The sequence below is a fragment of the Miscanthus floridulus genome, chromosome 19, assembly GCF_019320115.1.
Source record: "Miscanthus floridulus cultivar M001 chromosome 19, ASM1932011v1, whole genome shotgun sequence".
Classification (NCBI taxonomy): domain Eukaryota; kingdom Viridiplantae; phylum Streptophyta; class Magnoliopsida; order Poales; family Poaceae; genus Miscanthus; species Miscanthus floridulus.
The window spans coordinates 70,950,997-71,023,085 of NC_089598.1; the positions used below are offsets into that span (position 1 = coordinate 70,950,997).

The 72,089-nt window shown below is 43.2% G+C and overlaps 1 protein-coding gene and 1 non-coding gene across 2 annotated transcripts; one reads left to right on the forward strand and one right to left on the reverse strand.

Moving 5' to 3' along the window:
* Positions 1-26,597: 26,597 nt before the first annotated feature.
* On the forward strand, positions 26,598-26,706 carry LOC136530022 (small nucleolar RNA R71). The gene has a single exon (XR_010777532.1). It is a non-coding gene; the product is annotated as a small nucleolar RNA R71 (small nucleolar RNA).
* Positions 26,707-53,671: 26,965 nt separating this feature from the next.
* Positions 53,672-54,365, reverse strand: LOC136529474 (uncharacterized). The gene has a single exon (XM_066522551.1). It carries the CDS (start codon positions 54,183-54,185, stop codon positions 53,748-53,750), a length of 438 nt encoding a protein of 145 aa, XP_066378648.1. The 5' UTR covers positions 54,186-54,365; the 3' UTR covers positions 53,672-53,747.
* Between the last annotated feature and the right edge of the window lie 17,724 nt (positions 54,366-72,089).

Below are 72,089 nucleotides of genomic sequence, written 5' to 3' on the forward strand. Positions count from 1 at the left end.
CCTTGCGTTCACCCTTGGCCATAAGGCATAGGTGTGTAGAGGATGATGGTGGTGGTGGCGGTGAAGATGATGAGTCAATAACAATGGCGACCACCTTCTCGTTGTCACTATCATCATCTGATGAGCCACTAGATGAATCAATGTCTGTGAGCCAATCATCGACGATGTATGCCTTTCCACTCTTCTTCTTCTTATGGAAGTCCTTCTTCTTGCCATCTCTCTTCTTGTATGGCTTATCTTTCTTCTTCTCATCTTCATCACTTGAGTCATCTTTCTTGCCCTTGTTCTTGTTCTTGAACTTGTCTTTCTTGGGCTTTGTGCATTGGTGAGCTAGATGACCAAGTTCTCCATAATTGTAGCAATCCATCTCGGAGATTGGCTTCTTTCTAGAGCTTGTGAAGAACTTCTTCTTCTTGCCATCGAACTTGATGCCACTCTTGTTGAGCTTCTTTAGCATCTTGGTGGTTTTCTTCACCATGAGAGCAAGACTTGCATCATCAAATTCATCATCACTTGAGCTCTCATACTCAAGTCTTGCTTTACCCTTCTCTTGGCTAGCTTTGAATGCTAAGTCCTTATCTTTCTTCTTGGTAGAGGATGAGCCATCTTGTGGCGTGATGTGCATATACATCTCTTGAGCATTGATCTTTCCCAAGATTTGTGTCGGTGTAGCGGTGGAAGGATCACCTTGATGGAGCACGGTCACAATATGCCCATATTTGTCAATGGGGAGGACACTCAATATCTTTCTTACAACATCGGATGGTTGCATTTGAGTAAGTCCAAGCCCATTGACTTCCTCTACAAGAACATTCAAACATGAATACATTTCATTAGCACATTCTTTAGGAAGCTTTTCAAAAGAGTTGAGCTTTTTCATGACAAGATGATAGCGTTCCTCACACTCACTCTTTGTTCCCTCATGGAGCACACAAACGTCCGACCATAGTGCATGGGCGCCTTTGTGGTTCCTCACCCGATTGAACACATCTTTACAAAGGCCTCTAAATATGGTGTTTCTAGCCTTTGCATTCCATTTTTCATAATTTAACTCATCGCCTTGTAGGTTAGTAGCATCCCGAGGTCTTGGGAAGCCTTGTGAGGTGGCTCTAAGTACACCTCCATGTGAATTTTCTAATATGGAAAATCATCCCCCTCAAAGATAGGAGGAGGTCCATCCCCATGAGACATCTTTCTCTAGGCTATTAAGCCTAAATACATGAGCATGAGGCTCCAATACCAATTGAAAGGATCAAGATGCCCAAGAGGGGGGGTGAATTGGGCTAATTCTAAATTTCTTTGCAATAATCAAACTCTATGGTTAGCCCAATTAATCCCTTGTGCCTAGAAAGTGTTTCTATTGATCTAACGCACAAAAGTTTAGCACCCTAAGTTCCATTCCTACTCTAGCATGGCAATTCTAGGAATGTAAATGACAAGAATTGAATTGCTCAAAGTAAATGCTCAAAGTAAAGAGAGAAGGAGGAACGCGGCGATGTTTTGCCGAGCTATCGGAGAGTCGCCACTCCCCACTAGTCCTCGTTGGAGCACCCGCGCAAGGGTGTAGCTCCCACTTGATCCATGCAAGGATCAAGTGCTCTCTACGGGTTGATTCTTCGACACTCTGTTGTGGTGAATCACCCACAACCGCTCACAACTTGAGTTGGGTCATCCACAAGCTCCACCGAATGATCACCAAGCTCTCCAATCACCACCAAGCCATCTAGGTGATGGCGATCACCAAGAGTAACAAGCACAAACTCTCACTTGACCACAACAAGCCTAATGACAAGGGTGGATGCACACTTTGCTACTCTTGATCTCACTAATGAGGGCTCTCTTTGGGATTCTCAAATCTCAATCACCTCACTAGGACCTTGCTCTTCTTGGCACTCTCAAAGGTGTTTCCCAGCTGTTGGAATGAGCAAAAGTACCCCCTCACACGAATGGAGGAAGTATTTATAACATGGACTGAAAATGAACCGTTATGTGCCTCTGCGGGGTGACCGGATGCTCCGGTCATGTTGACCGGACGCGCCGGTCAGTTCACCCTGAACTCTAGTGTTTATAGTGTGACTGGACACTGGCCAGCGTCTGGTCGAGATTTTCCCTCTCTAGAACCTTACTGGAGTCAATCGGACACTAGCCCTCAGCGTCCGGTCACTTGACCTCTCAGCGTCCTATCACACCAGACGAAAACACCTCGGTCAAATGAACTGACCGGACCCTGAGCCAGCGTTCAGTCAAACTGGAGCCAGCGTCCGGTCAGTATTTGACCCTCCATTCACTTCCAACTCTTGATCATACGTGAATGAAGTTTTCTCCATTGGATCTAAGGGCTATTTTGGAGCTACCTAGTGCTAGATTTAGCAAGTGTGCACCACACCTAACTCACTAGACTCACCTAGGTCAAGCTACCCATCCATACTGAAAGTGCATCTAGCCCTTTAGTGGGTTTTGGATGATTGAATGACAACGTGATTAAAGGACTGACCCATTTGCTAAGTGTGGACATGTAATAGGTTATCTCATAGGTACTTAATGAAAGCCAAAATGATGTGTTGTTGTATAAACAATCTAGTTCAAGCATAAGACAACAATACAAATGGAATTCATGCAAAGGGCTTGTTTATTGTGGGATCTCCATGTACTATGTGAAAGCAAGCTCATAAGAATTAATTAATGAGACATGAGGGATTGCATATGGAATGGTCTCATATTGGAAGCTTGCTAAATTGAAATGAAAAAGATAGCAATACAAATGAATTGATGATTCAACACAAGATGTGACTTGATGGCTTGAGATGGTGAAGATAGCAAGGAAAGGCTTCAAGGTACTAAGCAGGGGTGAAGGGCAAGCGACGGCTTGGCGGCTGAAGAACCTAGCTAGGGTGAAGAAGGAAGTACTTGCATTTAGTTTAGGTACTAATCAAGCTATGATGGCCACATTTATGTGGAGGATCAAATCACTATTGGAGTGTTTGATGGAAGTGACTTTATACATTTTGGAGTTATTCATATTTGATGAATGGAATCAAGTCACATGCTCAAGATGGCTATGCTCAAGTGTAAAGATCAATATCAACATGTTGGCACCCTTGTTTGGTGAAGATTGAAAAAGACGGCATTAATTCAAAAGAGGTCAACTCAAGTGGTATAAATTCATTTTTCCTTTTATCTTGAGTTTAATAGATATGTCATACTATTAAGAGGGATGCATCATGTTGATAGATAATGTTTCATAAGTTCTTAAGCCAACCCATGTGAGTTTTGAGTATTTGAGAGACAAAAGAGCTAACTGATTTCTTGCTGGTCTGGCAATACTGGACGTGTCTGGTATTCATACCAGACGTGTCCGGTATTTGTCCAGCAGCTGTAAAATTATTGTTCTCGGGTTAGTTCGTCGGGAGTTCCGACGTAGGTCAGGAGTTCCGACGGTCGGGAGCTCTGGCAAGGGTCAGGAGTTCTGATGTCTTGCACTTTAACTGTCTTGGAGGGTTCACTGTCCTGGTCATATCAGACGTGTCCGGTATGCATGACCAGAGGCCAACAACTAGTTTTCAAAAGCCTTGAGGGTCGGGAGTTCTGACGTGAGTCGAGAGTTCCGACGGTCGGGAGTTCCAGCATGTGTCGGGAGTTCCGACACCTCACATACTTTAACTCAGTTACATGGTTTTCAAATTTGCTGAGGGTCGGGAGTTTCGACGTGAGTCGAGAGTTCCGACGGTCGGAAGTCCTGGCATTCATCGGGAGTTCTGATGCCTCACAACATCACTATAACTTAGTTACCGTTGGCGCAGTGTAAGTCATACTGGACGTGTTCGGTATGGCAACGGCTAGAAAACAGCTAGTTTTTCAAGGGGGCTATAAATACCCCCAAGCCTCTAGCTTTGGAGGCTGCTGATTCTACTAACATACACACACATTTTTGAGCCTTGCCAACTCTCCTAAACCCTCTCTTAGTTAGTGTGTGATACAAATTGCAAAATCCATTTGTGGGTTAAGAGAGAATTTGAAAAAGAGAGCAAGCCACCACTTGAGCACTTGTGCATATTGTCAATCTCGTGATTCACATTTGTTACTCTTGGACTCTTCGGTCCTAGACGGTTAGGCGTCGCCGGAGAGCACCCGAGAGATTGTGGTGTGACACGGAAAGTTTGTAACGGTCGATTCTACCGCCTCGGAATCATTTAGTGCAAGGAGAAAAAGGAGTTGGAAAAGACTCTGGCTAGAGTGACCTTCATGGTACCCTCTAGGGCTGACCTTTGCTGGGTCGCCCGTAGCCCCCTCAATAGAGAGTAGGACTCGAACGAGTCCGAGCTTCGGTAAAACAAATATCGTGTCTCAATTCACATTTCATTTGATATCTATGTTGCTACAGCTCTTGTGCAGGTTCTCTGTGTATATTGATATCTCCAGTAGGTACCTGCAGTTTGGTTTGAAGATAGAAATCAAAAGGAGCAAGTTCGGGGCTGTTCTACACAAACCGTGCATACCGGACATGTCCGGTATTAGAGCTCTGTGCTGAAAATATTTATTCACAGTTCTAACTTTGTGTTGCAGGGTTGTAGCTTCTAGATATATTCTTTATAACTTGTACACTGTGTGGCTAACTTGTGAGGGGTGGTATTACTCTTATTTGGAGTTTCCATTTTGGAAACTCCCTTTACTAATTGTTTTTGCATTTAAAGGTGTTAATTTTTAGAAATGCCTATTCACCCCCCTCTAGGCGGCATCCTAGGTCCTTTCAATTGGTATCAGAGTGAGGTTCTCACCTAAAGCTTCACCGCCGTGAGAAAAGGATGTCGACGCCTATCGAGTTGGAGCCGGTGCTTCTCCAAAATGATGGTTCAAACTTTCTACCTTGGTCAATACATGTACTCAATGCTTTTAGAGACATTATTCCTCTTGTTGAGCATATTGTTGATGCAAGCGTACCTCTTCCTATAGTTGATTGGAGCAACTACAAAAATTTGTCAAAAGAGGAAGAGATATGCATGCAACTCAATGCTCAAGCTATTAATATTATTTTGAGTACATTGAGTGTAAAGGTTCAAGATGAGGCAATCTTCAATGGACAACCACCTCCGGAGAGTGCTCATCTCATTTGGACTAGACTTTTTGATTTATATGGAAAATCCAAATGTGATGATGCACTTGAGATCGAGTCAATGGAAAGTATGTCCATTGTGTCATCATATAGCAAAGAAGCCTCACAAGACCTCAAGAGCTCTGAGCCAGAGCAAGAAGGGCAAGCAGCTCATGACCTGCTATCTGTCTGCACATACTAGACGTGTCCGGTATGCCTACCGGATGTGTCCGGTTTGGCCGAGGTAGCAGACCAGCAAGCAGCTATTTGCAACAATGCTCAAGCATGGTGGCGACCAAGTGATGAGTCAACCTCAGTATCTCATGATACTCATCACTTGTGTCTCATGGCCTAGAAAAGCAAGAAAAAGAGTAATAAGAAAGATCAAGAAAAGGAGAAAGCACAAGTAGATGATCAAGATGAGAGTGATGTTGAAGTTGAAGACAACTACAACCTTGATCATCTCAACTGCAAAGACAAGTTCATCATCATGAAGATAGTTGAAAAGAATGATGAGCTTGAAGAAGAGATTGAGAAGCAAGAGCAATCACTTCAAAAGCAAGAATTGTTTCTCATCTCCAAGATGGAAGAACTAAAGGCTCTAAGTGAAAGGTATGAAAAATTGTCAATTGAGCATGCTTTAGTTACTAACTCCTCTTCTAGTGTTTCACAACTAGAGAAGGAAAACTTTGAGCTCAAGGCAAGGCTAGATGAACTATCAAGCAAGTATAATGTGCTACAAGCAAACTATGTTCATCTAAAGTGCTCTCATGAGGAAGTAGTAGAATCAAGCATCATGCTTGAGGTAGCTCATGAGGTTGTGATCACATCGATAAAATTTTCTCAACCTCTTACACATTCACTCACTAGTACACCATCTCAATTAAATATTTCTTGTACTAATGAGTGTGCTCCTCAAGCAAGCCAATCTTCGATTGAGCTAAATCTCATAGAAAACATAGAGCTCAAAGAAGAGGTGGAAAGATTAAAGAAAGATGTGATTCGATTGAAGGGTAAGGAGAAAGCACAACCTTCTCAAGATAACCGTGATAACATGGTGAAGAAGCTTGAGAAGGGTTCAAACTTTGCTTCCTCCAAAACGCAACAAAGGAATCACATCTCAAGCAAGGCCAACCCAACCAAGAGCAAGAAACATGGAAAAAGGATGTGCTATGGTAGTGGATTGTATGGACATGAGTGGGCCATGTGTCCACACAAGAGTTGGGCCGACAAGGTTGAAGCCGCCAATCAAAAGGCTTCTACCAAGGAGGCCAAGCAAATGAAGAGTGATGGACAAAGTGCTTGTCTCATGAGCAAGAAATTGGGGCATCCTACCAAGAAATGCCCAATGTACAAAGAGGCAAGAAAGAAAGCCCAAGTTGCAACAAGAAGATGCTATGGATGCAATGAGATGGGCCACAAGGTTGATAGATGTCCATACAAGCAAAACAAGCATAGAGCAAACAAAGGCTGCATATGCTATGCTTGTAAAAGAAAGGGGCATCTAAGCTATGTATGCCCAAATGGTAACTCACCTAAGCCGAACACATTTGTTTATAATGATATGCTTAGGAAGACCACAAATGGAGTTAGCATTAGCAAGGTGATGTGTTCACCACAAACTAGTGCTAAAGCCATTTGGGTGCCTAAGCACTTGTTGACTAACTCAAAAGGACCTAACAAGAGTTGGGTACCAAAGTGTGCTTAGGTTAATGATGTAGGTACTTGGTGATGAGATGAAGCCTTCGGGGTGGTTGAGCAAGCAATTTGACAATATTCACTCAATCTATCAACCAATTCCTATCATAATCCCTTATATGGTTGACCCAAAGATAATTCATTGAACATATCATACATTTCATCCTCACCATTGGTAACAAGTACCTAAACATTTTAGGATAGCCACTTTGTTTATTTCGTGTTCTATAGCTCACAAATAGGTATATTTGTGAAATATTAAAAGTGGCTAATTAATTTCACTTGAAATTTATCATGTTTGCCATATGATACTTTTGATAGCTCTCTAGTAGAGTAATTTATTTGTTGAGATGCTAGTATACAATAAATAATAAAGCTAAACAAAGAATCACAAGCAGTGAATTAATTGTGTCTGTCCTGCACCTACCGGACGTGTCCGATATTACTACTGGACGTGTCTGGTATGGCCAGGGACAGAAAGTCAGTGCTTCTGTTTCGAGTATTCCAGACGTGTCTGGTATTCCTAGCGAACGTGTCCGGTATTGCAGCAACCCAAAACACAATTTGAATTACAACTGAGTTTTTTTGACCCATATATTTTCATATATCCTTAACTTACTTAGAAGCTTGTGATTTATCAAAACTAAGTGGATTGTGAGCATCTCTTGAACTCAATTGTAAATATGGCAATTTTATTAGGTTTATGGTCAAAATGGAAAATTGGCTCTCAATTTCTTAATAGAATAAAAGTGCTTGTTGAAAGTCATTCAAATTACTTGAAGCACTTATTTAGGGGGAGCTAAATTTCTATTTTGCACCATTGTGGACTAATAAATTTATCTAGCATTCTTTGTAGTTCTTTGGATGAAAATGTATCTAGCATGATTATTTGGCAATTGAGGTCAACATAAAGATCATCATGCTGTTTATCTTCTTAGTGGTATTCTTGTGGGCTCAAGGCAAAGGTATGTTTTTACATACATGCATTATAAGTGCATCTAAGGCCCTTTATATGTTAGAATGTGCATTTGTATGACATAGGAGAGATGTTTTTCAAAACCCATAACTAGCATGTTTAGGTGGTGTGAATTTGAAAAACTATTTGAATCTTGGTCTTTGTGACCTAGCCTTGTCATTTGATGATTATAGCTCTCCTTGATTGTTTGATTGGCTAATCACACATGGCATGGCTTTCTTAAGTCCACAATCTACTTTGTCTCACTCTATCTCTCTCAAGTAAGTGAAATCTTGTTTATGCCAAATATTTGGATAAGGGAAAATCATTTTATGGCATTGGATAAGAAAAGTGATGATACTCAGTTTGGATCAAGATTATATACCTTTTTGGACTAAGAAATAATAGAAAAGGGGATTGGAAGAGAGAAAACACATTTTGGAATAACTTGGGCCATCCTGCATATACCGGACGTGTCCGGTATGCTACTGGACGTGTCCGGTATGAGCGGGTCTATAAAACCGAACGTACCCCTTTGGCCCAGACAAGCTTGTCTTCTTCCAACCAACCTAGCCGCCAACTTCTTCCTCACCTAGGGCAACCGAGGACTTCACCAAGAAAAAGGAGAGAGGGAGATTGCATTGGAGAAGGCTTGCATCAAGGTTGAAAGCGTGGGGATTTGGATTTCACATCACCTTCTCATCTCTCCTCTCAAGGTACCCTAATCATGGACCTCGTCCGATCTACATGGTCAATGCATGATTTTGAAATTCCTTCGGTCAATATGCTGCATTGGTGATATAGAAGCAATGCCCAAAGTTTGGAATTGATCTATGATGGTTTGAATCTAGAAACCCTGGTTAGGGTTGCTGGCGCCCATATCGGACGTGTCCGGTATTCTACCGGATGTGTTTGGTATGGCCTAGTAGAGTAGACCCTCTGCTTTCCTTTGATTCAATCCAATTTTAGAATTGTATATTAGGCATAGTTTCTTCTGTATCTATGTTTTGCAACCCTAGTGACAGTGGTGTGTCGAGGTGATTGTAAAACCATGGATAAAAGAATTTATGTCTAATTGCAATTCGAGAATAAGCTATGGGCATGTATCTAAAATTCTATGGAAATCTTTGGATATAGGACAACAGCCATGAGTAGACGACAGCAACCGAGGTCCAAGCACAGGCATGATCTCACACTTGAAAAGTACAAGAAGGCGAGATAGGAAATGCATCCTAGATTCAAACCAACCAGCAGGAGGTCTACCAGGGCTGCCTCTAGTGCAGCAGCTCAGTATGCAGAGGGATTAGGGAGCTCTTCTTCTGACACTAACACTGATGAGTTCAGAGTGGAGTCTAGAGAAGAAAGAAAGAGGAAGAGCACTGACAGAGGATTAGATGGTGATAGCTCAGATGAGGAGCAGGAGATTGAGGAGGAGGAGCCAGTTCCTCCAGTTCAGCACCAGCTTGGTCAAGGGATGCATTATGGTCTCCTTGAGACATGTTTGCCCAATGTGCCCTCTTATGTTCCCAGAGTTTACTATAGGGGAAAGGGTATGACCAGGAGAGCTAGAGATGAGCGAAGGGTTGATCCAAGAAGCTTACCTAAGGTTTAGTATGATCACCGCTTCTAGACAGCTTTTCACCTTGACTTCTACTCTAGTGTGATTCTCACCAGGAACCTAGTTATTGCCAGGTCTCAGTGGATTGACTAGCAGTATGTTAGAGAGTTGCACAAGGCCTCAGTTGATCATGCCATTGCTATTTGCCAGCGCACTGGGATTTATGAGATCATGGTGTTCCAACATGACTGGAACACAGAGGTAGTAGGTCAGTTTTATGCTACTCTGTTCGTTGAGGAGGATGAGAGGCGGATGCACTGGATGCTTGAGGGCTAGTGGTATAGTGTTGACTATGATGTTTTTGCCGCCCAGCTTGGCTTCTCAGAGGATGATCTCCAGAGGGACAGGATCCACACCGAGCAGGTGTTACCTCCTGAGCAGCTCGCCTACATGTACCCTCTAGGTGGTGAGAGAGGAGCAATGGCCAAGGTTCTAGGTCTTCACCCTACCTATAGATACCTAGATAGGATATTTAGGAAGACTATTGACTACAAGGGTGGAGACAAAGGCAACATTGCAGATTACTCTAGGAACCTACTCCATAGGATGGCACCTGATGCTTAGCCTTTCAGCGTATTTGACTTCATTTGGTCAGAGATCAGGAGTGTGGGAGAGAGGCCACTTAAGGGATGTGTATTTGCTCCCTATATCATGTATATGATTGAGCAAGTGACAGGGCACACATTTGAGTATGACAAGATTCACAAGGCCCTGAAGATTGTTGTAGATCTGCCTAAGACAGGGTTACCTCCAATAGGACCAGGAGGAGCAGCAGCAGCACCAGAGGTTGATGCACTTGAGAGTGGTGCACCAGTAGGAGCTTCACCTTCACCACGTGCTCCTTCACATTCTACTTCATGCCGTGGCAGTCCTCCCTCGCCTATCCACAGGCTCTTCAGCTCCATATTTGGGATGTGCCGGGACATCCAGACTCGATAGTAGAAGGAGAGGGAGGCTAGGAGGAAGGATACTTGAACCTTGAAGCAAATTGCTTCTAGGCTTGAGCTTGATCCTCCTAGGTCTCCACTATTAGATGAGGTAGCTAGTGAGCCTGAGACTGAGGAGTAGCTATAGGGTAGGTACGATAGAGAGTATGCTAAGTTCCTTCAGCGATAGTAGCAGCAGCAGGTGCCAGACCACCCTAATACTTTACCACTACAGGCTCATGTGCCTACTCACTCTCAGCCACGTCCTAGTTCAGCAGATGCCTATGCTTCAGACTGGTGGAGTGACCTCACTGGTGGTGGCGGCTACTATGGGTCTAGTGGCTATGACCCGTCTGGCACAGGTGGTTCTCGTCCAACTGGTGCTACACGCTCAGATGACGAAGATGCTGGGGGAGATGAAGATGATGATGAATGATGCCAGAGATCAGATACAACTTGCATCCCCTTTTGTCCTTAGGTTGTCATTGTTGGACCTTTGTGGTGATGGATGACAAAGGGGGAGAGAGACTGATTAAAGCTTCAAGATAGTTTCATTTGCTTATCTTTGGACCTGAAGATATGTACTGCAGGCTGTAGTTGCTTGTTTTTGAGCTTCATTGATGTATCTTGGATTTGAGATAGATTGTATCATGTGAGAGATGAGACTCACTTATGCTTTATCTATGTATCTCTTGAGACATGATCTTTATTTATATATCAGTGGTTTCTGGACTTGAGAAAATGTGTAATGTGTGCTATGTCTGACATACATGTGTTGTACTTGTTTTCATAAGGTCTATGCATGCTAGAGTGAAAATAATTGATGTGATGTCTTTATATTTATTCTTGTGTGATATATCTTGTCATATGCATCATAGTTTTACTTTGTCACACACACATGCATCCCACGGATGCAATGATTTAGGGGGAGTCTCCTATATGTTTTAGTATGTGCAATTGACATTTGAGGTTGTTTTGTGAATTCTAATCATAAGCACATATTAAGGGGGAGCCTCTCATAAATCATTGAACCCAAAAGTTTAAATGTTTATATTCTTTTGTAAGCTTTAATCAAGTTGTCATCAATCACCAAAAAGGGGGAGATTGAAAGTGCATCTAGCCCTTTAGTGGGTTTTGGATGATTGAATGACAACATGATTAAAGGACTAACCCGTTTGCTAAGTGTAGACAGGTAATAGGTTATCTCACAGGTACTTAATGAAAGCCAAAATGATGTGTTGTTGTATAAACAATCTAGTTCAAGCACAAGACAATAATACAAATGGAATTCATGCAAAGGGCTTGTTTATTGTGGGATCTCCATGTACTATGTGAAAGCAAGCTCATAAGAATTAATTAATGAGACATGAGGGATTGCATATGGAATGGTCTCATATTTGAAGCTTGCTAAATTGAAATGAAAAAGATAGCAATACAAATGAATTGATGATTCAACACAAGATGTGACTTGATGGCTTGAGATGGTGAAGATAGCAAGGAAAGGCTTCGAGGTACTAAGCAGGGGTGAAGGGCAAGCGACGGCTTGGCGGCCAAAGAACCTAGCTAGGGTGAAGAAGGAAGTACTTGCATTTAGTTGAGATACTAATCAAGCTATGATGGCCACGTTTATGTGGAGGATCAAATCACTATTGGAGTGTTTGATGGAAGTGACTTGATACATTTTGGAGTTATTCATATTTGATGAATGGAATCAAGTCACATGCTCAAGATGGCTATGCTCAAGTGTAAAGATCAATATCAACATGTTGGCACCCTTGTTTGGTGAAGATTGAAAAAGATGACATTAATTCAAAAGAGGTCAACTCAAGTGGTATAAATTCATTTTTCCTTTTATCTTGAGTTTAATAGGTATGCCATACTATTAAGAGGGATACATCATGTTGATAGATAATGTTTCATAAGTGCTTAAGCCAACCCATGTGAGTTTTGAGTATTTGAGAGACAAAAGAGCTAACTGGTTTCTTGCTGGTCTGGCAATACCGGACGTGTCCGGTATTCATACCGGATGTGTCCGGTATTTGTCTTGCAGCTATAAAATTATTGTTCTCAGGTTAGTTCGTCGGGAGTTCCGACGTAGGTCGGCGACGGTCGGGAGCTCCGACAACGGTCGGGAGTTCTGACGTCTTGCACTTTAACTGTCTTGGAGGGTTCACTATCTTGGTCATACCGGACGTGTCTGGTATGCATGACCAGAGGCCAACGGCTAGTTTTCAAAAACCTTGAGGGTCGGGAGTTCTGACGTGAGTCGGGAGTTCCGATGGTCGGGAGTTTCGGCATGTGTCGGGAGTTTTGACACCTCACATACTTTAACTCATTTACATGGTTTTCAAATTTGCTGAGGGTCAGGAGTTCCAACGTGAGTCGGGAGTTCCGACGGTCGGAAGTTATGGCATTCATCGGGAGTTCCAACGCCTCACAACATCACTGTAACTTAGTTACCGTTGGCGCAGTGTAATTCATACCGGACGTGTCCGGTATGGCACCGGCTAATTTTTCAAGGGGGCTATAAATACCCCCAAGCCTCCACTTTTGGAGGCTACTGATTTTGCTAAGATACACACACGTTTTTGAGCCTTGCCAACTCTCCTAAACCCTCTCTTAGTGAGTGTGTGATACAAATTGCAAAATCCATTTGTGGGTTAAGAGAGAATTTGAAAAAGAGAGCAAGCCACCACTTGAGCACTTGTGCATATTGTCAATCTCATGATTCGCATTTGTTACTCTTGGACTCTTTGGTCCTAGACGGTTAGGCATCGCCAAAGAGCACCCGAGAGATTGTGGTGTGCCACGGAAAGTTTGTAACGGTCGATTCCGCCGCCTCGGAATCATTTAGTGGAAGGAGGAAAAGGAATTGGAAAAGACTCTGGCTAGAGTGACCTTCGTGGTACCCTCTAGGCCTAACCTTTGCTGGGTCGCCCGCAGCCCCCTCAATGGAGAGTAGGACTCGAACGAGTCCGAACTTCAGTAAAACAAATATCGTGTCTCAATTCGCATTTCATTTGATATTTGTGTTGCTACAGCTCTTGTGCAGGTTCTCTATGTATATTGATATCTCTAGTAGGTACCTGCAGTTTGGTTTGAAGATAGAAATCGAAAGGAGCAAGTTCAAGGCTGTTCTGCAGAAACCATGCATACCGGACACGTCCAGTATTCATACTGGACACGTCCGGTATTAGAGCTCTATGCTGAAAATATTTATTCGCAGTTCTAACTTTGTGTTGCAGGGTTGTAGCTTCTAGATATGTTCTTTATACCTTGTACACCATGTGGCTAACTTGTGAGGTGTGGTATTACTCTTATTTGGAGTTTCCATTTTGGAAACTCCCTTTACTAATTGTTTCCGCATTTAAAGGTGTTAATTTTCAAAAACGCCTATTCACCCCCCTCTAGGTGGCATCCTAGGTCCTTTCACATACCCCCCTTAATAGTACGACCAAAGGAAAAACAAAGTCCTAAACTACTCCAAGTGTCTCTTCAACTCCAAACAACACTTAGAACTAGTTCATCCTTAACCTTGTCCTCCATCCTTTGAAAACCAAAACGATTTCCATCGTAGGGGCATGACCACCATGATTGCCCAATCGATCTCCATTACCGTGACCTAACTTAATTGCCTCTACAAAACACATGTTAGTCATAGTAATCACTTATTGTCATTAATCATCGAAACCCAACTAGGGGCCTAGATGCTTTCAGGAGGGTGAAATTCTCAACCCCGTACATGTCGAAAATCCTTTAGAAGGTCAGAACACTGCTACTGCTATTGGCCAGTTGGCGGAGCCAACTCCTATGCTAAGTTAGTTGGCTAAGATGACTTTGCCTGCCCTATCACCCTAGATGTGCTATAGTCGGCTAAGCCGACTTCCCATGCGGATGCTGCTCTAGGAAGCCCAGAGTCGGCTATGCCGACTTCGGAGTCCTTGCTGTCTTCAGTGCCTACGAGGTGTCCTCCGATGATTTTGCTACTACCATTGCTGCCCTAGTTGGCATGGAGGTCCCTATGGTTTCTAATGAGGAGATGGTTTACTATGAGGCACCCCAGAACAAGGGGAGAATAATGTGGTTGTTTTGTCTGCCTATTACTACATTGTAGCAGATGACTCTACGGCGGTGGAATTTAACTTCACAATGGAGAGCCATGTGTTTTAGAAGCTAGATGACTCCGTCAACCATCTCAAGCCTCTACATGTGAAGGGCCATATCAATGGTACACCAGTCCATAGCATGTTGGTGGATAGTGGGGCAATAGTGAACTTGATGCCATATCCACTTTACAAGAAGCTCAGTGGCACTGATGAGTAGCTGATCAAGACCAACATGATGATCAACAGTGTTGGAGGAGGTGCTCCCATCCTAGCTAGAGGAGTTGCTAACATGGAGCTCACCATTGGAAGCAAGACTTTGGCTATGGCATTCTTTGTCACCGACTTGCAAGGTAGCTATAATTTGATTCTTATGTGTGATTGGATTCATGCCAATCACTACGTGCCATCTAGCTTGCACCAATTTCTCATCCAATGGGTGGGAGATGCTATAGAGGTTGTGCATTTAGATTCATCGGCTGATGTTGCTGCAGTCGATGCTGCTATGCTCGGGGGGGCATGATGCTATTACTTGCTTGTCTGGTAGAGACCTTTCTAGCTTTGAATTGATTAGTGTTACTAGACAAGGTTTTGTTCCTATATCCTTGAAGCCGGTTGATAATCAGCTCAATATCATCATGTAATTATTATTGTAATGGATGCCAATGTTGAATGGTTAAAACATCATGTTGAACACTATCGGTCTAATAAGACCGATGCTTGTGAAACTATTGATGATTTTGAGGAGCTTGATAAGTTGTGCAAAGGTTTTATGTCGGACGACCCTTTAGAACAAGTTGATATTGGGGATGGCTCTATGCCCCGACCGACGTTTATTAATCAAAACTTGGAAGCCAATTACAAAGTTGAGTTAATTGTGCTTCTCAAGGAATATATTGATTGTTTTGCATGGGATTATACAGAGATGCCTGGATTGAACCAAGAGCTTGTTGAGCATCAGCTCCCCATTAAGAAAGGATTTAGGCCTTTCAAGCAAAACCCCCGCTGATCTAATTCTACAATTTATGATATGATTAAAGAAGAGATTAATCGGCTATTGCAAGCGGGGTTTATTCAGCCATGCAGGTATGTGGAGTGGGTCTCTAATATTGCGCCTATTGAGAAGAAGGATTCTGGGAAGATCAGAGTCTGTATTGATTTTAGAGATCTGAATAGAGCTACTCCAAAAGATGAATATTCTTTGCTTATAGCCGATATGCTTATCAATGATGCCTTAGGACACCGGGTTATTAGCTTTCTTGATGGTAATGTCAGTTATAATCAGATTTTCATGGCTAAGGAAGACATGTCTAAGATGGCCTTCATATGTCTTGGGTTTGTTGGTCCCTTTGAGTGGGTTGTGATGATGTTTGGGCTGAAGAATGCAAGTGCTACTTAACAAAGAGCTATGAATTTGATTTTCCATGATCTAATTGGGGTGATTATGAAGGTATACATTGATGATATTGTGATTAAATCGACTACCCATAAATCTCATTTGGTCGATTTGCGTCTTGCTTTTGAGAGGATGCGCCGCTATGGATTGAAGATGAACCCACTCAAATGTGCTTTTGGTGTATCGGCTAGAAAGTTCTTAGCCTTTATTATTCATGATAAAGGCATAGAGGTTCATCCCAAGAGGATAGAGAAGATCAAGAATGTTTAGGCGCCTACATGCAAGAAGGACTTGCAAAAGTTCTTAGGGAAGGTGAACTACTAGAGAAGATTTATTGCTAACTTATCCAGGAAAATTATTCCTTTCACCCCCATATTGAAGATGAAGGATGAATCTAAATTCACTTGGGGGGGGCAAAGCAACAAGAGGCATTTGAGAAAATAAAGGAATATTTGTCAACACCACCGGTTCTTCGTGCACCTAAAAGAGGAGTTCCTTTCAAATTATATATTGTTGCCGAAGAGAAGATAATCGGGGCTATTTTGACTCAAGAAGATGAAGGTATAGAACATGTGATTGCTTATCTTGGCCGTCATCTTCTTGATGCTAAGACAAGGTATGCCCATATAGAGAAAGTATGCTTATCATTGTACTTTGCTTGTACTAAGATGAGACATTATCTTTTGTCTAGTGCATGTGTTGTTGCTTGCCAGGCCAATGTGATAAAGCACATGTTATATCAGCTAATTCTTCATGAAAGGATAGGCAAATGGGCATACGCACTAATAGAATATGACTTGACTTTTGAACCATTGAAAACATTGAAGGGTCAAGTTCTTGCTGATTTTATTGTTGAGCATGGTATTGACATAGATGATGAAGTCAATTACCTTACTTTTACTCCATGGAAATTATACTTTGATGGATTGGTTTGTAAAGATGGCCAAGGTGTTGGTATTATTCTTGTTTCTCCTAATGGTGCTAAAATTGGGATGTCAAGCCGATTAGATTTCTCTTGTACCAACAATCAAACCAAATATAAAGCTTTATTATTTGGGTTGATCATGTTGTGGTCCATGGAAGTAAAACATGTTGAAGCCTATGGTGAATCCTTGCTGGTGGTATAGCAAGTTGTTGGTAAATTTCAATGTTTAGAAGGATCACTAAGAGCTTGTCTTGATGCTTGCCTTGATGTTATTGACTATTTTGCTGAATTCCGAATTTGGCATATTCTAAGGCATCAAAATCAAAAGGCCAACATGTTAGCTTAACAAGAATCTGCCTATGACGTCGGTGGGCATAATTTCCATATTCAAGAACAGCTGATGCATGAAAATTTCAATTTTTCCCATGTAGGTGCAGACCAGTCGGCTAAGCCAGCTGCCTAGTCCACCAAGCTGACACCTCCAAGTTGGCTAAGCTAATTGTCCTAGTCAGCTCAGCCAACTCTCCTATGACTAGCCCAGTCAATTCACCCAAGAAGCTACCAAATCGGCCTGATGTAACTTCCAGTGATGTTGGGGTTGATTTAGACGATTGGAGGACTCCCTTGTTGAGATATCTATGTGATCCAAGTGCTAAGGTTGATAAAAGTGTTCAACAAAGCGCTTTCAAGTATGTGTTGCATAATGATGAACTCTATCGGAGAAACACCAAAGACTTGCTGCTTAAGTGCATGGGATCAGATCAGGCAAGAGTGGCTATGGGAGAAGTTTATGAAGGCATTTGTGGTACTCATCAATCGACCCTGAAGATTAAGTGGTTATTGTGTAGAGCTGGTTTTTATTGGTCTACTATGATGGTCGATTGCTTTTGTTACTACAGAGGATGCGAAGAGTGCTAGAAGTTTGGAAATATTCTGCTTGTGCCTGCTGTTATGCTTCATCCTATCATCAAACCATGGCCTTTTAATGGTTGGGGGCTAGACTTCATTGGCCAAATACATCCCCCATCTTCAAAGGGAGACCGATTTGTGTTTGTTGCTATGGATTACTTTACTAAGTGGACCGAAGCAGTTCCTTTGAAGAATATGACTCACAAGGAGGTAATTGAGTTCATCACTGAGTATATTATTCATAGATTCGACATCTCTCAAACATTAACTATAGATCAAGGGACCTCGTTTGTGTCTAAAGAGGTGAGGAAATTTGTCGAATCATATAAGATCAAGTTGCTTAATTTATCTCCATACTGCCAATGGCCAAGCTGAGTCTAGTAATAAGACTTTGATCAAGCTCATCAAAAAGAAGATTGAGGAGAATCCAAGGAGGTGCTATGAAGTTTTGTCTGAGGCTCTATGGGCACATCGCATTTCAAGGCATGGTGCTACAAAGGTTACTCCTTTTGAGTTAGTATATGGTCAAGAGGCCGTGTTGCCTGTCAAGGTGAATTTGGATGCATATAGGCTTACTAAACAAAATGATCTATCAGCTGTTGTATATCATGATTTGATGATGGATAACATCAATGAGGTGATTGATAAGAGATTAAAAGCTCTCAAGAAAATAGAGAAAGATAAAACTCGAGTTGCTAAAGCATACAACAAGAAAGTCAAGAGCAAATCCTTCCAAGTGGGAGAATTAGTATGGAAACCATACTACCGATTGGATCGAAGAGCAATCAGTTTGGCAAGTGGTCACTAAATTGGGAGGGTCCTTACAAAGTGATCAAAGTCATATTCAGCAATTCTTATTTGCTAGAGACATTACAAGGTGAACGTGTCACAAGAGCAATCAACGGGAGGTATTTGAAAAGGTACTTTCCAACTATTTGGTAAGAAGCCTAAGTGCTCTCGGAACAATGGCCAATACATGTATCGCCCTTAGAACAAAAATGGCCGATGTATACATCGCCCTTAGTCACTGAGTAGGCGATGAGATGGGTATCGTCACTGCTTGGCTTTGTTTTGTTTGATTAAGTGTTTTTTAGGTTTATGGATCATTCACCTAAAAATAGGGGGGCATGTGTTGACAACCAAAATTGTCCATTTTATGAAGTTGTCAAAATGTGAAATAGACTTTGCCATTGTGTTCCTCTTGTTGACATGGTCAAAAAACATATATGAAATGTCTAATTTGGAGTCTAGATGAAGGAGTTGTTCCCTCAAGAAAATCTTACCCTACTAGAACATCTGACCCCATGTCAGAACCTCTGATTTTGGCTTGGAGGTTCTGGGTTTGTGTGAAAATCAGAACTTCTGATTTTTGCCTAGAAGTGTTGGTTTGTGCAAAAATTGGAACTTTTGCCCCTATCAGAACTTCTGATGTTCGCCTAGAGGTGGTGGCTTTGCGCGAAAATTAGAACTTCAAACCCCTCTCAAAACTTATGATTTTCGCAGTCCGAATCGGGGAGAGTCCAAACTCGATCCCAACTCTTCCAAACTCATGGGAAACTTGGAGATTAAGTCTTGGAGAGGTTTCCTACTAGGATTAGACCACCTATATATATGAGAGGATCATGGTCGATTGAGTTCCCATCTATCCAATCATCATACAAACGAATCTATCAACTCTTTTTGGCCTAGTTCCCCTCTCTCAACCCCTCTTGCTGTTCGTTGAGTTTCCTGGTGAGATTCTATTGCATCCTAAGTGGCCTTGCTGGCCCTAGGAGATCCTCTACATGCTCCTCCCCGATGGGTCTTCCTGGGAGAAGTTTAGGAGCTTTTCTAGCCGAGAACAAGCTCTACATCGGTCTCATTGGTCTCTAGATCGGTTTGATCAATTATGCCACATTCTTGCTGTGTTGCAGGTTATGTGCAACCTCTTTGGGTGTCCATGACCCTACTGGTGTTCTGGCTTGGGGTCATCTTCATCATCAACAAATATAAAAAGAAGTTTGGCTCTATTAGTCTACTCTTTCTAAATACACTACTACACAAAAGAATTTAGAAGACGCTTAGAGGGTAAAATTGTGCATGTCTCCCAAAATAAGCTAGTGATTTTCAAAGATGAGCGGTAGTTCACTATGAATAGAGGCGGACCTTCTATGTGACCTATCTTTCAAAATAAAGGCTATTTCTAGAGGAGGGATCCTTAAGAGACTCGCGTCAAGAAAAAGGCTGAGGCTCAGCTAGCCCCCTTCGGCATATAGGAAACCCTATCGTTAAAAGTGCTCTTACTATTACTAAAATCCTTTTTGCCAACACCATTATCAATGTCAATTTTTTGGAAACATGATCCAGCGCTAAAATCATCACCAACGGTTTTGAAAAACAACTGTGACATGGTGCTTACCAAAATATGTGCCAAAATACAACTTAATTCTGAAAAAATGAAAAGGCTTGAGGCCCATGATTTGCATGGCCACTGGATTTAGCCCACTTACACACATAGTGTGACCCAACTAGGGACCCTAAAACATGAGAGAATCATGGCCTTTATAAAACACTAATAGCTTCAGCACTCAATCTTTCTTCTCCCTCACCTCTCCCCGCATGTGGCGCAGGCTCTCGACAACATGGGCACAGCCCACCCCCTCCCCATCGAGCACCCTGGTAGTGTGAGCATGGCCCCTGGCCACCCAACAGCGTGGGCACGATCGCCTAATCCATGACTGAGCGGGTGTTGGCTCCTGGCAGTGCGTACATTGCCCCATGCCCCTTGTGGCACGGGCACGGGCATGGGGTCCCCAACAGCGATGGAGATGGAGGCAACAAGTGTGAGGTGCTCTTGATCTCCCTCCTCTCCTCAATCTACTTTGGAGGTACTCTATTTCATCTAGATTGGTCTTTGGTTGGTTCAATGGGCGACAGACGAGCTCCAATACTTAGCGCATGTTCCCACCAACTGATTTGACAAGGGCGGTGGTGATGATAACTTAGAATGATGACTCCTTCTTGATGGGCTAGATAGACTTGGCTGTTGTTTTTTTCTTTTTTATTATCATTGCACATTCATACAACCAGGCGGTGATAATATATAATTGTCACCACCAGTTCGAACTAGCAGTGATAATCGAGATAAACACCACCACTTTGGAGTCGGTGGTGATGACATATATGTAATTGTGTCTCCACATCACCCCTCTCCCTACTCCTTATCTCTCTCCCCATCCAATAGTCTCATAACCTCTCTCTCCACCCAGCAGATGATACCCCCTGTCTCTTCCTCACCACCAATGTCTACACCAGAGCCATCTCTCCATTCCCCACACCGGTGGCTAGATTTTGTGAGGGTGGAGCATATTTGGGTGGTCCCCTACCCAATCTTTGCCATGAAGCCTTGACCTAGGACAACATGGATGCAATAGGGACCCTGACTGAGGGAGATGCGAAAGCAGGGTCAGCCTTGGCCGAGGATGACTGAATGTGGCGGTGGAGATCTAATCATGAGTTGCCCTAGTGGCTTCCTTAGCTAAGGGTGGTGCAGATGCGGTCAGTGACCTTTGTTGGTATTTATTAACATGTCACTTGTTTAAGTAGTCACCTAATGTAGTTGACATTTCTTAGCATCTCTTTTACTAAGTTGTCATCCCTAGCGATGATGCTAGAAATACTTGTTGGTACTACCTAGTGCCACTTCTAGAATGACAATAAGAAGTACTTTAGTATTTCATGAGACTAGAAAGAATATATATGAATAAAATGAATCTGCAAGCGCACAGATAATATACCATTGTAGCACTTCACCCGAGAGTATTCCAGGTATCGTTATTTATATTTTTTCCATAGGAAAGGACATGTAGTTGGAATATACTAATAACTTATACACATGGTGGAGAGACTAACCATAACCAACTTGTACTCATAATAGGGGTAAGTCAAGAGATAAATATATATGAATGGTAAATAATAACTAATCATTGATCACTCAGAGTACTCCTTTCTATGGCATTAGCATGGCTAAGTAGAATATTGGAGGAATAATTCCTAAGTCATTCTTAATTACAAGTCAAAGCATATGTTGATTAGTGCAATTACACTTAGTAGTCATAGCTAAGATCAACTTCATATCTACACATAAGGGATATTACTAAGGAAGATTAAGAACAGAGCTTGTCTTCCTTCGTAACTAGATCCTACTTATCCTATATTCGGGGAGTGTACTACAAATGACTCAACGGGAGTGTCACATCCACGATCTACCACATGGCTAGAAATATAGGGTGCATCCATAGGTAAACAATGTATAAGCACCACGCTTACACAATATCGACCACTCACCCCTTGTACTTTGGAGCGAGTGCTATACAAACTTATGCTTAAACATAATGCTAATCTAACTATACTAAGCATATAATCAAAGTAGACAATGAACATGATAACTCGGAACATGATTAATATGAGAATCAATATCATAATAATTGTAGCAAACATATAAAAGTAATGAGAGATATAAAAGATAGGGGGTATAAGGATTATACCAAGCCATGCTCTTGACAAGATCAGGAATCTATGCAAAGCTTGCCTCCCTCTAGACCTAGCCTAGCTAGCTATGCCCTAGAATATGGTGGAGCTCTAAGGATGATTAGGGTTTCTGTATTCTCAAATGACTTGATCAGGGTTTTGATTCTTTATGATATGGGGGTGGCAGGGGCTAATATAAAGGCCAAAGTGTCTATCCTGAATCCTCGGATCAAATCAACTTGAATAAAGGGCATAGATGCAATCTAGGAGGTGGTGGAGAACTGACATAACGAGATGGAGGCTGATAGGTGGAGCCCTAGACAGGCGGTCTACAGGTGTGGTGTCCTCTAGAATCTTCCAGAGCTATTTTATGCGATGATTAAGCGGCCGAAGTTTTTATGGGTTTTCAAAATAAAACTCAGAGCTTTCATTTTATGACACTCTAAAATCTCTCAATATATGTGGTATTTGTGGATCCTCACCAAGGCAATAAAGATGTTATGTCTTTCTCTTCCTACAACTAAGGCTTATGTGGAGCTTATAGGAGTGGAGAAAGCATGAAAGAGCATACTTGCAATACATATATTATAATGTCAAACCTAGGATCCAAAGAGAGTTGAGTCATACAATCAAATCAAGATGTGCATGTGTGTGGATGTATGGTGGTCATATATGGTAGCTAACCTAATTCGACTATGCTTCTCGAAAACATATCTCTCTTTTTGGAATTTAGAAACAACTTTGCAAGAAAACATGGGCTATCTTATTCATCTCTTCTTTTTTCAGGCGGGCATCTGAGTACCCATTGTTTTAGATATCTCGGACACTTGTCCATTTTTTCCAACTCTTTTTCTTCTCTTTTTTTCATGAATAACTTTTGCATAGCCACATGCTTCTTTTCTGCAACAAAAACTTTTGAGAGATAGCAACAAGAACTTAGAACATTTATTTGGTGGATAAACCTATCAGACATATTTTAGGTGTTTACTCCCAGTGTAAGAGTAAAACATTTTTTGGTGGATCTAAATGGAATGACATTTTTTGCGCCTACCCCCAGTGTAGGAGTAGTGCATATGTGGGTGGTGTGTACATGATCTTGATTTTAAGAGCATGACAAACCTCTCATAAGGGTCAACAAAGCTTGACTAAACTCAATGCAAAACAAGTAGCATATAAGAGTGGAAGTTTTCCTAGTCTAAATATCATATTTGGCTCTGGTAGGAATTTAAGCTTTGTCATACAGGAACTCATCATGTAGCATTTTTATGTTTTTCAAAAGACAAATCTCTAGAACTTTAGTATCACTTGGAATAAGATAAACAACAGCTCAAACCTTCTCATATCATATCTATCAATTACCTAGACTTAGATCAAGCATATGCTACCCACGAGTTTCAAGTTTAGAGTAAATTCTTATATTAAAACAGTCTTATCCAAAACTCAGCAGAATTCAAGGCTTAAAACTAGGTACTTGAAAGGAATTACAACAGAGCAACTATTCATCATTTCCATTTTAACAGATTATCTTTAGTCCTTTTTATTTTAGCTCTTAAGAATAGAAAACTAGACACACACTTTATTTTGTTTTCTCACTTTTAAGATCACACCTTATTACTAATATATATAACTAGTTAAGATAAATTTTTGTTTTGTTTTATTTTATTATGCATCTCTTTTTTTTAACTAGTATATAGTAAACATAGAAATGGTAAAATAGAAAGGAAAGTAATACTTATCTAGATATGCAGGGGATGCTCCTCCCCTAAGCTGGATGTTTGTCGTGCTCGAACGTTGAAGTTGAGTGATACTTCTTAGAGTGGTTTATGCCAGTAGATGTCTTTCTCGTCCATCAGGAAGTTAGGTTTCTCTCAAAGGGTGCATTCTTGGTGGTACAAGATAAAGTCGACCAGGTGAACTTGCTCTTGATCATATGTATCATCCTGCAAAAATGTCAACAAGAACACCAAAACTCGTGGAACGGATTAGCATAAAGGGTTAGCAGTCAACCGTTTGGAGATTAGTTGTCCTTGAGGTTTAGAAATATTTCTAATTTGGTAGAATTTTAGTAGGATGTCTGTCTAGTATTTTTTGGATTTTCTTAATTTGGTATGCAGAAAAACAAATATGTATGCATGGTATTTTTATTTATTTTTATGCCACCACGGTGAATGTTCTTTGCGGGTTCTCACACTCCAAGGAATCATCCACATGGGGCTTAAGATTTTATAATGCAATATTTATTTTATTTTTCTAAATGCTATATTGATGTAGAAAAGTAAATATGCTAAAGTGAAAATAACTTATGTAATGCAGAAAAGTAAATATAGATAACTACCGATGTTACCTCCTGGCGAGGGTTCAGAATTTTAAGTCCTCCGAACAGGACTTGACTAGAGAAAGTCCTTTATTCTCTAGGTGCATCTATCGGTCTCAGAGATGGAGACCTTGATGGTTGCACCTATTGTAATGGTGACTCTGATGATGTCGCCTTTTCTTTCCACATCTGCTTGATCTGTGGATTTGACATAGGCGGAGTAGATTCATCTTTCACAACTTCTTCATCTTCTTCCCATCCATTCTTTGGGGATTGATTCTTCCGACATTGGGATGATTGAGGTCTCCTCCTAGAGTGGGTCTTCTTGAGCTGCTCATAAGTGGTATAACTATTAAAATAGCAATGTACCTTTTCTCCAGGGAATTGGAAGTGGACTTGTCCAGATCTGACATAGATGATCGCATTGGTAGTGTTGAGGAATGGTCTTCCAAGGATGATGGGTGTATCATCTTCTTCTTGTCCCATGTCCAGAACCATAAAGTCGGTAGGGGCATATTGATCATGTATTCTCACTATGAAATCTTTTGCTATTCCCTTTGGAAATAAAATTGATTGGTCCACCATCTGCAATTGCATATATGTAGGGAACAAAGGTTCATCACTGAATAAATATTCATATGTTACTTTTGACATTATATTAACATCAGATCCAATGTCACAAAAGGTCTTGTGGAAGATTCTTTGTCCAATGGTACACTCAATCGTCGGCACACCAGGGTCGTCCTTCTTGGTAAGGTATGGTGAAGTGAGGAGGTGATCATACTTCAATCGGAGTGTGTTGATCATGTTGACTTATTCTTCTTATGGCTGCCTAGTCCTATTCTTCCTTCTTCTTCGGTTGTTTTTCTTCTTGGTCACTGTTGTTTCTTCAGGCAGGTACGATGTTTGTGGATGTGCAGGAGATTGCAGGATACGATTCTTAAAAGAAAACTTCTCCTTTTTATCCTTGACTATTAATCAGATCTTGGCATTGTCCATGTAGATGATGGCTTTTGTGGTGTTTAGGAAGGGTCGGCCCAAGATAATGGATGCCCTTACATCTCCACCTATTTCCAAAACCACAAAATCTATGGGTACATATGATTGTCCCACTCATACACAGATGTCTTCAAGAATTCCCTTAGGGTAGCAGAGGGACTGATCTACAAGCTACAAATGCATATTTGTGTATAACAAAGTATCTCCATTAATTTTATTATAAATTACCTTAGGCATGATGTTGACACTTGCTCCAAAGTCAAAAATAGCTTCTTGAAAATTGTGAGGTCCAATAGCTATGGGGATGACAGGTCTTCCCAGATCTCCTTTCTCGATGGGCAATGAATAATCTATCCATCCTCCAGCTGATGGTTGTATGCAGTAGTATGCTGCATTGTGAATATCGACAAGATTTGTAGTTTCTAAATCTTCTAGTTGTCGTGGAATCTTACCTTTGTCGCTTGGAGGAACAGCAGCTGCCAGCTGAGCTATTTGTAATTTTATCATTTTATTAAAGCTATGCTGGTTTTTAATGGTAGAGGAGAAGCTATCCATTCTATTATTTATATTTTCTTAGATTTTGTCATTAGAAGCTATTTTTCTAGATAAACCCTCCATAATTTTAGCTTGGCCAGAAATTAATTCTCTCAAGGGTAGTTGATTATTGAAATTATTAAAATTGTTACCTTGATAGTTACCTTGGTAATTACCTTGATAGTTTGGCCTTTGTTGCTGATTCTATCCTTGATTTTGTTGAGGACGATAGTTGTTGTTGATGAAGTTCACATCTTCATGGGTTTTAGGATAGTTGTTCCCTAAATGCCCAGTGTTTCCACACTCTTCACACATCATGAAGGAATCATAAATGTGCATGACTTCTTGCTTCTCTGTGGCTCGGTCTTCGATCTTCTTCATCAACAAGTCCATCTTAGCAGACAACATGTCTACCTCCTTGAGTTGATGCATACCTCCACCTCTTTTGCGGGTCTAAAGATGTTCTTCATTCCAACCTTGGTTGGAGGCCATCTTCTCTACGAGAGCTGTTACACCTAGGATTGTGAGTGATGGGAAAGCACCTCCAGCAGTAGCATCCATATCCTCATGGGTACTATTAGTCAACCCATGGTAAAAAGTCTACATGAGTAGCCATTTCTCTATCCCATGATGAGGACATTCTAAAATAAAGTCTTGGAAGCATTCCCATGCCTCAGGGATAGATTCGTCATGTTGCTACTGAAAGCTTGAAATTCTTCCATGCAGAGCATTGGTCTTCCCTATAGGGAAGAACTTTGCTAGGAACACAGTGGAGCAGTTATCCCATGTAGTGTTTCTATCTTTGTTAGCATAGAACCATTGCTTCTCCTTCCCCAAGAGTGAGAATGGAAAGAGGCAAAGTAGTATGGCGTCTTTGGTCACTCCTTTGATGGTGAAAGTGATGCAGATCTCTAGGAAGTGTTGGAGATGAGCACTCGCATCTTCATGTGCATTTCCACAAAACTGGCTAGTTTGCACCATGTTGATGAGAGCTGGCTTGAGTTCAAAACCATTATCTCTGACATTGGTCGCTGGTCTAGTAAAGATGTTGGCCATAGTTGAAGCAGAGAACTCATGGAGGATCTTGTCGGCCATAGCTTCAAAAACTGGTGTTAATCTCCACCTTGTCTGGTTGTCTTTCGAATCTAAAGCTAGAACTTTCTTAACTTTAGCTCTAGTTCTCCTGATTAATGCTTCTGGATCTTCAATGTAGTTTGTCAGAAGGTCAAAACCGATCATACATTACCCTGCATAAGATATGAAAGTAGAAAAAACAAGGGTATGCCTGCTAGAGCAGAGGTCAATGGTTATCTCGATCACATCAATAAGTATTAGTTTATCAATATTTCCTTTTTACCTAGCTACATTCCCCAGCAACATCGCTAGAAATGCTTTTTGGTATTTATTAACTTGTCACTTGTTTAAGTAGTCACCTAATCTAGTTGACATTTCTTAGCATCTCTTTTACTAAGTTGTCATCCCTAGCGATGATGCCAGAAATGCTTGTTGGTACTACCTAGTGCCACTTCAAGAATGACACCAAGAAGTACTTTAGTATTTCATGCGATTAGAAAGAATATATATGAATGAAAGGAATCTGCAAGCACACAGATAATATACCATTGTAGCATTTCACCCAGGAGTATTTCAGGTATTGTTATTTATATTTTTACCATACGGAAGGATGGGCAGTTGGAATATACTGATAACTTATACACATGATGGAGAGACTAACCATAACCAACTTGTACTCATAATAGGGGTAAGTCAAGAGATAAATATATATGAATGGTAAATAATAACTAATCATTGATCACTCAGAGTACTCCTTTCTATGGCATTAGCATGGCTAAGTAGAATATTGGAGGAATAATTCCTAAGTCATTCTTAATTACAAGTCAAAGCATAATTTGATTAGTGCAATTACACTTAGTAGTCATAGCTATGATCAACTTCATATCTACGCTTAAGGGATATTACTAAGGAAGATTAAGAACAGAGCTTGTCTTCCTTCGTAACTAGATCCTACTTGTCCTATATTCGGGGAGTGGAGTACAAAGGACTCAAATGAGAGTGTCACATCCACGATCTACCACATGGCCTAGAATATAGGGTGCAGCCATAGGTAAACAACGTATAAGCATCACGCTTACACAATGTCAACCACTCACCCCATGTACTTTGGAGCGAGCGCTATACGAACTTATGCTTAGACATAATGTTAATCTAACTGTACTAAGCATATAATCAAAGTAGACGATGAACATGATAACTTGGAACATGATTAATATGAGAATCAATGTCATAACAATTGTAATAAACATATAAAAGTAATGAGAGATACAAAAGAGAGGGGTACAAAGACTATACCAAGCCACGCTCTTGACAAGATCAGGAATCCAAGCAAAGCTTGCCTCCCTCTAGACCTTGCCTAGCTAGCTATGCCCTAAAATATGGTGGAGCTCTAAGGATGATTAGGGTTTCTGTATTCTCAAATGACTTGATCAGGGTTTTGACAGGTGGGGCCCCAGACCGGCCCAGCCCCTCACCCTCCACTTCGGTGTGGTGTCCTCTAGAACCTTCTAGAGCTGTTTATGTGATGATTAAGCGTGATTAATTCTGACATCTAGGTCCACCTTGCCAGTTTCTGGATAAATCCTGCAAAAGATACAATTTCACCAAAACTCACGAAATTTGTTAGTTTAAACCCCTAAACCTATGTTGGTTATTATATTTATGCCCTTATACATGTTATACTGACAATTTATAATGTTTGTTATCTACCGTCAACAACCTCAATCTCTTAGATCAAGCCACCATCCTCTATAGCCGATCTGCTTCACTAGATGCATGATCATGTTACTTTGTCGATCACATCGTGCTTGCACATGGATGATCTTGTTGGTCATGGCAAGTGGTGGTTCTAGCTAGATCGTGCTTGCATGTGGAGGATGCGGACCCTACTCGTGCTCGCCTACATGGTCGCCATGAGCAGTAGATCTAGGGTGGATGACACCACTCCGAGATGAATCCCACATCTTGTATCCACCTCTTCCTCTCCTCTCCTTCCCATTCACTCGCTCTCCCTCTCCCTCACCCATATATGTCGCGTCCTCCATGAAGCAAAGACATGGATGCGGCACTGGCAACGCAAAATGGATCTTCTCTAGAGGAGGCGAGATGGGGTCTGCAACGGTAGCCATGGCTTGGATGGGCTCAAAAGGGGCTCATCTTGGGCTCAAAGGGGGCTTGGAGATGGGCTTAGAGCCAGGGCTTATTTTGTATTTTTATTTTATGATTTACAAAGACATGTGTGTGTCTATAGTTGTTTATTAACACAGACATTTGTACAAAGGCGGGGTGGAAAGCCCATTTGGTCACTTCTGAAAACTTCTATTATGGTATTGGTAGTATCAAACCAGTGTAATCAATATCTAATATTAAAGAGCCAAAATTTCATCTCTTTTTTTGGCTCACTTACCTGAAGAGTGGAAAGTTTCTTCCACAAAACTTTCTTACTTCCCAAACTGCACTCATGTCCTCCTTGCCTCATATATGACATGGACTCATGATTGTGATAGAACTCATGTCTTACAATGATTGATGCAGAGTCCTATTCCAAGATGTATTGGGACACACCCTTCATATTTGCTATGCAACATGGACTCATGACTTGTACTCATATGAGTTAGAAGAACTCACGTCCAGTGATGATACATAGTCCGATTTCTATACGTATTAGGTTATGTTGCAAGAGACGGGCATATTGTTAGTTAATACTTGATAGTCAATGGTACAAATTGAATCCACCAACATCTAGTGAAGCGGACACCAATACATAACAATGTTTAACATTATTGACCAATTTTCTTAGGGGAACTCCATCTATACTCCCTCTGTCCTGTAATATAGTGCATTTTAGGAACTTTAAGACAATTAAGAGAGAACATAAAATACGCATGTACCCTCATTTTATTTCCTAATCAGGTTATCATCAACATGGTTAATGGTGGTTGGTTGATAAATGAAAAGTATTTAATGCAAAGCTGATTTTTGTCCTCTTGAATGTCTTATATTTGAGAATAAATTTTGAATGCTAAAATGCACTATATTTCAGGACAGAGTGAGTAGTTAGGAAGCTGAGTAGTTAGGAAGCAAAAATATGCATTGTCACTAAGTCCAGCGTGTGGCATGCAGGAATTACCAGCTCTTTCTTACCTTTATTGTCTCTTATGCGTGCAGCATACTCCCTCTGTCCAGAAAAGAATGCAACTACGTGTTGCGTGCCAATAAAAGTAGTTCACGTTTGACCAAATTTATAGTAAATACTATTCACATTTACGGCTCCAAAATAATTTATTATAAAAATACATTTCATAATTAATCTAATAATATTTATTTGATATCATAAATATTGATATTTTTTTTATCTATAATTGATCGAACGTAAGATACAAAATCATGACACTGTGTTATAATTGCATTCTTTTCTGGACGGGTGGTAGTATATCAGTGACTACACGACCTATCGATTGGGATAAGGTCTTTACTCTTTACAAACATCTTGTCATTCCATAGCTCCTTTTGGAAGGACGACAAATGAAATGAATGCGTTTCCCTGTAGGAGAGTCTGTGCCGCTTTGTCTTTCTGGTGAGTCAACCGATCCACATCATAACCTCGTGGACTTGCAAAAGGCCAGTGACGATGCACACTACTTTTCTTCCTTTGTCGATCAAGATGCATCCAGAAATAAATTTAAAGTAGCATGTTGATTTTTTGTCCTTGGCTTCAGCAAGTAGATGACAATTTGCACTTTCAAACTTTGTATGGGAGCAAGGGTAATTAATTTGGTTTAGCTGAAATGACTTGGTTTTTGACAAAAGATATACTGTCTTCTTATTTACAAGTTGTTTTCAGCACCAATAAGTCGTGGTGGAGGTGGAATTTGAGTGATGGCCAATTCAGCTGAACAGAAATTGGATCTCCTTGATGCAATCTGTGCTGCCTTTTGTTCAAGTCAATAAGTGTTCTTTAAGGTTATGAGAATGCTTAAGCTTTATTTATCTTGTGGAGATTACAATGCCTTCGCATAAGTGTTAGTATGCGAAATTGAGGGATGGTTTGCAATAGTTATATGTGAGTGTCAGCTCATTCTTTGCCAACATGAGCCTTAGCTCAAATCAAGTGAGTCTTAGCTTATTTTATAGACTTAGGTGCTTGTATTTTTATGACATGAAGTTTTGAGCCTTGCTCATTTTCAGACTTCAGCACTCATATTTTTAGCGACACAAAATTTTAAAATATTAAATTTCAAACTATGATCACTTTAAAGAAACTTTCGGGCCTTAAATGACTTCAAATGGAAAAGCATCAACTATAAAGTTGTAGATTTTTTTTAGTACTAAAAATTTAATATAAATTTTGTCTTATTCGACTTGATTTAAAAAAGTTGTGAATTTTACTGTTTGCATATCTTTAGAGGTGGGCTAAATCGCCAACTGCCTCTAGAAATCTATTTCTAGAGATGGCTGAAATTTCAGCGTCCTCTAGAAATGCCTCCATTTTTAAGGTGGCTGAGTCTAAAAATGGTATTTCTTTTAGTGGTGCTACGGCTTGCAACCGCCTCTAAAAAGGGACATTTAGGCTGCTGGAAAGACCAGCCGTCTCTAAACATCAATTTCTAGAGACGGGTTCGCTCAAAAACCATTTTTTTAGGCTGATGTTGCTAGAGACACCTCTCTCAAAAAGGGAAGGCACCTCTAGGAATAGTTTGGTAGTAGTGTGAAGCACAAGAATACCATCGCCTTTGACTAGTAATTAGTAACGTAAAAAATAGTTGATGCTAGGCCGGATTTAGGAGGGGTGCAGGCAGGCCTCCACACACACTCCCACAACCGGCGCCTGTGAAGAAGACGACAAAGTTGGATGAGCCCTTTAGCTAACAATTTTTAACCATTTCAGCAAGTGGACCTTACTAATTTAGAGTCGGGTTCTTTCCTGACCTAAGTCAATAGTCCAATCGTGGGCATTTATTTTCTTTGTGGAGGACCAACTATATATGGAAGACAATAGAGGATACATTGCCAATTTTCATACCCAAACCTAAGCTGACTTAATTCTCTTTCATTGTGGAGTAGCTATAGTGCTGTACTGTAGTTCATTTAAGTCGACAACAACAGTAAGGTAGCATATTGTGTACACGCTTGTACAGTTTGGTCTAAGCCGCCTGCTGACCGGCTTATTGCAGGGCGGCTTACTTATTCCAAGCCCTTTTCTACAGGTACTAACCAGCTATAGTTCATGAGTTATAGTTAACTCAACACACTTCAGTGGCATCATTATCAGTATTAATATTTCTTCTGAGAGGTGATGATGATCATAGGGCTGGTATAGTAGTCATACAAATGAAATTGGTGCTAGGAAGAAGCCCATGAAATAAACAAGGAAGCTTTGGATTTAGACTATCAATATGCATGGTAGGAAGTATAGGCCAAATACATATCAAACTCATCTGTGGCGGTTTCGTGAATTTCAAAATCTCTCACTACTACCGTCAGGATTTGTAGGGGCGGCCGGTAAGGGTTTGTAGGAGCGGTTTCCCCAGCCGCCCCTAAGCAACCGTGTCTACAAATCATTGATTTATAGGGGCGGTGCCCAAGCCGCCCCTGTAAATCGATTTGTAGGGGCGGCTGGTATTACGAGCCACCGTTACAAAAGGATTTGCAGGGGCGGCTGATAACACCAGCCGTCTCTACAATTTAGATTTGCAGGGGCGGCTGCGACACCAACCGCCTCTATAGTTTCCATTTGTAGGGGCGGTTAAATATAGAACCGCCCCTACAGTACCTTTTTCCGCCAAAAAAATTGAAAATTGAAAATTCAAATCTGACCGAAACATATATACATATATGATTCACAAGGCCATTATGTCAACAGCTAATTCACAAGAAGATATATACATATACATATATAATTCACAAGAACATTATATCCAATAAGACTACAAGTCCAAATTACAAGAACAAATATAATTCATCGTTACATTCACATAATCCATAAGTCCGACCGTTTCACAAGTCCGATATCATTACCAATGTCACATTCCATTCACAAGTTCAATCAACGGCCTAAGCCTAGCCTTTCCTACTCACGAAGATGTTGGTACTGAGGATTCCTACCTCATTCGGTCGCTCGATCATAGTAAATGCCTCTGACGTATACAATCTGGTCCATTATGAAGTTGAAAGGTCGCCGACGAGCTCCAAGAGGTTGTCATCTTTGTGTGGATCATATCTCGCACCTTTCTCATCTTGTCACTACAAGAAAACAAGTTTAGGCATATCTAAAAATAGAGGTTATATCTAAACACAATGGGCATATATGAAAACAACGAGCATATATGAAAACAGGGAGCATATATAAAAACAGTGATCATATATAAAAACAGTGAGCACATCTAAACACAGTGAGCATATAAAGAGGTTGAAGATGTTCAAACTTACCCTACAAGGGTGTCTCCTATAGGTAGTGGTGTTACTCATCATACTGCATACGTAGTATCCACAATATAAACTCTTGGGCTTCTTCTTGGGGCACTACGTGTTTCGCATATAAAAATATTAAGTAATGCTTTTGACAACAATGTAATGGAGTACCTAAGTAAGTTACACTTACCGCACATAGTGTTTTGACACACAGGTTATGCTGCCTTTGTTGATCATGCCTCCCTTTGTGAGTCTTAACATAGTGCATGTATGCTCTATTCGAATGAATTTAACAAATGCAACTTGTTAGTATCCAAAAGTGAATGTTACATGGTATATAAGAGGATTGTTGATATGTATATGTCTTGAGAATCGATATGAAGTCTTTGTATATTGTCGGTTCCTTATCTATTAAATCAAAGACCCATGCCCATCCCGACATCGACGCCTATACAAATCCAATGGCAGTTGCATGAATTTAATCATAGGAACCGATAAGCTCTTTTGCATCGAACAAAACAATGTGTATTGTTAAAGCTTTAAGTATATAGTTGGACTTACTTGAAGTTGTATGACAGCTATATAACTTGGTTATGTTGGAGGTATTTAAAAGCTAGGGCTATGTACGCCACTGTCTTAAGGGTCGTCGCCCTTATTTCCTTGTTCTAGATTTTCTCTTTCTCCTCAATGGTCTTTCCAGCTGCTAGCTCATTGCAATCCAATGACCATTCTTTGGCGTAATTGATGTTTGGCTGTGCTATACATTGAGGGTCTACGTACCCCGATCGCACACTTGGTATTTGTTTTAAAATATGCACTTGCATTCTACAAATCACACCGTGGGTTCACTATAAGAAATGCGTCATCTTTTGATAGTTGATATTCGTCATAATACCTGGAAAATAAGTCATAGGTTGTCATTTGTGACACCAAGTTGACAAAAAATGGAATGTCAAAAGATGTGCGTCTTTAATGATAACTTATGACGTTTAGGTGTTTGTCGCACCCCATTTTAAAGAACAAAACCAGATACACCTTATATGTGAGTCCAGGAAGTCAAATCTCACATATAGCTACAAATAAGGTAATATCAATAGACAATGCTTAAATACATAACGTATTAGTATAAAGAAACCTCAGAGTATAGACCGTGGAAAGACAACTCCAATCTTTAGGCGAAGACTCCAAATCCACAGGGACAACTGACTGGTTGATCACAAGCCTAATTGCTCCAAACTATAGTAATCTGGTACCCATCCGGGATTTTTATCCAAATAATTGAAAATAAAGCAAGCGTAAGTACATGTCGTACTCAACAAATATAACATGGGGTTCATGAGGCTCAAAAGGCTGACACTGGTTTAACTGCGATTAGCTTTTAATGAGTCCTGATTTTAGCAATTGAGTAGCAACAAGTTTATCTCAAGCCCACGAACACATGATTAGGTAAACATGAATAATGAATAGCATAAACAATTAACCATTAGTGAGCATCTTCATCATCCATATCATTAGTGTCCATCATCTATTCCGTAAATATTCCAAGGCCGCTCGTGACCGTGAGCACGGCTGATATACTAGTTTTACACTCTACAGAGGTTGTACACTTTCACTGTGAGTCGTGATTTACCCTTTTGCCCGAGGTAGCTAATCTCTTGACCCACTTCCAAGGAAGGTCGGTAGGGTTCACTATGAAGCCTTTCAAAGGTTTGTCTAACAAGTTAGGGCCATTAGATTCACTCGGCAAATAGATGTAGAGCCCCCTTCCTGATGGCACATTGACACGCAGCCTATACACATGGGGACAGAGGCCGCTCTATACCCGATTCGGCAAGCCATTCTTACGCCAATAAAGGTAACCTCTAACAAGCTAGAAAAGGTCCTTATACTGAGCTAAAGCCAGAGCCATGTAGCCCTCACAGCTGTACTGTAAGTCCTGGATGATCACTTACAGATAAGTCCTTAGGGAGAGGAATCTAGAGCACCATAAATAGCCCAATGCTCTAGCCCCCTTGTTCTATGTTGCTAAAAAGAATCTTTTAGTGTTTATTGCATATACCATTAGTCAAGTTACAAGATCATGGTTGTAGTTGAGCACTAGCAAAGCTACCCAATGCAATAACCCAAAGGTATCAAGGCACAAGTACAAAAGACTAGGATATCCTTAGTGGTAGTCAAGGTAGACACATGCAGCATGAATTAAATGATTAAAGGTGAATAGGACAACAAGGAAGATTCCATGCTATACTTGCCTTAACTTGCTTTTCCCCCCAAAGCAATATGCTCAAAAGCCTTTAGTATTCAACTTTCAATCTTCTGCTTCTAATTCTCAGCTTCTAGTCTTTAGAGAACAACTTCTTAATCACCACGTAAACCTCAACTGAACCATATATCACCACACAAGCATCCATACAATCATACATGAAGCGAACAATAGATCTGAATTAGAACAGTACACCAAACATAAAATCAAGATGAAAAGTTTGTGAAATGAATCTACGTCTCGCTACGAACACACAGACGCGAAAAACACGCTAATTGAAGCTACGGTGAAAAAGATACAACTACCGAGAAATCTACTCATGAAAGAAAAATATAAAACCATTAGCTTCATGTGTTTTAATTATATAAAAACATATATAAGATATTTTATAGATAACATAAATTAAGTCAAACTTATATTTGAATTATAAAACTAAAGTGAAAGAAATCATATTTTATTTATAAAACCCAATTGCATAAGTATTATTCAAATTAGAGTATAAACCATGAAATTTTAGAAATAGTGACATGGTAACCACTGTTACTAACATGTAGATCTCATCGCTATGAATCTAACGTAACTTGAATGGGGCAAAACGGATCTAAAACGTAGGAGATATGATTTAAACAAGTTTTCTTTTAGTCGAATATTAGATTAAATCTAATCACGAATTTTAAAAGTTAAAAACATACTGAACAGTAGTATGAACACGTAGATTATGAAATTACGAACCTAACAAAATTTGAACAGGTCAAATCAGAGTTAAAACGGAAAAGTTATGGCCTAAACAAATCCAGTGGCAAAACTATGAATAAGTGAAAACGTATTTTCAATCAAAACGGACCAAAATATGCTTTCAAAAGAAGAAAACGGGATCTGAAAACGTGCTAGGGACGGCGGGTTCTATAATTAAAAATCCGAGGGACCTTCTTGCAAAACTGCCAGCCGAATCGGTATCCTTGAATACCGGCTGTTGGATCCCGATCTAACGGCCAAAACAGATAAGATGGGGAAAAAGACGGCGGCGGCCGACCGGAATAGACAGGCGCGGCGGCGCCATGGCCGGGACGGCTAGGAGCTGCCGGAGACATCGATTTAGGGCCTAAGGTGCATTGTTCGACGAACTAAGAGGTCTAGGAGAGAGAGGGGGTGACGACGGTCTCACCTAGGGCCATCTCGTCGGCGGAGAGGGAACAGAGCAGCCGTAGTACTCCACGAGGCGGACAGCGGATCTCCTTCGGTGACTGCAGCTCAGAAACAGGGCAATAGCTGGCTCTGAGGCAGTATAGGGTGGCGGCTCGGCACGGAGGTATTTATGGGGCACGGAAACTTGGGCGGCACGGCGCATGAGGCGTGGCAGGGCCAGACTCGGGCGGCGTCGGCGTGGTGTCCATGCCGGACACGAGACAGAGGAGGAAGGAGACGCCTGACGAGTGGACCCGGCGCGTCAGCGGCTCAGAGAGGAAGGAAAGGCGCAGCGCGACTGGTCAGCCTGTGGGCTTGCTTTGCTAGGCCGACTGCAGCGGGCTGCGGGATGCAAGCAGGCTGGCGCTGGTGGACTGGGCTAGAGACAGAGAAGAAACAGGCCTGCGAAGCTGAGGGTGAAGCCGGCCACTTGGCCAAGGGCTCGCGGAAGCGGAGGAGGGAGCTGGACCGGGCGCCAAGGGAGAATGAGAGGGCGCACTGGGCCGGCTCGGCCCACGCGGGGAAGGCAGTGAGGAAAAGAGGGCGGGCCGATGCGGGCTGAAACAGAGAGAAGGAGAGAGGAGTAAAGAAACTCTTTTGCCTATTTTCTTTTTTTTTAATCCAAAAAGGCATCATCAAATTCAAATAGAATTTTGAATATGCTTTTCAATTCAAATAAAAATGAGAAACTTTGATTAGTTGTCAAAAATAAATTTTTACAACTTTTGAAATGCTTTGATTTCCAAATTTTCTTTTCTTTTACTTCAAAGCCATTTTTAATTTCTTTCCAAAAGCAATTTAAGCCGTTTCAAATTTTCAATCAAAACCACTCAACCAAATACATCAAATACAAGGGCATGTATGCACAAACATGTTGCTAAACCTTATGGTTAATTTTAATTTAATAAAAAAATATTTATTTTCCTATGTTTTATGAGCACAAAAATTCACAAATAAATCATTTTAACTCTATTTTCAAAAGTGGCAAATTTTGGGGTGTTACAGTGTTAAAGTCATATATTATGACATTGATTTCCATTGTCACAAACATTTATGACTTCTGATTTAATGTCATAGGTTTCTTAGACCTCGCCACATAAGCAGATGCCACGTAGGATGACTCGTTGACATAGCGATGAGGGGGCAGCGTCTACAAACGTCATAAAATTAAATTCGGCCTGTTTAAACCCACATAGCAAGCAAGCTTCTAATGGGCCAATCCCATTGGAGTGGATCATTTTTAGCCTGACCCATTTCATGTTTAAAAGTTTTTTTCCCATTTCTTAGTTGTATTGATTTTAGCCCACAAAAAATTTATTGGGCTAGCATGCACATATTTTTTTTTGGACTGATTTTAGTCCACATAAATTTTATTGGGCTAGCACGCACAAATTTTTTTGACCAGTCCACACAGGTCGCTTAGGTGGAGCCCACATAATCTTTTTTGGGCCAGGCCATATTAAATTATTATTGAGCAAACATGACTATACATGCAGTTACAAATTCAAAACGCCCATTTTCATTTCCAAATACATATTCCAGTCAATACAATTTCATCAAAAAAAAATCCCATATCAGAAAAGTAGCACAGAGATCCGGTCTTATGCTGGATGACTTGCATAGTGATTGGATGACTTGAGCGTAGTGATTGGATGACCTGAGCGCAGTGATCACGTGCAGCAATAACCAGTAGTACCACAGGATCACGTGAATCAATAAAGCAACAATTTTCAATGATATGTTGCAACATGCAGCCTATTCGGTTGGTTGGTTCATGTTGTTGTTGGTTCGTGAAGAAGTACTGCTGGTTGGTTTGTGTGAGAGAAAAATATTGTTCCGGCTGAAAATTTACGATCGTTTACAACAAGCCACAGCCAAACGAACAGGCTGATGAGCAGAGTGAGGTGGTGTTTAGATGCAAGCTGTAAAGTTTTGGGGTGTCATCGGATATTACATGAGGTGTCGCATGGTACAGAATCTGTCAGTAAATCGCGAGACGAATTTATTAAGCCTAATTAATCAATCATTAACACATGTTATTGTAGCTCTTTATTGTCAAATCATGAACTAATTAGATTTAAAAGATTCGTCTCGCAAAATAGTAGTAATCTGTGTAATTAGTTATTTTTTATCTATATTTAATACTCTATTTATGTATTTAAACATTTGATGAGTTTTGGCGGAGGAACCAAACATGGGCTGAATCAACGACAGCTACTACTCTGCTAACAGATCAATACAGTAGCTACAGGGCAGACTAGTACTACTGCTACACAATACAAAAGGTCAATTTAATGAATCGATACAAATCTGCCGTTTCTTCTAGACAGGGCAGACATGTGGGGTTCAAAGGAGACAGGGCCCACTCTGCAGGCGCGTTCGGCGAAACAGAAACGGGAGCACGGGATTTCGCAAAGAAGAACGGGCGGCATTTGGCATGACGGAGCCCAGATGTCAACGACACTGGCTAGGAAACGCGCGTGCGCGTGCTCCGTTTTGAGCGGAAAATGGTGGGTCGGCAAGGTGAGGCCCACGGTCTTCAAGGCAGAGGGCTCTCGACGCGGGGCGCTGGATTTTCCAATCCATGCGTGCGCACAGATGGGAGCACCCAAGAGCTGGGTTTTAAAGTGTGAGGCTCTTAGAAATTTGAGACATTGGAACCTCATAAAGCTGGTAACGGTTTGCGCGAGTGTGGATTTTTCCGGCAATGACTTCCATGCTTTAGTTTATCAGCTCATGAGCAATGGAAGCCTGGAAGACTGGATCTACCAACGTAGGCAGCATGCAAATGGGGATGGCCTTAATGCTAAAGAGGTAAGCAACATAGCCATTGATGCTGCCAGCGCACTGGAGTACATGCACAACGACTTTGGGGGGCAGGCTGTGCACTGCGACATCAAACCTAGCAATGTTCTGCTGGATGGAGATATGACTGCAAGAGTTTGTGACTTTGGTATAGCCCGGCTGATGGCTCCTATACCACCCGAACAACAATCTATTTCTAGTGTTCAAGGACTGAAGGGCTCCATTGGATATATTCCACCTGGTACTCATCCTAATTCTTCTACTTCTAAATTAAGGTGAATAATATGCTGCTTTATTAACATGTAGTACTTGCTGTGCCATGCAGAATATGGATATGGAGGAAAACCATCGCCAAGGGGTGACGTATATAGCTATGGCGTCATGCTCCTAGAGATGATCACTGGAAGGAGCCCTCTTCAACAAACCGTCAGAGAGGACATGAATCTTGCAAAATGGGTGCGAGAAAATCTCCCACATCAAGCTCGCCAAGTAATTGACCAGCGACTCATCAGCACTACCCTTGATCCCTCCATTGAGGGGGTGCAGAGAAGCCGTGCCCAGCACCTGCTGCTGAATTGCCTGTTAATTCCCATGATGGAAGTGGCCTTATCTTGTGTTGTGGAGTCTCCATATGAACGAAGCGGCCGGCATGACTATCTCCTTAGGTTGAAAAACTGAAGGAGACTTCCTTGCACAATCACAGCGCACCATCTATGCTGAGGGAGAGGCTGATAGAAACTAATATCTAGATGAACCCATCTTAGTGGATAAATGTTTTAGATTTCGTGGTTCAAGCAAATGTGAAAGGGAAACGATCTTTGTCACATTATTACTGTTCAACAAGGTCAAAGCTGTGAATATTTATATGCTTTTTACATCCAAATAATATGAAAGGGAAATTATCCTTACATATACATATTTGTGCAAACCAAACGTATGTACCTCTACAATTTCTTGTTGCACGTTCAATGGCTCTTTTAGAAAATTTTGATTTATGGCTTTCATGACTCCATAATTATTTTTTTCTTTTATGATAATGGGAAACTCAGACATGAATTCCCATCCTTTGCGTACTTTTACTCCATTTTTTCATTCTTCATGTAGCTAACATGAATTATCCATAGCTTCATATGTCCTCACACCGTCTATTAATAATAAGCCTTCACACTCACTCTTTTTTTTTTGAAAACGCAGGCTGCGTTTCATTGTATTAAAGAGAAAGGGTGGTCCTCAACAGGATCCTCACTTATACGGGGACCAAATATAAGTGAGGCAATTACACAGGCTCAAAACTCTTGCACATAGCTAACACACACAACTCAACTACCTTAGATAGTAATAGTAAGCCCTAGCCCCTGCAGTTTCTTCGCACCAGCCATGCACCATAAGCCGTGCTCATCCTTCAACTCACACAAAATCGTATTAACCGAAGGAGAAACCCCCTCAAACACACAAGCATTTCTATGTTTCCAAATAATCCAGGCGCCGAGAATAATTAGAGTGTTCACTCCTTTTTTGTGCTCCTTTTTGACTCTTCTCATTGTCTTACGCCACCAATCTGCAAAGGTCCTTTCATTTTGTTAGGGGACTAAATCTGTTAGGTCCAATGGATGGAGCAATCTGAACCATACATGTCTTGCCACAACGCACGTTGTTAATAGGTCTTGTATCGTCTCATCTTCTTGATCACATAGAGGGCATTTATCCGGATAAGAGAGGCCCCTCTTAGCATGCCTATCTGTTGTCCAACATCTGTTTCGGATTGCCAACCATATAAACATTTTGCATTTAGCCAGGGCCCAGGTTTTCCATAATCGACGTCAAGGCTCAAAGGTCACAGCACCAAGGAAATAGGCTTTGTAGGCAGATTTGGAGGAGTAACCATCCACTAGCATCTAGCTTCCAAATGTGATGATCCTCTTGGACAGTCAAAACAATTTCTATGAGACAGTCCCATAACTGTAGGAATTCTCTAATACCAGCCCAAGACAAGCCTCCTTGGATGTCTCTGGTCCATTACCCATTGTTGAGAGCCTCAGCCACCATTCGGTTCTTGCGTATTCTTGGAGGGACACATGCAAAGACTCTTGGCGCAAGATTTTCAATTGAGCAACCATGCAACCAACGATCAGTCCAAAAAAGAGTATTGTTTCCATTTCCTACCTCCGTAGTCACCGCAATGGTAAAAAAGGGCTATCGAGTTGGGATGCGAGGGAAGCTCAAGGTCAGTCCATGGCCGATCAGCTCTCGTCTTGTTAAACCATTTCCGTCTGATTTGTAGCACCCAGGCCATTACCTCCAAATTGGGGATGCCTAAGCCTCCAAGATCCAACAGTCTCATAACCTTCTCCCAAGCCACTAGACAACAACCTCCATTAGCTTTTTCCTTTCCATGCCATAAGAAACCTCTTCGGATTTGTTCACCGCCTTGATGAAACCACTAGGGAACACTGATGGCATTTAACAAGTGAACCGGCATTGCTGAGAGAACAGCCTGAACTAAGGTGGCACGTCCCACCCTGTTCATGAGAGCTGCCTTCCAGCATGGGAGCTTGTGAGTGATTTTCTCAATCCATGGAATAAGGTCCCTCTTCGGAAGCTTCTTATTTGACAGAGGCAGGCCCAAATATTTACACGGGAACTCCGAGATCATACATGGTAAAATATCTTGAGTTGCTGTTAAAGAATCATCTGCACAGCTGATGGGTATAATATTGCTTTTATGAATGTTAGTTTGTTGTCCTAAAGCCTCTCCAAACACCCTGAGAATGTTTCTAGTGATCTGCAGCTCCTCTTCAATTAGTTTGATAAATGTCGACAAAAGATGCCCGGCAGTCCACGAGGGGTGTCCACGATGGTAGATTTGTCGTAGAGGTGAGTGAGATCAGGAGTGAGATGGTAATACAAGCACCAAGACACAAGATCTAGATAGGTTCGGCCGTCAGTATGACGTAATACCTACATCCTGTGTTCTAATGTATTACATTGAGATGTATCGATCGTGTCCACTAGGAGACCCCTGCCTCTCCTTATATACTCTAGAGGGGTAGGGTTACAAGAAAAGTAGCCTATTTGGTACTATACAATATCTTGCGGTGCACGTCGAGCAGCGCCGTGCACGCCTTGATCTTGTGGGCTGGGCCACCTCTAATGGTGCGGCCCATGTCTTGTCTTGTGGATGTCGGGGGCAATACCTCCACAGCTAGTCCCCGAGGTGGACAGTAGGTGACGTAGTCACGTGGTGCTAGGGTCAGAAAGTAGAAGAACAGCCGAGCAGGCAGTCAGTCCTCGGGCATAGCCACGAGATGAGAAAAACACACATTCACCTCAAGGTGAAGTGTGCCCACTTAGTCCCCGAGCCTGCTGAAACATGAAGAATGAATCTTGTAGTAGGGTCAAAGAAAAAGAAGTCTAAAAGCTTGCCGACGTCATCTGACATGCGCGTATCAAGACCCCAGACGTGCTGCCCAAGATCAACACCCTAATCCGAATAGCATGGAGCAGCTTGATAGCACACCGATGAGACGTAGCAAGATCCGAGCACCGAGGAGTCCCCGGCATCGCTGGCGATGTCCGAGCACCGAGGAGCGAGGAGTCCCGACGTCGCTGGCGATGTCCGAGTACTAAGGAGCGAGGAGTCCCCAGCGTCGCTGGCGATGTCCGAGCACCGAGGAGCGAGGAGTCCCCGACATCGCTGGCGATGACCGAGCACCGAGGAGCGAGGAGTCCCTGACGTCGCTGGCGATGTCCGAGCATCGAGGAGCAAGAAGTCCCCGGCGTCGCTGGCGATGACTGAGCAGATTGGAGCGAGGAGCCCCCGGCGTCGCTGGCAAAGTCCAAGCACCGAGGAGCGAGGAGTCCGCGACATCGCTGGTGATGACCGAGCTTTGAGCACCAAGGAGTCCCTGGTGTCGCTGGCGATGTCCGAGCACCGCGGAGCGAGGAGTCCCGATGTCACTGGCGATGTCCGAGCATCGAGGAGTCCCTAGCGTCGCTAGCGATGTCCGAGCACCTAGGAGCGAGGAGTCCCCGACGTCGCTGGTGATGACCAAGCATCGAGGAGCGATGAGTCCCCGGCGTCGCTGGCGATGATCGAGCACCGAGGAGCGAGGAGTCCCCGGCGTCGCTGGCGATGTCCAAGCACTGAGGAGCGAGGAGTCCCCGGCGTCACTGGCGATGACCGAGCACCTTGGAGCGAGGAGTCCCTGACATCGCTGGCGATGACCGAGCATGGAGGAGCGAGGAGTCCCCGACATTGCTGGCGATGACCGAGCACGGAGGAGCGAGGAGTCCCCGGCGTCGCTGGCGATGACCGAGCACCGAGGAGCGAGGAGTCCCCGACGTCGCTAGCGATGTCCGAGCACCAAGGAAGGAGGAGTCATCGGCGTCGCTGGCGATGACCGAGCACCTTGGAGTGAGGAGTCCCCGATGTCGCTGGCGATGACCGAGAACCGAGGAGCGAGGAGTCCCCGGCGTCGCTGGCGATGACTGGGCATCGAGGAGCGAGGAGTCCCCGATGTCGCTGGTGATGTCCGAGCACCGAGGAGGGAAGAGTCCTCGACGTCGCTAGCGATGTCCGAGCACCAAGGAGCGAGGAGTCCCCGGTGTCGCTGACGATGATCGAGCACCGAGGAGCGAGGAGTCCCTGACGTCGCTCGCGACGTCCGAGCACCGAGGAGCGAGGAGTCCTGACGTCGCTAGCGATGTCCACAAGGTGAAGTGTGCCAACTTAGTCTTCAAGCACAAAGAATCCGAGCGTCGAGGAGTAACCGACGTATCTGGCAATGAAGCACGAGCGACGAACAATCTGGTCAACTGATCGGTGGCGAAGTGAGCATTGAGTAGAAGCGATCGGCGAACAGTCCGATCAACTGGTCGGCGACGGAGTCCATGGACCAAGCGGTCTGACCAGTTGATCGGTGTTGAAGTCCGAGCACTAGGTGATCCGATCACTTGGACAATGATCCTGCAATACAAATATGTAGAACAGGTAGTACATGATGTACAAATATATGAACTCCGGAGAAAAATCAGCAATGGTGATGAAATAGCGTAAGTAGCTCGGCGATTAGTTGGTGTGAAGATGTATTTAATATAAACCGCCTGAACAATTAGTGTGTAGCTGAGTCTCCAGCCCTAGCTAGCCTGTTAACCATAACGCGGAGCGCGGAGCCCGTGCACATGTAGGAGGAACAGGCGTCGCTAAGGAGCCACTGCTGACCACCCATAACGCAGAGGACGGACGCTCGTGTACGTGTAGGGAGGAGCCGGAGACAGGGCCGTCTCTGGAGGTGTCCGAGCATCAATAGGACTGTTTGAGGGTTTGGAAAATCGTTTGGAGAGCAAACATAGAGAAAACAGCTTGGAGAAATATTATGGCGATTAACGAAGATTGGAGAATATATAGAAAAATATTAAAGCGTGACTTAACTTTAGACAGAATGACTGGTCGGCGGCGTATGGCGCTATCTGGTCAGCGAGAGGATGGATGTATTCAACCTGGTTGATGAATTTGCCCCTTAGGGCATCTTGGAAGGTGGCGGCGACGTTGCTGAACCCAAAAGGTAGGGCCGTAACCCCTGGAGTTTCCCGAGCAGCCTCCAATAGATCTGATCGATGGATGCGATCAGATCGTCGTTGTTGATCTGCCTCCTCTTGTAGCGAGAAAACGGGCGGCGAGTTGTTGATCAAGGTGACCTCGGAGGCAGTTCCGAGATCGGATCTACAATCGCGGGGGCTGATGTAGCCAATGATGAATCGTCGTCGTGGACCGGCATGGATCTCCATGAGATTGATGACAAAGCAACATCATCAGCATATAATGACACTCTTTGTCCAGCCATGCGTCGAGATAAAGGATGCAGCAGCCCCTCATTCCCTGCCTTTGCAAACAAGGTATTAAGCACATCCATCACCAAAATAAAGAGCACGGGGGACAAGGGGTCCCCTTGACGCAGTCCTCGCTGATTCTGCAAGATTTCTCCGGGTTCACCATTCACTAAAATGCAGGTTGAAGAAGTTGATAGCAGATTAGAGACCAAGTTGCACCACGGCAAGCTAAAGCCCAAATGATGCAGCACTTCCAGGAGAAACGACCACGACACCGAATCAAACGCTTTTGAGATATCAAGTTTGAGAAAGAGGCTAGGCATCTTTTGTCGATGTAGCACTTTAACTGTTTGCTGCACTAGGATAAAATTATCATGTATGCATCTTCCTCGTATAAATGCACTCTGATTGGTAGATAGCAATGAGTCCGAGAAGGGTGCCAATCGATTTGCCAGTATCTTGGTTATTAGTTTGGCGAAACTATGCACTAAGCTGATGGGGCGAAAGTCTTTTGCCATCGTTGCGTCAACCTTGTTCGGAATCAAAGTGATATAGGCTGCATTTAGCAGTCCAAGCCCCCTTGCATCTCCTTGCTGTAAAGAGATGATTGCTGCCATGAAATCTGCTTTAATCACCTGCCAACATGCTTTGAAAAATCTGGATGTATAACCATCTGGGCCTGGGGCTCTATCTGCCGGCAGTGATCTGATTGTCTCCCAAACTTCATCCTCCGTGATTGGGTTATCAAGGATTGACAAATCCATTGCGGCCCTACGGAAAAAATCTAGATCCAAGGACGCAGATCGGTTTGGGGCTGTGCCTATCATATTCTCATAAAAATCAAACAAAATCTTGTGTTTATCACAAGGTTTTAAATCTCCGGCTATAGCGAAGCTGCTCGACGCTGATCAAGTTATTTGGGTTCATGTACAACTTAGCGGCTATAGCGGGCTATAGCCTCATTTAGCTCAGCTATAGCTGTTTTAGAGATCATCCGCTAAATACCTTTAGCTGGAGATTTAAAACCTTGGTTTATCAACTTGAGAAGTTGCCATCCGATCACCATCCATGATTTTGGGTATATAATTTCTTCTTTTCTGAACACAGCCTGCTTGTGAAAAAAGGATGTATTTGCATCACCATCCTTTAGGTACCTTACTCAGGAGCGTAGTCTTGCAATGGTTCTTTCTAGTGAAGCTAACTGCAGACAATAACGTACAATGGTCATCCGACGCCAAGCGGGCTTGCTCTTCACCCTTGCATGATCCAACGCCAATGAGCACTACTTACAATTCAACACTTTGCCATATAAAGCTCACAATTTTGTGATATAGAGCCACTTTGTACCTCGCATCTTCAATGCCTTCATTTTATTGTTTTGATCACCTTTTTAAAGTTTGCATCCACATTATCGTCTTATTGATCATCAACTCATAATTCTCAACATTTTTCTCCAAGATGCTAATTTTTCTTCACATCTTCTCAACTAATGTTCATCAATGCAAGATTTCTCCTTGTCATCAATTCACAATCTCAATTTGTTTATCCTCTCAACATATGATGCACTGAACTTTCTCTTGATGCCAGAGCTAAACCTAATACACAAACTAATGGAAATGGTTAGTCCTGCACCAATGCTTGAGGACTAGATCCATTAGAGAGACTTCTCTATTTTAGGTTAATTTATTTTGGGTATTGATTGTAGATAAATTGTACTTGAACTGTGCATATTAATTCAAATGTGAACTTTGTAAATGGTATGAAGTGTGACTTCTGCAGATGAGTTTTATTGCAAATTGTGTCCTTTTTGGCATAAGGGTGCTGATCCATCATATGCCTATTTTCCTATAATTAGCACAGGTAGCATACTTTATTATCCATGGCCGTAAGTAATAAGATTAGCAGTGCCAACTTCAACGACAGCACGAGTGCTTGGCCCTCATCCATGTCTCCTCCATAGCGCAGAGATCGATCCCAGAACCAACATAGATGAGGTTTAGGAGCCAACATGAATGAGGTGTTCTACGTAGTATCCTCTCATGCCATTTTCATATTATGACATACAAATTTTGTATATATAGGCCTTGTTTAGATTGAAAGTTTTTTTTAACCTGATGAATAGTACCACTTTCGTCTTATTTGGCAAATATTGTCCAATCGTGGACCAACTAGGCTCAAAAGATTCATCTCGTGATTTTCAACTAAACTGTGTAATTAGTTATTTTTTTACCTACATTTAATACTCCATGCAAGCGGCTAAAAATTGATGTGATGGAGAGAGAGTGAAAAAACTTGGAATTTGGAGGTGATCTAAACAAGGCCATAGATATTCTGAGCTTTTAAGGTTCTACCAAACACATTTTAACTTAGATTTTATTGAGAACTAGGTAGCGTGTCCGTGCGTTCCTACGGAACAACTAAATCTTTTGTATTAAAAACACACGGATCACACGATAAGATAACAATACTGTTAAATTAAATACCAACGTCAAAGTGATATTTAATTCAAAAAGCAAAGTTCGTGAAATTAACACAGTCGTGGAGAGCGCAACGTCATAGGCTCACAAACTCTACTGTATAAACTTTTTCGTGATACGACTAAGATAATATTTTATATTGACAGAAAGAATTCTATGATATCTATTTTTTTCATGCGCCAATAAATCCATGAATAAGTTCCACTGCATCTCCATATAATCATGTACACACGGGTTCGAGTATATATGTAAATAGGTTTGTGTCCGTGCGTTGCTACAGGACAGCTAAACTTTTGTACTAAAAACATACGGATCGTACGATAAGATAACAATACTATAAAAATATATGACCGACGTTAAAGTGATATTTAATTCAAAAAACTAAGTTCGTGAAATTTACACAGAGAGCATAGCGTCGCAGGCTCACAAACTCTACTATGTAGATTTTTCCGTGATGCAGCTAAGATCATTTTTATACCGGTAGGAAGAGATTTCTTATATCCATTTCTTTCGTGCGCCAATAAATCCACGAATAAGTTCCACCATAGCTCCATACCATCCTGTACACGGCGCTGACAAGTGAATTAGCCACAACTTATGTAATTAGTTTTATAATTAGCTCATGTTTAGTCCTCCTAATTGATATCTAAAAATTCAATATGACATGGACTAAAGTTTAGTCCTAGGATCCAAACACCTCAACTCCTGCTGGCTGCTCACTTGCACCACCATGCCTATGTGTCTGTACGTATATACTCTAATGCCAGAACGTCTAAGATGGTCTTTAAGGTTGCCATTTATGTATGCTGTAGGATTAGGATGCTTTGTACTGATCCATGAGGGTATCCATGAGAGTCGAAATTTTTGATACCATTATGATGTCTAAGGCCCTGTTCGGGAACCATGTTTTTTAGCATAAACAGTGCATTTTTCATACCATCCGAATGGGGCCTAAGCTTACCAATCGGACAGAAATGAACTTGATTGTTAAAATATTTTCAACACTGCTTTCATATACCCCCTCTGTCCCAAAATAGAATTTATTCTCGCTTTCCGAGAAGTCAACTTTTTTTTTAACTTCGACCAATTATAATACAGGTATTTTTTACATGCATGTGGCCCCAGGAGTCGACGAATTGATTGTTAAATGTTGCACGTATTTTTTACAAACCTATTCAAAGTTGAGAAAGTTTGACCTACACACATCCCATAACGACTTATATTTTGAGGCAGAGGAAGTATATGCTAATGGGAGTAGTCAACTGGAAGTCGTGATGAATACAACAATACTTTCATATTATATGCTAATTGGAGCACGAAGAAACGCAGGGGAATGAACCTATATACGAACGGTGGGAATATCTATTTAGGAAAGTGCAGAAGGTTCACCAGTCTCACCATGTATAATCTGCACATCTTTTATTTGGCACCACTGATGTTCTTAAGGAGCAGCCACTTTTTAATTTCAGATCTGCATGCTGGAAACACTAAAATTAAGGGCCAACCTCATTGAGTCGTCTTGCTTGATCTTTGCCAATTGTTTCCTTCTATGCATGATTATTGTTTCCTTCCATGTATGTGGCCTCAGGTGATCAATTTGTTTCCTTCAAAGCAGGCGGGGATCGCAGGGATGACGGTTTCTTTTTTTATCGCGCGGGGTATCGCATGGCCGGAAGGGGTGAGTCTTGCTTATCTTTGCCAATTGTTTTCTTCCATGCATGATTATTGTTTCCTTCCATACATGTGGCCTCAGGTGATCGATTTGTTTCATTCAAAGCAGACGGGGATCACAGGGATGACAGTTTCTTTTTCTATCGCGCGGGGTATCGCATGGCCGGAAGGAATGAGCGACCCAAAAAAAAGTCGCACCAAAAACTAGTCTTACTTTTAGTCTTTTTAAGTTGTAGGAGATGGAGGTGCTTCATTCATTTCCTTTTATAAGTGGTGTTAGAATGTAGTCTTTTCATGTATAATTACCATCGATTATTACAAAATCAATGTATTACCAAAAGTCTAAAACACACATTTCAATTGCACTTATATTTGAAAATAGAGAGTAAACACACCGTTTGTTGAGAACGAGGGTAAGAGTAAACTTCACCGAGTGACAAGGGAAAACGTGCATTCTATTTCCTTTTAGCAAGGTTAATGATTAAAAAAATGTTGTTTTAGAATATCCTTGGCAAACATTAGATACTTTTCCCACACAGAAATCCATTGCCCATACAAAGCAAGCTGGCAACCCACTATAATGTCCAGTGGTGGAGCTCGACTAGAATTTTAGGTGGGGTGAACCACGGACACATAACTAATAGTATAAAAGAAGATAGATCACATACGCACAACATATTTAGGCGTATTCTTTTTCATAGGAGAAGGGACTAAGGACTAAATTTTAGATCCAATTAGTCTCTTTGAACCAAACACAAAGGACTAAAATGTAGTTGTCCCTTGAGAGCTGTTAATTGGGACTAATGGACCATTTATAGCCCATACCCCTCCCTCTCTCTCCTCCCTCGTAGTCTCTCTCCTCCCCTTTAGTCTTTTTAGTCCCTGAAAACAAACACCATTTTAATTTTTGTTTTAGTTCCTGTTTTAGTCTCTAGCCCTAGGACTAGAGAAAAGAACAAGCCCTTAGCAATAACAATAGCTTATATATGACAAATTTAAAGATTGATTGAAGATGGTACCTCCCATTAGAAGGTAGCATAGCAGTCCATAGCACCTTAATCCAATTCATTAATTCAGCATATACCAACTGAACAAGAGTCCAAGATGCAACTATTCAAGAGCTAAAGAACCAAAACAAATCAATTAATGTATAATATATGATTATATGTGATAATACATCAAGAAGCAAAACACAACTACGATGAGACATACCACTAGGCATCTATTTCTTCAAATTCTACAGCTGCACCGATTTGAATTTCATCGGTACTTGGATGGGATGAGAAGCCCGAGCCAACACTCATACTTGAAAAGAAGCACTTCAAATCTACACACAGATACACAAAACAAGCAAAATCTCAATTCTCACATCTCTAATAAATTGTTAAATTTATTCTTGCTGATTTCGGAACACATGGACCTCTTGTTACCGGTTTTTTCTTGCCAACGCAGAACAGCTGTTCGGGCGCCGCGACCTCGGCCTCGGCCAACGCCGACTCCCTCAGCTTCAAGCTCGCTCTCGCCCACGGCCACGCCCGCGCCCAGCACCAGCACCGCTCACCTGCTCACCAGTCGCCACCAACAGCCTCCACCTCCTCCTCCATAACCGGCGGCAGTGGGCAGTGCTGTAGTGACACTGTGACATCAACGCAGCTGCGCAGCAGGCAGCTACGACAGCGCGCGGCGGTGGCACCGCCAGTGGCATCGGCGGCCTACGGCGCGCTAGAGGAGGCTTGTCGGCAGCGCCCTGATGCAAATCAAGAGACGAGTTCGGAGAGCCGGCGACGGAGTCACGGTCATGGAGATGCTAGGGCCGGCCAAGAGAGGAGATTGGGGATTTGGGTTGATGTGCTATTGGGCCTTCGCTCATCGCCCCTCGTCCTTCTTCTCGCGTAGTCGCTCAGCAACAATCACGCCATACGCCTTCGCTTCGCCCCGTCGCACCTCTGCTCGGAGTGCCGCCTCCTCTCCTCGGGATATGCCGGAAGGAAGAAAGAAGAGGGGGTGGGCGTTCTCCATGCCGGCGGTAAGTGGGGGCAGCTAGCCCAGCCTGCCGCATGGGGAGCTGCAGAAACCAACAAAACTCAACTTTTAAAGCAATTGTTTGCTACTATCTCTGTCTAAAAAAGAGTCATTCTCATTTCCTAAAAAGTCAATAATTTTTAACTTTGACAAATATATTTAACAAAATATTAATATTTATGGTATATAATTAGTATCATTAGATAGATCGTTGAATATACTTTTTTTAATCAACTTATTTATAGATATAAATGTTGCACGCATTTTTTACAAATATAGTTAAAGTTGAGAAAGCTTGAACAGCATAATTCTTATAACGACTCTTTTTTGGGATGAAGGGAGTAAGCTTGAGTTTGTTTTACGATAAAAAAAACAAATCCATGAACTTTGATGTCTTCTAGATATGTATATAATATAAGAAAAAAAATATGTATTATACCATATTATAGGATGTGGCGACAACCCATAAAATAAAGCCTATATGAAGATATGTGAGCTAGTCCATTTATATACATAATAATGTATTTTTAGCACATTACAAATTTGACACTACAGTATTTTATTGTACTTAAAGACCGCTCGTGAATTAACAATAACGTACATATAGAGCTGAGCTGAGTTTTAAAGGAATTCTTAGGTCATCCACCCTAAACCAACTAAACTCAATTTTTAAAGGAATTGATTGCTAAGCTGAGCTAGTTTCACCGCTGGACTGAAAGCCTGTTTGTTTCGAGTAATAATTTTTGGCCTTTTGATTGAAAAGCTGGCATTCTGAAGTTTGTCTTTTGCTTGTTGGCTTTTAGCTATCGACTTTTCTAAAAAACACTAGCTTCTTTTTTTTAAAACTAAAAAAAACTAGCTTCTCATCACACCAAAGCTAGAAAAGATCTTAGCTTTTTGTTTATTATTTTCCCATAAACCGGCTTTCTAGCCGTTTGTTTCACTAACCATAATAATAACCTTGTAAGTATATATACATTCACAACTGTGGTTAAATTTAAAATTCAATAAATTTCACAACCTCTTGATATGTACGAGAAAAAAATCGATGTATATTGCACCATATGCTCTGTTTTTAGCACATTACAAATTTCACACCGTAGCATGTCACTGTACTTGGAGACCGCTCGTGAATTAATAATACCGTAAGTATAGAGATAAGCTGAGTTTTAAAGGAATTCATAGTTCACCCGTAGAAACCAACAGAACTCAACTTTTAAAGATATTAATTGGTAAGAAGAGTTTGTTTTACCGTCGGATTGCAGGTCTATTGTTTTTAGCTGCAGTTTTGGGTCTTTTGGGTGAAAATCTAGCTTTATGGATTTTGGCTATTGAGTTTTGACTTTTTTTAAAAAAAATAACTTCTTAGCACACTAAAAGTCAGAAAACCTTTTTTCAACGAGCTCTTCAGCTTTAATTTTATTTCTTAGAAGTCAGCTTTTCAATTTTTAATAATAAATTTAATAATAGACTGTTTGTTTTAGTTTTTGGTTTGTGACCGGCCGTAATAAGACCTTGTAAGTATATATACATTCACAACCACTGTTAAATTAAAATCCACTAAATTTGACAACCTCTGGATATGTATGAAAAAAAATCTATTCATATCGCACCATATGGTCTGTTTTTAGCACATTACAAATTTGACACGGCAGCATTTCACTGTACTTGGAGAGCACTCGTGAATTAACACTACTGTATATGGAGCTGCATGACATTAGCTGAACAATACAGCGGTTGACAGACAATCCTTATCTCTCTCCTTACACACCTAGGCCTGTTCGGCTGGGTATACAAACGGATGATGCTGATGCTGATGTTGATTTATTGTAAGAAAAAAATACTATCATTTTACTTAAATAGTACCGCTGACCAAGCGAACAGGGCCTAGCTCCTGGATCATTACGTGCCCAACTCACTGCGACTGCGACATAGCAAATTGCCAAATTGGCAATCGCAAACTGCAAGCATCCGCGCTTCATCATTCATTCATTATGAAAACAACATCATGGCGCAAGCACCACACTCCGTCGTTTCAGTAAGGGAAGGCGCTGCCGCTGCCACCGCGCCGCGCGCTCGCGGCGGTGGTGGTGTAGAACACGTCCGCGAAGTCGCAGAGCTCGTTGATGTCCTCCAGCCGAGGCACCGCCGCGAGCGGCTCTTGCTTCGGCGCCGCCGGCATCATCGCCAGGTAGCCGGCGGCAGCCTGTTGATCCATCGTCCACCCGGCGGCGGCCTGCTGCTGCTTCCCGGCGCCAACGAAGGCCGGCCGGCACGGGCGCGGCCTTTGCGGCGGCACCGCCGGCGCCTGAGCCGTCTGCGACGAGGCGGCGGCGGGGGACTTGCCGGTGACGCGCTGCACGACGGCCTTGAAGCTGGCGGCGTCGGAGCTGATGAACTGCGTCTCGATGAACTTGACCTTCACCCCGGCGTTCTGCGGCGGCCGCCTGGTGCCCTGAACCTCCATGGCCATGCGCTCTGAGCCGAAACCTCGAAGTGAAGCTATGTTGACCAGAGGTCCAGAGAGCCGCCGCCTCGAACTGCTCTTGGACTCGGAGACCAGGCGGTGTCGACTTGTGCAAAACCGAAGGTTGGATCCGTTTTTCTTGCGTTGTGTACTTGTGTTGTGATGTGGTGTTGAATTGGCTGCTCGGCTTTTATAGGTTCAGCCGCCGTCGACGCAGAGCTGGCCACCGGGAGGAAGCAGGCATATACGCACACTTTCCACTGATTGGCGGGACCCGGCATGCTTGGGCCCCGACGGTCAGTTGCGAGGCGGTTGGTGAGCTCCGTGCGGGGGGCCGTTGGCGGGCTGGTCAAAGGTTCGGGTCGCCGGAACACCGAGCGGTCAGCCGGAGGGGGCGGACCGGCGGCGGTCAAGCGCTCGTGCGGAAAAGCAGCGGCTGCAAGCAGTCTACTACTAGTGTCACATCAGGGCAGTTCGTTTTTTTCCTGCTGCAGCATCGCAGAAGGCTGAACGCCATCACTCTTCTGCCATTCTGCACGCAAGTGGTCGAAAGTATCCAACCTAGCACGAGTGAGTGGTGCACGTCGTTGTGTTGAATTGACCGTGGAAACCTACCCCGGCCCTGGGTCTTTCAGATCACCTCCAAATTCTAAGTTTTTTCACTCTCTCTCCATCACATCAATTTTATCACCTCCAAATTTTAAGTTTTTTCACTCTCTCTCCATCACATCAATTTTTAGCTGTTTACATAGAGCATTAAATATAGATAAAAAAATAACTAATTCCACAGTTTAGTTAGAAAATTATGAGATGAATCTTTTGAGCTTAGTTGGTCCACGATTAAATAATATTTACCAAATAAGACGAAAGCGTTACTATTTATCGGGTTGCAATTTTTTGCAATCTAAACATGGCCCTGATGTCATTTTGCTAGTACCTTGCATTTGCGGCACGGTGACGGTGACACAAAAGTTACTGGTGGCATTAATAATTTATTTACTAGTATATATGTGAGCATTAAGTAGCGTAGATTAGTACCAACGTTGAATAGACCACGAAAATGTAACAGCTGCGCATTTCACATACTAGTATTTTTCTTTTGTGTAGTAGTAAACTTAGGTCTTCTTTCCATTTGCATCTCTGCCATGCTGGCCTCTATATTAAGGTCCCGTTTGGAGGAGGGCCGGGAGGCTCCGGCTCTGCTACTGTTCATGCACTGTAGCACGGAGCCGTCGGAGCTCGAAATCGTGGCTTCGCCGGCTCCTCTTTTTTTTTTTTTTGGCTTCTTTTCAGTTTATTTTGCGCCTCGATTTCCGAAACGGTTCTTGCTACAGTGTCGCTACAGTACCGCGAGGTGAGGAGCCGAAGCCACTAGGAGCAGCGCCAAACGCGTCCTAACAAAGTCCTCACCTTATATGTGTTAGCCTACAGACCCGGTTAGGCTTTTATCCATAATGGTCCTCGAGAAATTAGAATATTTTTATGGAAGGTGCTAGGATGATGGGAATAGAGAGAAGCAGGGGAGTAGACCAAACTGATTACTGGCTAGGCTTATTGGTGACATGGCTAGCTTCTAGTGTTAAGTTTAGTGGAAGGTGGTGGTAAAAGAAAACCCCACCATTGTGTACAATCCAAAGAATCCACTTTGTACATTGAGCCTCTAAACAAAATTTGGCTTAGTTTATAACCCTTGAACTATTTCATTTGGTCTAACCTAGCCCAAATGAGATGTGTATTTCTTATTTCAATGTGTACAAAATGGCCGGTAACTATACAAAATGGCCGACATCACATCAATGAGGTCAGTCAAACTTGCCTACTACATGCATTCAGGTGGTGTTTAAATCCAGGGAGTAAAGTTTACAGATGTCACATCGAGTGTCACATTGGGGTGTCATATGAGAGTGTTCAGATAGTAATAATAAAATAAATTACAGAAGTCCTCAGTAATCCGTGAGATAAATTTATTAAGCCTAATTAATCCATCATTAGCACATGTTTATTGTAACACCACATTGTCAAATCATGGACTAATTAGGCTTAAAAAATTCATCTCGCAAATTAGTCGCAATCTGTGCAACTAGTTATTTTTTAGTCTATATTTAATACTCCATGCATGTATCAAACATCCGATATGATAGGGAGTAAACTTTAGCGGGGAACTAAACAAGGCCTCAGTGATGGCCAGTAGATCCAGAGCTTCAAAATATACCTGCATATCTCCATCTCCATGTGATCGATTGATTGATCTACTGACTGGGACTGTCAAGCATGAGTACATATATACACCATGTCGCAATCAATCATGCACGCCTGCCGTTCACTATGTAAAAAAAGTACATCACACATGCGCGTTTAGGCACATCACAGACATAACCCGTATGTAATAAGGCTTACACATCTGTAATAAGCACATACTACAGACTCGTGTTACCAATATGCGGCTGTGATAAAAATGAACACCCATCTGTGATAAGTCTTTAACAGAGACTGGTGAGTATCTACACGTGTCTACAGTAAGCTCTTACTGGAGACACGCGTTGCCAACACGCATCTGCGATAAGATTAAGACACGTCTGTGTGAAGAAACAAAATGCCAATGCGTGTGCAATACACACGTCTGTAGTAAGAATCCTACTATCGGTGCAGAAAGTGACCACCACGTAAATATTTGTAGTTTTGCCATACGTTGTGATCAGATGTGGCCTAGCACTCAATGACACAGGGTTTATGCTGGTTCAGGCAACATGCCCTACGTCCAGTTTGAGTCGGTCGGTGACTTTATTCCTGAGCCCAGGTGTTCGAAGTTTGCTGTGGGGTTACAAATAGAAGGGAGAAAGATGGGGGATGCAAGAGGATCGGTCAGACTCTGGTCTAAAGGGTCGAGAGTGACGGGAGCTCCACTATGTGCTAAGTGTTCGAGCGTGTGCTTGAGGTTTGAACCTAGTGGTTCTATTGTTGTGTGTGAGTGAACTGATCGATCTCTCTATTAGGAGAGAGCACATCCCCTTTTATAGGTGAAGGGGACGGCCTTACAAGCGAGAGAGTACACATGCTACTAAGTCTTGTCACCCACGCCGTCGGGTACAAGATGATTGTATGCGCCCATAACACTGTTAAATGTTAGATGCATATGGAAGGTTGCGTCGTCTTCTTCCGGTATGGCAGACATCGGTGCCTGTCATATTGTTGATGCCTAGAGGCATGTAGGGGGTTTTATCATGTCCGCCTGGTATGGTAAATCCCAGCGCCCACAATACTATTGATGCCTAGAGGCATGTGGGGAGAGCCTTACCGTGTTTGTCCGGTATGGGAGTTGATGGCGCCCACAACGCTGTAGGGCAAATGCCGGCGCCCACAATACTGCTTGGGTTCTGTTACGCTAGGAAGGTTGTAGGGTACCCTTTTGACATGCCCTGTTGGTACTGTCCTGCAGGTGTACATGGTACGGTCCTTGGTATTATGGTTGACTTAAGTGCCCTGCCTTACTTTCTCCATCTGTTTCGTGGTCCTCATCGAGCGGGCGCCCCGGGTCGGTTAGTCCTAGTCGGCTCTGATTGCGCCAGTCAGAGAGGAGCTGTAAGCAGGGTTTCGGCGCATTCCCGGTCGGAGAAGCGGATCAGAGTCAGAAGTAGTGTTTGGTCAGGCCTTTCAGTCGTAGAGGCCGTGCGGAGGTGGCCTAGAGTCGGAAGCGAGCGCTATCCTTCTTTGGGTTGGAGAGGCAGGCTAGAGTCAGAAGTGAGCGCTATCCTTCTTCCAGTTGGAGATTGGATCGCCCTTCTAGCCTGTCGTTTAGGTTTTTGGGCTGTCCTAGGAGTTGCGCGTCATTTGCAACGTTGTCTGCTGGGCTGAGCCTTTGTTGAGAAGCCGGTCCATGAGGGACCCTCGGTTTATGAACTCAGCAGGAGCCCCTGAACCTTCGGGCGATTCGAGTAGAATCGTCTAGGGGGGTTTCGTGTTTTCACCAGTGGGGAAGTTTTTGTTTCGTCGGCGGGTGCGTGCGAGCGCACCCGCGGGTGTAGCCCCTGAGGCCCCAAGTGATTTGGGTAGAATCACCTAGGGGTTTTGTCAGTGGGCGTAGTTTCTTCTTTTTCGGTTTCTAACCTATTGTTTCTAGGAGCATGGTCCTAGGCGTTTGGTCACAGTCGAGGGATCGAGCGAGACGTCGGAGTCATGGATCCAGGCATTGGGCGCGCTGAGGGATTGGACGAGACTAACTCATGGATCTGGGCATTGGGCATGTCGTGGGATTGGGCGAGTCGGAGTCGCGGATCTAGGCATCGGGCATGCCATAGGATCGGATGAGATAGACTCATGGATCCAGGCGTTAGGCGCGCCAAGAGATCGGGCGAGTCAGAGTCACGGATCCAGGCATTAGGTGCGCCGGGGGATCGGGTGAGTTGGAGTCGTGGATCCAGGCATCAGGCGTGCTGTGGGATTGGACAAGACAAACTTGTGGATCCAGGCATCAGGCGCACCGAGGGATTGGGCAAGTTAGAGTCACGGATCTAGGCGTTGGGTGCGCCAGGGGATCAGGTGAGTCAGAGTCGTGGACCTAGGCGCAGCCGAGGCATTTTTTGGGCATCTTAAGCCCCTGAGCCCTGTTGGGCTTGATAGGGGTCGGTTGAGTTTTGTGCATTACCCCGTCCATGATTTCTCACAACTGAAGAGGCTGAGCTAACATTGCTTGCCTCGATGGCTCGAGTGACACGCTCGGTGAGCTCACTAACGGGTATGTTCAAGTGAAGTCTGAGTCCGTCGTTTGTGATGGGGTCAGCATAGCCCTCATTTGGCACTCTACTGCTCCTTAACCTACAACCCAGTAGATGCCTGGGTTGTTCTAGAGTCCGACCCGGGTGGCCCGCTGGCCTCCCCTCGATGGAGATTCTATGGGTTTGGCAGGAGGTTAGGATCAAACAAGAAGGTTGAGATGACCCTGTCTGCTTCGGGGTAGACTAGGCGAGGGCCACTCAGGGCTCATCTATGTTTTCTCCCCTAGCTCTGTTTGATGTGAGGTAGCCTCAAGCCCTTCATGGGCCAGCCTTCGAACCTTGGTCGGTCATTGCTCATGTTTGAATGAGGCAACTACCACTTCGTGATGCAACATAGAGCGTTGTGATTCATTTAACTGCATATGCGATGCTTTTGGATGTATGGAATGAATGAATGTGTGCATGGATGAATGAATGTTTATATAAAGAAAGAGTGGGGGTCGGTAATGTTACCTTGATGACTCGAGTGATGGGATTTGAGGAGCTCCAATTAGAAATGTCTGACCAGGATCCACGCTCATCGTTCATGATGGAGTTGTCATGGCCCACATGGGGCGTCCCTTTGCTCCTTACCTGTCTCTCAGCGTTCGCTTGAGCAGTCCGATTTGACTTAGGAAGCCCGTTGGTCTCTCCTGGCAGAGATCCCATTGTTTGGGCCTTTCCAAGTCCCGCCTAGGAAGGCGGAGGTCCACCTATGCATAGTGGCACCTTGTTTCTTATGCTTGGCATGTGGTAGTGGTGGGCCATACCCAGGCCATGTCCCGTCTGACCAGGCATTGTTCTGTCGAGCAAGGTGCGCCCCATCGGTCAGGGCACAACCCATCGTATTACATCCACATTGAATGGGGGAAGGGAGAGGGTTTTTCGCCCCTATTGTTTTGCCTTTCCCCAATAGCTGCGCCTTGCCCAACTACTGTGCCTCTTTCTTTAAGTAGGGGAAGGGAGAGGGCTTCAGTCCCATTCCTTTGCCTATCCTTTATCCACCGTCTCTTCTCCTTCTTCCTTCTTGCCCAGAGCATTCGAGTGCCATGGTGGTTCCTAGGAGAGAAAAGGGGAGAGCAAGGGAGAGGAGAAAACTCATAGATCTATTTGCGAACCTAGAGTGCAATATCGAGCTAGAGGTCATCCGTCGTGAGAGAGTCAGTGCTGGCTGCTTTCGCCGAGAAGGGGTTTCTACCGCCGAAGGAGGTGGCGCACTGGAGGGCTCCTAGGGGAGGGAGGATTTCCCACATCCTTGGGCCGGCAAGGTTGTTTCCTTCCTCACCTTTCATGAGCATGGGTTAGTGGTGGGGCCTAGAGTTGCAGCACCTCAATCCGACTGAGGTGTTACATATCGCCGGCTTTGTCACCGTGTGCGAGGCCTTCCTTGGGATGGAACCGCATGTGGACCTCTTCTAGTGATTGTTCTTTGAGCGAGCTTTGTTGGAGGGGAAGCCGCACATGATCGCACCGATGGGAGGTTTCACACTGCAGAAGAAACCGAGCGCGTTGGGCTCATACCCCATGTACATCCCCTACGATTCCAATCAAGGGTGGCACGGGGAATGGTTCTACATCAAGAACCTAGCGGTGGCGCCGTCCCCACCTTTTATCGATAGGAGGCCGTAGAGGCAGGAGAGCTGGTCATGGGGCCCCTCCAACTAGCAGAAGAAGAAGGTGGACATTATCGAGGTGGAGATCCAGAAGCTCGTGCGGCACGGCTTTAACGGGGTGTAGGTGTTCCACACCCTCTTTTGCCGTTGGGTCACTCCACTAGCAGAGAGGACGTGGCTGATGTGGAAGTACAATGGCCCAATGGACCCTGACCATGCGTTGCCGGAGGAGCTAGCGAACAACGAGGTCTAGAGTCACGTTGACCGGGTGCTACAGCTGAGGCCTAAAGAGACCCTCGACGGAAAGCCTAGAGCTCTCAATGCCACGATAGTGTCTAAACTGGTATGCTCCCCTCTCCTTACTCTGTGTTCTTTTCCCCTCTACTCCCCTATTTTTTTATTTGGAGTTGCCTGTTTCGTAGGGACTTGGAGTTTACAAGTCCTGGTCGCACCTTTCGAAGAGGCTAGAGGGCACGGTGCACAAGCCACTTAGAAGGAGGCGGCGGTTGAGAGGAAGAGGAAGAAAGCCGAGGAGGCTCGACAAAAACATGAGAAGGAGATAGAGATCGCCTGACGTATGCGGGCTGGGGAAAATAGGAGCGACATCAAGTTAGAGCTCGAGTCAGAGGACCCCATAGAGGTGGGTGATGACATGATCTTCTCCGAGGAGGAGGAAGACTGGGAGGTCATTGCGACCTCAGCGGTGTGTCGTGATCCTACGGCCATGTTCACTGGTGGTGAGCAGGAGGTAGAGAGGCACGGCGATGTTCCCACGCCGAGGAAGCATGCCATGAGCACGGATGCCATCGGTGAATGGGAGGTGAAGCGGACATGGTCACCGTGCCCTTCTGAGGCATCACCAGCCTCGTCCCTGCCTGTCGTAGGCACGATGGGATAGGCTAGGCGGTCGGGAGAGCTAGCCCGTACCTGCACGTCATCGAGGCTGGCGCCAGTGTGCGACCCACAATGGGAGGATGCCTTGCTAGCTGCTCCGGTCAGCGTGCCACGAGTCAAAGGTCATGTGATTCGCGGGCCGAGAAGGAGCCTATTGGGTCAACTCCCTTCGGCTGAAGCAAGGGGGCATGGGTCATGACCTGGGAGCGGTCCTCACTCGGTGGGCCTGTTGTCGTTAGGTTGGGCCTTTAGAGTCCTACTGCTTCTGTACCGGTATGCCTTCTTTGTTCCTTTTCGATCTTGCTGTTGATTTTTTATGACCGACCTATACTTTTCAACAGCGGCTAGATGCTGACGAGGCTGAGCATCACCCCAATTCCCATATGGGAGGATTGGAGGCCCACCTTGTAGTGTGTCATGGTGAGCGGCGGGGAGAGTAGGGTGGTGGCGGCGGGTCCTTCCCTTCCGGGGGTGACACCCCTCAGGTCGGTTGCTAGTTCAGTGGCAGCGGTGGTGTTGGCGTTGGTGGCGATCCTAGTGGTGACGACGGAGGCCACGTCAGAGGTAACCCTTGCGTCCCCTCCTCCACCGGCTTCGGCGGAAGAGGAGAAGGAGATCAGGCTCCCTGCCTCGCCGGGTGGAGGGTCGCATGGCTCACCCTCCTGGTCAGAGCTGAAGGTGCTAGGGGGAGATGCGGCTAGGCTAGAACGAAAACATCTACCAATGGCCCATGAAATCGAGGTGGTGGAGATCCCCTCTGACAGCGAAGTGACGAGGTGGAGCCATCGGTGCCGTTGTGGGAGCTAGCAGTGGTCGGTCCGTCAACTAGGCCTTCTAGTGGGCTAGAGGCCACTGACATGGTGTGGCCCTACCCTAAGGACCCAATGAAGGTTCGGTTCATCCTTCGAGATGCGTAGGAGTGTCAGCTCTGGGACATGCTTGGGGGAGAGGATTCACCATGGAGTCTGATCTCGCCAAACTGTTGGTGAAGCTTGAGGAGGACTAGGAGCGGGTTTAGTCCATGCAGCGGGCAGTCAAGTTCAACCTGCCCTACGCCATAGTGGTGAGTTTTCTACGTTCATCCTTGACCCCTTAGTCTTTTGTCTTTTGCCTCAGCATGCTCGCTTCTCATTTTTGTAGGGTTTAGAGGAGATGTTGAGCTGTAAGTCTCATTTTCTCTAGATGGAGCACGCCCATATGGAGGAGCTCGATTGCCAGCTAGAGTCCACCTACCAAGAGTCCTAGGACAGGGGCAGTAGAGGCGACTAAGGCGTGGGTGGTAGAAGTTCTTGAGGCAGAGTGGGCAACTACCGTCGAGCGGGCTTGGCACAGCGAAGGCTCGCGAGGCGGCGCTACAGAAGTCCCTGGCGGACACCAAGGGGGTGCTCCAAAGTACCCTAGAGACCTTGGAGATAGAGCAGAATGCCCTGGAGTCAGAGCAAAAGGGTCGGGAGGAGGCCGACCAGGAAGTGCTCGCGCTTCAAGGCCGTGTGATGGGGATGGAGGAGGTGAATGCCTGGCTGCATGAGAAGGTGACTCGACAGGAGGAGGGACTCTCGCTCCTTGAGAACACCCGCCTCAGTAAGTACCTTTTTTGCTTTTGACATGTTGGTTTCTTCCTTAGGCTTATTTCTGAGCTCGTCGTCCTTCTTCTAGAGCTGGGTGGAAAGGTGGAGTCATTGGAGCGGGACCTAGAGATAGCCAAGGCGATGATTGGTCAGAATGCAGAGGCGTTGGCCAAGTCCCTTGAAGAGCGACGTGCTCTCAAGGGAGAACTTGACCAGATATGTAATGTTGCCTAGCTCATCGTCTCAGAGGTCTCTAGGTCAGCGCCAAGTACTAGCGTGCCCGCCATCCGACTGGCGGAGGTTCTAGATGAGGTTCGGGCCCTCATCACCGATGGGCTATTCTACGGGACATTGGGGGTGTTGACTTTGGTGGCGATGTACCACCTAGACCTAGACTTTGCCACCATCTGTAGTGGGTATGCTGACGGTTGGAGCATGGAGGACAACCACTCGCTCGGGGAGAACCTGCTGCCGCACGCAAAGTTGGTGGCTGAGCAGGTCTCTATGCAGTGGGTGATGGATGCTCACCATGCGGACATGGCTGAAGGCGCACATCAGGAGGACATCGCCTAGCCTATGGATGATGTGGAGCATGGGTCAGAAGCGGTCGTCGCCCTGCCTCCGATTGAGCCGAATGTTGCCCAATCGGAGGACAAGCAGTCCCTGCCCTCGCCGATCGAGCCGATAGTCGATGCCACCGAGGAGCCATAGTAGAAGTTGTAGAGTAGAAATACTTTTAACAAGTGTAAGAGGTAATGTCATGGGAGAGCCCCCTGTGTAAAGTGTTTTCATGTATTCATGAATATAGTAACTTTGTTTTTGTGTTGGAACTACTTCGTTCAGGGAAGCTTGTCCCGTCCGTGCCTTATTTTTATCTTAGCATAACTTTGTTTTTTATTCTTTTCTTTTTTGCACCTACCCTGTTCATACCATAGGCTACAACCTTAAGAGCCCAGGCATGGCCCACGAGGCTTAGCTGCTCGTAACCATAGGTAGAGATGGGGTACGATCGGTCGGAATATTTAAAGCAAAGTTACGTAAGGTAATTAAAGGGATGAACTACCCTTTTGTTTGGGAAAAATGTATTTATCATATGATAGTAAAAAGAGAGATGGCATTGCACCCCCGTGGAGCCCCCGAGCGACCCACGCCGAAAGTGTTCGGGTCGGGGCACTTTATAGGAGCAAACATTAAGTAAAAATGGTAAGACTGAATTTTTTGGGAAGAAACGATGTAGCTGTTTGCTGTTCTAAGTGTTGGTGAGAACGTCGCCGTTATCATCCTTCAGTCAGTAGGCACCTGGTCGAATCACCTTAGTCGTCATATAGGGACCTTCAGTTGTCTGGATCCTTGCCCGCCATGCCCCCTTTCTTGGCTGCTACCTCCTTGCCTTTTCCTTCCTTCGGCCCACCGGCTTATCGCAGAAAGTGCTTGAGGAGCTCACAGTCCTTGTAGAGGTATTTGACGAGGTAGGCGTGGTTGGTGCAAGGGCTCTCCATGAGCTTGTTGAAGTGGTCCAGGAGGCCCTACTGGGGCTGCTTGCCCATGTAATCAGCCATAGCGACCAACGTAGAGTTAGTCGATCAGCGACGATCTTTCTTATTCTTGTTGCTCCTCTGCATGGAGGGGCCCTCGTCCTAATCCTCATGCTTGGCCTTGCCTCTATCCCAGCCTCTGTTGAAGACCGCTCCGACTGCCTACTCGCCAAAGGCGTGGTTCATGGTGACATCAAGTAGGTCACTAGTGGTACGGGGCTTCAGGCAGCCAAGCTTGTGGATCACGGACTCACAGGTTGTCCCAAAGAGAAATGCACTGATGATGTCCACGTCGACGACATCAGGAATAGAGTTGCACCACTTTGAGAACCTATGGATGTAATCCCATTGGCAGCTCTTGAGGTCCTAGGAGTTCCTAGGGTGCCTAGAGCCGGGCACTCTAGTAACTCTTCTAGGACCTGCTCTTCACCTTTTGGAGCTCCTTGCTATGGTGCCTCCTGGTCCTCTTGGTCCACAGCCTTGAATGCCAATAGCGTGATTCCTTCCGGCGATCCTATATGCATGAGCACAAAATAAGATACCAGGATGCATAGGTAGTGATATGAATGATATGGTATGATGCATAAACATAAATGTTCTTAACAACAAGGTACTAAGGTGATAGCAAGATTAATTGTATTTTACTGAGTAGGTGCATATCTCTTCTCTAGTAACTAATCAAACATCCATTTAAAGTATTTTCTGGAATACAAGATAGCAACCACTTATTTTGACCTTAATGGAAGTGTTACACATTCAAATAATATGATCTTGGACTCTCTGGAAATCTTATAAAATTATCTACAACTTTATCATAATCATTATAAGGTGATTCAATAGTTAGCCTGGTCAAACAATTCAATCATTCAGATCTATCTAGAGAATAAGCAACTCTGCTAGCAGACTTCTAGAAGCTATAACTCTCAAACCCTTTAGCCTATAACTATGAAATTTTAGGAAAATACATATGAGTAAGTTATCTATAGCTTTGTTATCAACAAGTTTCACAGAAGAGATCATTATCATCACGAAATTGTCACCACAATAGAAACTACACATGCAGCCATCTAGTTGAATTATAGAGCAATAATTAACTAGCTGCCTATAACCAATTAACTTTGAGCATAACTACCAATACCAATAGACCATATGTATTACATGCACTATAGAAAACATCATGGTTAAGCCCAATAACTTATTTACATGCATGTATTAATTTCCTTATATAATAAGGTGATGTAAATGGTAAATATTTCTAGTGCTCAATAAATTCTAAGAAAATTATAGTATCTTACACATGACTCCAATAGTCTACTATACAAATTTCATTTTATTTGTATAAGTATAGTCACCTCTACAAAAATGATAGTTTGCATATGCTTATTTTAGCAAAAATAGTTTAGCCTAGTGAAAAGTGTCAAACAATGGATTTAATATTTTTCTTACTTTCCTTTTAGCATATGAACACTATGTAAAAATTTGCATGATCACAATTTATGTATATCTACCTCAATTAATTTCACCAGAAACTAGCAATTATTCTAGGTCAAATAGTATGATCATATTTCAAATATGCCTACTATATGTTTAGTATTTTTTCTAGCTAGAGCATGTCAACACAAGACTAACAAAATTGGAATCACATTTTTAGCGTTTCCCTAGCTCAAGTTATGCATTTGACAACATAGAAACTAATTTAAAAGCACTTATCTAGCTTGATTTAATTCCACCAGAACAATACACCAAACAGTATGTTTCATAATTTTATCAAATAGTACACTTCATGATTAATCCAACAAAATTTAGTTCACTCAATTTGGACATCCCTAACTCTAGTTATGAAATTTTGAAGTTTGCAACAAAATCTAGAAAAATAAATAAAGAAAAATTCAAAACCCTGACTGATAGCTGGGCCCCGTGAGTCAACGGGCCCATGCGTTAATGAGATAGGAGCAGGGCATGATGGTTGACCGGCCATGGCTCATCAACAGCGAGCTCACCAGCGGTGAGGTCACCGATATCGTGTTCCCCATTCTCTCGTGCATCTATTGGTATGTTTAGTTGGCCCGGTGGATCACTAGAGCTACCTCATCGACGACCATGGCGGCACAACGGAGGTGCTTGGTGGTGCACTAGATGACTCTAGCCATGATGGGCTAGGGCAAGCGACGGTATAGCATTAGGGAGTCTTAGCGAAGCTCTAGGGTTAGGTCTAGGGCACGGTGAAGCGGCGATGGGCTCTGGCCATGTGCATGGCGGCGCATGGAGCTCGATGATGGTGTCATCATTCTGATGAAACATCGGTCAAATGTAGGTCTCCATCATGGGATAAGTTGCTGGGGTTCACGGCAGTGCTAAAATGCACGCTAGAGGGGAATGACGGGGACTGGTTAGGGATAGCCACGGAGAGCTCGTGCTCGTGGCCATAGCAGACTGCACGACGCGGACACGTGTTCCCGTACTAACTTGGCGATAGCGGTTAAGCGGACGGTGGCTCTAGCTTCTAGGACCTATGGTGAAGACAGACCAAATGAGAGGAAGGTAGGGGGAGTAGTGGAGATGGCTAGCCACGGGCGAGCTCAGAGCTCGGTGGCGCATCATGTCCATGGCGGCGATGGCGACGCGTAATGTGGCCTCACCTAGGCTTGTCTAGTGGTTCTAGCTACTCAGGGAGGTGGAGTAGATCACGGCGGAGCTACATGCGAGGTGGATTGGTTGACGGTGCGGTGGTGGAGGTGCGCTTGGCCGGCGATGACGCGACAGCGGCGGTGCTGCGCTTTGCTCTGCTCTGGAGCCGTGCTCGAGCGAGATGGAGACGGCGAGAGCGAAAGTGAGGGCATGAGGGTGTGGGTGGCCGAGCGCTCGCCTTTGTGTCATGGTAGGGTGGGCTGGTGCCAGTGTATGGCCACCACGTGGCACGTGTAGCCTATGCTGGTTGGCCATGACATCGCGTGCGGCGCCCGGTTCGGACCGGCCATCAGGTCGATTGACAACGCGAGTTTAAGCACTTGGTACTCCTAATCCGTGGCGATTTAGCAAAAGCATAATTACTAAGAATTGTAGAGCTATAGAAGATCTACAACATTGCTTGAATGATCTTGGTCTAATTCGAGCTAGATTTGAAATTACAATGCTCCAAAGTAGGTCACTTGAAACTGTAAACAACTTTTTGACAGCAAAATTTCTAAGTCCTGAAAATAGCATTTGATTGCTACTTTAGAGTTGTTTTTGACTATGTTAGGCACTGAATTAGCTCATGACCCTTAAATAAAGTTTGTTACCCATGTCAAGAGCTACAATGTTTATTAAGGGTGCACTTCCATGCAAACACTCTATGCTATAGTTCAACTCTAGTCAAAGTAGTAACATTAAAAATGAAGTTTTGAGTAAACTATACTTAGAAGCAAAATTGGCCCATGTCATGAATACAAACAACGTTCCATTTAACATCCTAGACCTATCTAAGGTGTTTTTGTGACTTCACAACCATCTCTTGCATTGGTCAAACCTGATCACAAGCATATACATGTATATAATCAACATCACATGTGATATAGATAAGGTGAATGAAATGAAACTTCATATGCTCATGCTCATGAATGCTTGGATGATGCTTGTGCTCATGAAATGCAAGTGCCAAATGCAATGCTTAACACTAGGGTGTTATAGGTCATGCTAGAGGTGGACATGTCATTGGATAGCGAACCGGTGGTGGGGAAGTGCAGGCACTGCTTCGACCCCAATGGGAAGACATGCCTTCGTTGGATGCACACCGGCTTCAAGTGCGGCTCCAAGCCCGATGAGGTAAGCTCCAACCACGGCCTACTTAGTTAGGGTTTCATGATCAGTGCTTGGCTTGATATGCTATGCTTGTCACTACCTAAGCTGCTATGCTTGTGCACTCTGTTGTGTTTCCTCTGCTGCTTATATATATTGTGCTATATAAACTATAGTTTTAGTAATTGTGATCTAGCTTATTTAGGGTTTTAGTGCTATTTAATTTCTCTACTATTGATGTGTGATGAGAAGACAAGCACTTATGTGAACTACCTGATGCTGTGATGAGAAAGTTAGTATTTAGAGTTATCTAAAAGTTAGTATTTAGCATGATATGTTTTCTACATTTTCTGTGTTGAGAAGACTACCTGATGTTGTGATGAGAAGACTACCTGATGCTATGATGAGAAGACTAGCTTATTTAGAGTTATCTGAAAGTTAGAATTTGGCATTATATGTTTCCTGCATTTTCTATTTTAGCATTATAGTTTTAGTTAACTGAATGTTTCAGTTAACTGTTTTAGTTAACTGAATGTTAGTTCAAGCTTCAGTTATCTTATTCTGAATGTTAGTTAGTTGTAATTTAGTGTTAGTGTTTGGCATATGTTCAGGCTTCAGTTACCTTAGTTCAGAAAATAGTATTATCAAGAATTTACTGGCTTCAGTTTTAATTTCAGCATTGTCCAGAATTTAACTGAACTATATCTATGCATATATGTAGGCTCCTAATTTTATGCTCCCTCCAGGTACCATGCATGAGGCCCTACTGGCAGTGGTTATGAAGCCACTACTAGAAAAGCTCTTGGCTATTCACTAGATGCTTGATGACGTCAAGGAATCGCTGAACAATCAAGCTGTGGAAATACAAGAGTTGAAGAAGATGCATGCTAAGAAGGAGAAGGGACTTAATAAGGAGATGGTGGACACCATAGGTGCCTAGCTGGCGGCCGTGACTCAAAAGTTGGAGGGCCTAACCAAGGGGGTCGATGACGTCCTAGCTAAGAAGCCAAAGTGATCATGCCACTAGAGTGGTGATGACCTTAAATTACTTTAATTAATATATGTACTATGCGGTGATATGCTGTATGGACACCAACTCATCTATGTGTGGTGATATGTTGTATGGACACCTTAAGTTAATTAGCTATCTATGTGTTGGATGCTCATGTATGGACACCTACATGTTAATTAACTATATATGTGTGTCTTGCTCATAAGTGTGTGCTGCTCATGTGCTATGAATGGATGATTATGTGTGCTAATAGGACATCAAATTCTAGCAGCCTATATACTCTATGCATGTCATGTGACAAATGAAATGAAGTAGTCTTGATAAGCAAATTTCAGCATACATCCACAAGGTACCATACACATTACAAGGAGTTGTGGGCTTAACATCCTAGACCAGATGACATGAACTTATCTAGTACAATTTACATCTCTCATTCTACAATTTACATCCTTGATGACATGAACTTCTCTCATTTGCCAGAATCCTGTCCTAAAAGTTTTTGAAAGTAACATCACAGTATAAGTAAGAGCGATGACAAATATATATTGTTAACTAAAAAAATGAGATTGCACATTGTTCAAAAACTCTCATGAGCATCTTTTTTTGCATACTTGCCATTTTCGGCGTCTTTTTGCCACGGGGGCAACCTCTTTACGGCTATCTCTTAGGTATGGAGTTAGCTCGCTCGCCAAAATTATAGGAAGGATGGAAGTATCCAAAGGAGGCACTTCATTGGATTGATTGAACTCTTCCTCGTCCACTATTTCTAGTGATGCACATAGAAGACTTGGGAAACCTGACTTGCGACTACAAATGGCTCATCCCTATACCCAACTTAGTTGAGGTCAACCATAGTGAAGCCATACCTATCTTTCATGACACCCTGACTTCCCTGATCCCATCGACACTGAAAAACAAGCACCTTGAAGCCTGCATACAAGAGTTCCCATATCTCTTCAATCTGACCATAGTACGTTGTCTTCTGCATCTTGCTGTCAAATTCATCTACATGAACAACATTGTTCTGGTACACACTCTTCTTGTCTTGATCAATGGTGTAAAAGGTATATCCATTTATGCCATAGCCTTGATAGGTTGTGACTATGAAGAAAGGCCCCTTTGATAGCTTTCAAAGCTTTTTGTCTGTGCAAGAGGTTGAACTGGCAAGTTGATCTCTGAACAAGATGTTGAACCCACTCATATGTGCCCTCGCTAACCAAGCTTCGCCCCGGTGTGGGTTTTGTTGCCTCAACATCTCTATATGCTCTTTGATGTAAGGTTCCACCTTTGCTGTGTGCTGCAACACTTGAAAGTGGGCTTGTTGACAGTAGTTAATAACCATTATAAACCATCAATATAACATGTATTAGGGCATAAATATAATCACCAATGAAGGTTTAGGGGTTTAACCTAACAAATTCCACGAGTTTTAGTGAATCTGCATTTTCTGTAGGGTTTATCCAGAAAACCATCAAGATGGACCTACATGTCAGATTTAATTACGCTTATCTGCAGCAAAATAGACACCAGAAGACTTTAGAAGACTCGAGGGGACTCCACACTAAAGTGGAGGGCGAGACATCGCCCGGTGGGGCTGGCCGGTAGGCCGGCCCCACCTATAAATTGCTCGCCCCCTAGGGTCCATCTGTTAGCCCCTCGTTGTTATGTTGGTTCTCCACTGCCTCCTAGGTTGCATCTATGCCATCCTTTAAGTTGATTTGATCCAAGGGCTCACATTGGACGCTCTGGACTATATATATTAGCCCTTGCCCCCTGAGGAAGGCATAAGTCATTTGAGAAGATAGAAACCCTAACCATCCTCAGAGCTCCACCATATTCTAGGGCATAACTAGTTAGGCTAGGTCTAGAGGGAGGCAAGTAGGCTTTGTTTGGATTCCCGATCTTGTCAAGAGCGTGGTTTGGTATAATCTTTGTACCCCTCTCTCTTTTGTGCCTCTATTACTTTTATATGCTAGTTGCAATTATTATGACAATATCAGTATTTATCTTATTCATGTTCTTTGTTATAATGTTCATGGTCTACTTTGATTATATGCTTAGTATAGTTGGATTATCATTATGTTCATGCATAAGTTCGTATAGCACTCACTCTAAGGATCCATGGGTGGGTGGTCGACATTGTGTAAGCTTGGTGCTTATACGTTATTTACCTATGGATATACCCTACATTCTAAGTCATGTGGTAGATCGCGGATGTGATACTCCCATTGAGTCCTTTGTAGTCCACTCCCCGAATATAGGCGCACGTAGGGTTCGGTAATGAAGAAAGAGTAAGCTCTATTCTTAATCTTCCTTAGTAATATCCCTTATGTGTAGATATGACGATGATCTTAGCAATGATTACTAGGTATAATTGCACTAATCAATATATGCTTTGACATTATTCCTCTAATATTCTACCTGACCATGCTAATTCCATAGAAAGGAGTACTTTGAGTGAATTATCATTATCATTGATCAATACTCATCATATATATATATCTTATCCTATGACTTACCCCTGTTATGAGTAGAATATTGGTTATGGTTTACTTCTCCTTCAATAGTATATGTTATCAATACATGTCCGTGCTAGACCTTCCCTGTGGTAAAAATATAAATAGCAATACTTGGAATACTCTTGGGTAAAATGCTGCAATGGTATATTGTCTGTGCGCTTGCAGATCCTTTTCATTCATATATTTATTTACTTTTACTAGTCACATAATTAATAAAGAACTGTTTAGTATTATTATAGTA

Bases quoted from the DNA above. Each gene is read 5' to 3' on its own strand.
- LOC136529474 (XM_066522551.1), bottom strand. From the start codon at position 54,185: ATGGCCATGGAGGTTCAGGGCACCAGGCGGCCGCCGCAGAACGCCGGG.